The following is a 72,089-nucleotide window of genomic DNA, read 5'->3' as shown; positions in this document are numbered from 1 at the left end:
GGTTGCTCAGAAGAGATAGATGTATCCCAACCTCTATTGCTCTCGCGTAAAGACTTTTTTTTTACGCGACAGGAAAAAGTGACTACGAATTCCCCTTTTTGTTTGCGAATCCCTGTTTGTATCCTTTGAGCGCACGCCCATTAAGTAGCGATCAAATCAAGGAAATCGATCAAACGATCCCCGTGCCAGCCCAAATCATGATCTTCACCAACTTGGATTTGGTTCTCTCGCGAAAATCGCGAGTTGCAGAGATGAGAACCATGAAAAGCAAGATCCCGAATAAGAAAACAGAAACCGAGGAAGAGGAAACCACAAGAGTGAAGACTAGTAGAGTCTCGTCTTTTGTCATTCTTTGCTCCTTTTTCACTCAATGATTCCTTCGAATTTGCCGACCAAAAATTCTATATGTCTATTCTATCTATGATATTTCTATATATATAGAATATGATATCTAATATGACATCCGATTTGTCAAAGGGATTGGATTGGTGACTTACCCATTCAGTGACTTTGGCACTGGACGTTCCAAAAACGGGTACTATCGGATCGGGTGAATTAGAGAATAGACAGAGGTCCGTTGGCATTTCAGCCTTTCTTCTCCTTTCAGGGCCTATCCGAAAGAGAATCCAGTACCTCTTGGTCCTGAATATCAGAATAGGACGAACGAACCGGCCTCCGCGGATATCTTTGCTTCGGAACAAAACCCTGCAATCAAATAGATTGTCCCAAGGGCGCCATATTCTAGGAGCCCAAGTTATGCTATTGAAAATTCGTTCCTCTAGCAGTTCCGGTTTGAGCATTCCGTTCCCTTTTTCAAACTCCACTTCTTTTCATATAGCAATCCCTGATCAAAGAGAGAACAATATCCATTTCAAAACATTTCTAACAGATTCCTTAGTTCGGACCGACGAAGTAATGTCACTCGACTATTATCAACCTGACTGCAATCTTTTTCTGTCGGTAAGGATTGCACCAGAGCACCTTCTACTTCTAATAGGCCATGAACTATAGATAGAGAAGAATCATTCTGAGCGAGTACATAAGAAGCGATCCACTTTTTTTCATCGGTTCCAGGGGAAGACCAAAGATCTTGCGCGGCAGGTCCGCCAGAAAAACTCAAAAGAGAAAGAAGTCTCGTTAATCTCTTCATGCTCGTTCCAAGTTCGAAGTACCTTTTGGCCAAAGAAAAACCCGCTTCCTGACACGATTGCCTCTTTATCTTTATATAGATAGATTCTATGGGGTTATTACTTAGTAAGTCTATTTTGTACAAGAGCCCCTCCTATCTGATAGAAAAGGGTCCCATGATCCCGAGCCGATCTTACCTTGGCTCGCAAACCCCAAGTTTGTCTATGAAGAGCTAATCTAATTGTATTTTTTTCTAGAATGGATTTCTTATGTGGAATACTAATGGATAGGGCTTCGTTGCTAAGTGCTACAAGATCTAGTGCACTGGAACTCGTGGTTATGGACCCGAATCCTTTAGTATGGAACATTGTCTTTTCCAAGTAAAAACCCCTAGTATATGAAAGAATGAAAAGGTGCTTTCGTTCTTGTGGAATAAGAAGCCCTCGTACCTTAATGAAAGGAAAATCGTAATTTTTCGTTAGGTATTTGACCAAATAGGATCGTCCAGTTCCTACAGAACCTATCACTAAAATACCCGATAGGGCTAAGCGGAACGAAAAGGGTTTTCCATGAGATGGTAAATGAAAACGATTAGTCCCACACGAGGTTTGGGAATAAGTGATTGTCTGATAATGAGCAAGGAATATACGTCTTTCTGCTAAAGAGGATCTATTAAACTCATAATTCATTAGATCCTTGTTATCAATGCCAACTAGGTATCATAAGTAAATGGATCCCGGTTGTTCAATCCTTTGATAACCAAGGTCATTCTTTGCTAAAGAGAAATGATCACTATGAGTCAGACTCAATAGAATTGGATCCATTCCAAATAGCGAGAATTAGGATTCTTGATCCCTCTCAATCTCTCTTTCAATTCGAGGATCCAGAGAGGTGTTTTCATAGTCATCTCCGAATATTTGCCATCTCGGAATATTTTCGATTTCATTTTTCTATGATATGTCTTTCTATATGAAAATTGGTTATTTACGATGTACGATGATCCCTGTTAAGCATCCATGGCTGAATGGTTAAAGCGCCCAACTCATAATTGGTAAATTTGCGGGTTCAATTCCTGCTGGATGCACACGAACGGGAACATTCCATAAGTCTATTGGAACTGGCTCTCTATCCATGGAATCTCATCCATCATCCATACATAACGAATTGGTATGGTATATTCATACCATAACATAAGAACAATAAGAACTCGAATTCTTATCGATACTGGAACTCAGAGCATAGGAGGGAAAGTCGATTTATGGATGGAATCAAATACGCAGTATTTACAGAAAAAAGTCTTCGTTTATTGGGAAAGAATCAATATACTTTTAATGTCGAATCGGGATTCACTAAGACAGAAATAAAGCATTGGGTCGAACTCTTCTTTGGTGTTAAGGTGGTAGCTGTGAATAGCCATCGACTACCTGGAAAAGGTAGAAGAATAGGACCTATTCTGGGCCATACAATGCATTACAGACGTATGATCATTACCCTTCAACCGGGTTATTCTATTCCACTTCTAGATAGAGAAAAAAACTAAAGGAGAATACTTAATAATACGGCGAAACATTTATACAAAACACCTATCCCGAGCACACGCAAGGGAACCGTAGACAGGCAAGTGAAATCCAATCCACGAAATAATTTGATCCATGGACGGCACCGTTGTGGTAAAGGTCGTAATTCCAGAGGAATCATTACCGCAAGGCATAGAGGGGGAGGTCATAAGCGCCTATACCGTAAAATAGATTTTCGACGGAATCAAAAAGACATATCTGGTAGAATCGTAACCATAGAATACGACCCTAATCGAAATGCATACATTTGTCTCATACACTATGGGGATGGTGAGAAGAGATATATTTTACATCCCAGAGGGGCTATAATTGGAGATACTATTGTTTCTGGTACAAAAGTTCCTATATCAATGGGAAATGCCCTACCTTTGAGTGCGGTTTGAACTATTGATTTACGTAATTGGAAGTAACCAATTAGGTTTACGACGAAACCTAGAAATCGATCACTGATCCAATTTGACTACCTCTACGGGATAGACCTCAACAGAAAACTGTTGAGTAACGGCAGCAAGTGATTGAGTTCAGTAGTTCCTCATAGAAAATTATTGGCTCTAGAGATATGGTAATATGGAGAAGACAAAATTGTTTGAAGCACGCACAGAACCGGAAGCGCCCCTTGTTTCAAAGAGAGGAGGACGGGTTATTCACATTTAATTTGATGGTCAGAGGCAAATTGAAAGCTAAGCAGTGGTAATTAAGACCCCCGGGGGAAAATAGGGATGTCTCCTACGTTACCCATAATATGTGGAAGTATCGACGTAATTTCATAGAGTCATTCGATCTGAATGCTACATGAAGAACATAAGCCAGATGACGGAACGCAGAGACCTAGGATGTAGAAGATCATAACATGAGCGATTCGGCAGATTTGGATTCCTTTCCTATATATCCACTCATGTGGTACTTCATCATATGATTCATATAAGATCCATCTGTCTAGAGATCGTCATATACATCTAGAAAGCCGTATGCTTTGGAAGAAGCTTGTACAGTTTGGGAAGGGGTTTTTTGAGAGAAAAGAAGAATCTACTTCAACCGATATGCCCTTAGGCACGGCCATGCATAACATAGAAATCACACGTGGAAGGGGTGGGCAATTAGCTAGAGCAGCAGGTGCTGTAGCGAAACTCATTGCAAAAGAGGGTAAATCGGCCACTTTAAGATTACCATCTGGGGAGGTCCGTTTAGTATCCCAAAACTGCTTAGCAACAGTCGGACAAGTGGGTAATGTTGGGGTGAACCAAAAAAGTTTGGGTAGAGCCGGATCTAAGTGTTGGCTAGGTAAACGCCCCGTAGTAAGAGGGGTAGTTATGAACCCTGTGGACCACCCCCATGGGGGCGGTGAAGGGAAAGCTCCCATTGGTAGAAAAAAACCCACAACCCCTTGGGGTTATCCTGCGCTTGGAAGAAGAACTAGGAAAAGGAAAAAATATAGCGATAGTTTTATTCTTCGTCGCCGTAAGTAAATACGTAACTAGGAATATGGAAAATTGCATTTTTGGAATTTGCAATAATGCGATGGGCGAACGACGGGAATTGAACCCGCGCATGGTGGATTCACAATCCACTGCCTTGATCCACTTGGCTACATCCGCCCCTTATCCAGCTAAAGGATTTTTTTCTTTTTTCCATTGATCATTATTCTATTTATTCTGACCTCCGTACTTCGATCGAGATATTGGACATAGAATGCCACTCTTTAAAAAGGAAAAAAGGAGTAATCAGCTGTGACACGAAAAAAAACGAATCCTTTTGTAGCTCATCATTTATTGGCAAAGATAGAAAAGGTCAATATGAAGGAGGAGAAAGAAACAATAGTAACGTGGTCCCGGGCATCTAGCATTCTACCCACAATGGTTGGCCATACAATCGCGATTCATAATGGAAAGGAACATATACCTATTTACATAACAAATCCTATGGTAGGTCGCAAATTGGGGGAATTCGTGCCTACTCGGCATTTCACGAGTTATGAAAATGCAAGAAAGGATACTAAATCTCGTCGTTAACTGAATTCTGAATAGAAAGATTAAGAAGAAAAAAAGATTCAAAATAAAGTAAAGGTAGGCGGGGAATAACCTTATTTATGACAAGTTTCAAACTAGTAAAGTATATCCCTAGGATAAAGAAGAAGAAAAGTGGGCTAAGGAAACTCGCAAGGAAAGTTCCAACCGATCGTCTACTTAAGTTCGAGAGAGTTTTCAAAGCACAAAAACGTATCCCTATGTCTGTTTTCAAAGCACAAAGAGTTCTTGACGAGATTCGCTGGCGTTACTACGAGGAAACTGTTATGATACTGAACCTCATGCCCTATCGAGCATCTTATCCCATCTTAAAGTTGGTTTATTCGGCAGCCGCAAATGCTACTCATTATAGGGATTTCGACAAAGCGAATTTATTTATTACTAAAGCCGAAGTCAGTAGGAGTACTATTATGAAGAAATTCAGACCTCGAGCTCGAGGACGTAGTTTCCCCATAAAAAAAAGCATGTGTCATATAACAATTGTACTAAATATAGTAAAGAAATCTAAATAACCTTTAGATCCATCTAAGATTTCGATTCCCAGTAAAAAAAATATAGAATAGAAAAATATGGGACAAAAAATAAATCCACTCGGTTTCAGACTTGGTACAACCCAAAAACACCATTCCTTTTGGTTCGCACAACCAAAAAATTATTCTGAAGGTCTACAGGAAGATAAAAAAATAAGGGATTGTATCAAGAACTATATACAAAAGAATAGGAAAAAGGGCTCGAATAGAAAAATAGAATCAGACTCAAGTTCCGAAGTAATTACACATAATAGAAAAATGGACTCAGGTTCAAGTTCCGAAGTAATTACACATATAGAAATCCAAAAAGAAATCGATACGATCCACGTCATAATCCATATTGGATTCCCAAATTTATTAAAGAAAAAAGGAGCAATCGAAGAATTAGAGAAAGATCTACAAAAGGAAATTAACTCTGTAAACCAGAGATTTAATATTTCTATCGAAAAAGTTAAAGAACCTTATAGACAGCCTAACATTCTTGCAGAATATATAGCTTTCCAATTAAAAAATAGAGTTTCATTCCGAAAGGCAATGAAAAAAGCCATTGAATTAACTAAAAAAGCAGATATAAGGGGAGTAAAAGTAAAAATTGCGGGTCGTCTCGGAGGAAAAGAAATTGCACGCGCCGAATCTATTAAAAAGGGTAGACTTCCCCTCCAAACAATTCGCGCTAAAATTGATTATTGCTGCTATCCAATTCGGACTATCTATGGAGTATTAGGTGTAAAAATTTGGATATTCGTAGACGAAGAATAAGTAATCTTGTCTTCGGATTCTGTCCATTGATAGAATAAAAAATGACAAGAGACTTTTTTCCTGAAATCCCTGCAAAAGAAGAAATTATACCTCTTTCTATAAGATTTAATGAAAATTGATAAATCATTTAATATAATTGCTATGCTTAGTGTGTGACTCGTTATTTTTTTCTTTTTTTTAAGAAAAAAACTTAGTAATTATAGAAAATTAACTAATAACCAACCTATTGCTTCGTATTGTCGAGATCCTAACTAAGAAACAGTCACTATATGAATAAATACCTCTATCATAACATAAATGAGTAGATGTGTCATATAGTTGTAGCAACTGCAATTTTTTCTCTAAAAAAGAAAAGGGATTCTAGGTTGTGAAGCAAAACTAAAGGGATGTGGATAAAGGGAGGGATGATAGAAAGAAGGAAGAGGAAATAAATAAGATATAGGATTCCACTATGTATGGTCTATGAATTACATCATAAAAGGCAATGTGATAAAGCATCAATATAATAAAAATAATAGAGAATTAAAAATTGTAACTTGAAACAAGAACTACAAATTTAAAGCAATAATAAAGAGCCGCCCGGGTTAATAAAACTGAGAAAATTAACTCGGAAAGAAATTTTTTGGAAGCTCCGTTGCGGGATTCAGACCTAACCATTCAAGGAGAAGCAGTGGGAACGACAGAACCTATGATTCCATAGGATTTTATTGAAAAGAATCCTAACACTTCATTGGGTGGGATGGCGGAACAAACCAAAAAAATTGTCTTATTTGGTAAGTTTATAAATTAACAAATAAGACAGGAAAGAGTAAATATTCGCCCGCGAAATTCTTATTGAATTAGAATACTTTACCGCGATTCAATAAGAGTAAAAATAAGGATTTTTTTAAGAAGGATTACATTATCTATAAATATAGAATTTAGATAAATATACACACACATCTGGATATATTCTAGATCTTCTTTTTTGACTATATATTATATTTTTCTGTTTTAACAAATTCAATATAAAAAAAACCGAACTTTTTCTATTATCTATTAATGTGTATCTATCCGTACCGTAATATTTTGGAATATTATGAATTAGAGAAATTTACATGCTTTCTGATTCCATTCGCGAGGAGCTGGATGAGAAGAAACTCTCATGTCCAGTTTTGCAGTAGAGATGGAACTAAGAAAGAGAACCATCGACTATAACCCCAAAAGAACCAGATTTCGCAAACAACATAGAGGAAGAATGAAAGGAAAATCCTGCCGAGGCAATCGTATTTGTTTTGGTAGATATGCTCTTCAAGCACTTGAACCCGCTTGGATCACGGCGAGACAGATAGAAGCAGGACGAAGAGCAATAACACGATATGCACGTCGTGGTGGAAAAATATGGGTACGTATATTTCCCGACAAACCGGTTACACTAAGACCCACGGAAACACGTATGGGCTCGGGAAAGGGGTCCCCCGAATATTGGGTATCCGTTGTTAAACCTGGTCGTATACTTTATGAAATGGGGGGAGTATCTGAAACTGTAGCTAGAGCAGCTATCTCCATAGCTGCCAGTAAAATGCCCATACGAAGTCAATTTATTCGATTAGAGATATAGAACCCTAAAAGGGGTATGGAAGATAAAAAAAAATGCTCGGTTTTTCTTTCTGGAAAGACAATATTTCTTTCATCCTTTTGCATTGAAATAACAAATTGAAATCAAAATAATATGATTCAACCTCAGACCCTTTTAAATGTAGCAGATAATAGTGGAGCTCGAAAATTGATGTGTATTCGAGTCATAGGAGCTGCTGGTAATCAGCGATATGCTCGTATTGGTGATGTTATTGTTGCTGTAATCAAAGACGCATTGCCCCAAATGCCTCTAGAAAGATCCGAAGTAATTCGAGCTGTAATTGTACGTACATGTAAAGAGTTCAAATGCGAAGACGGTATAATAATCCGCTATGATGACAATGCTGCGGTTATAATTGATCAAAAAGGCAATCCAAAAGGAACTCGAGTTTTTGGCGCGATTGCCGAGGAATTGAGAGAATTGAATTTTACCAAAATAGTTTCATTAGCTCCTGAAGTATTATAAATACTAGTAGGCGAAATTGAGACCAAAGAATTAATTTAGTAGATTGTGTTTTACGTATATGTTTTAAAATCCAAAATGAAAAAAAAAAAAAGAAAACATGTTGATTATAGAAAAATTAGGAGGAACCTAGAATTAGAGTCTTATGGGCAAGGACACTATTGCTGATTTACTAACCTCTATAAGAAATGCGGACATGAATAAAAAAGGAACAGTTCGAGTAGTATCTACAAATATTACCGAAAACATTGTTAAAATACTTCTACGAGAGGGTTTTATTGAAAGTGTTCGGAAACATCAGGAACGTAACAGATATTTCTTGGTTTCAACTTTGCGACATCAAAAGAGAAAGACTATAAAAGGAATATATAGAACAAGAACCTTTTTAAAGCGTATCAGCCGACCCGGCTTACGAATTTATACCAACTATCAAGGAATTCCTAAAGTTTTGGGTGGAATGGGAATTGCTATTCTTTCTACTTCTCGAGGAATAATGACAGATCGAGAAGCTCGACTAAACAGAATTGGGGGAGAAGTCTTATGTTATATATGGTAATCGCCCCGCCTATAGTGCTCGAATTCTATCTCGCCCTTCCTATTTTTAAAATAAAAATAGAAAAATAGGAGAAAAAAAATATGACAGAAAAAAAAAATAGGAGAGAAAAAAAAAACCCGAGAGAAGCAAAAGTAACTTTCGAAGGTTTAGTTACGGAAGCCCTACCCAATGGAATGTTCCGCGTTCGGCTAGAGAATGACACCATCATCCTAGGCTATATTTCAGGAAAGATACGGTCTAGTTCTATACGAATACTGATGGGGGATAGGGTCAAAATTGAAGTAAGTCGTTATGATTCAAGCAAGGGACGTATAATTTATAGACTTCCCCATAAGGATTCGAAGCGTATCGAAGACTCGAAGGATAGCGAAGATTTGAAGGATAGCGAAGATTTGAAGGATACCAAAGATTCAAAGGATTAGGTTTTTCTTTTTTTTTCTAGGGTAATAAATTCTAAGTTCTAAAATTCAAGCGAAGAGACTTATTTTTTCCAAAAGATTAGATTCATAGTTTAAAAAAGGATACGGAAATATGAAAATAAGAGCTTCCGTTCGTAAAATTTGTACAAAATGTCGACTGATTCGTAGGCGTGGACGAATTAGAGTCATTTGCTCTAATCCGAAGCATAAACAAAGACAGGGGTAATCTTTCGAAAAAGAACTTTACTTTCTAAAAAGTAAAAAAAAGTACCCGCGGAAATGTTCCAATTCCAAATAAAATAATTTCATTTAAAATAATTAAAGTAAAGGGTTTATTTTACCCTGAAACGGATATCTTTGTATCTTTTTTTCTTTTTTTTATTTCTAACTCATATTTATGAGATAATAAAATATGGCAAAAGCTATACCAAAAATTGGTTCACGTAAGAAAGTGCGTATTGGTTTACGTAGGAATGCACGTTTTAGTTTACGGAAGAGTGCACGTAGAATAACAAAAGGGGTTATTCATGTTCAAGCTAGTTTCAACAATACCATTATAACTGTTACAGACCCACAAGGTCGGGTGGTTTTTTGGTCCTCGGCCGGTACTTGTGGATTCAAAAGCTCAAGAAAAGCATCACCCTATGCTGGTCAAAGAACAGCAGTAGATGCTATTCGTACAGTAGGTTTGCAACGAGCAGAAGTTATGGTAAAGGGCGCTGGTAGTGGAAGAGATGCCGCATTACGAGCCATTGCTAAAAGTGGTGTGCGATTAAGTTGTATACGCGATGTAACACCTATGCCGCATAATGGATGTCGACCGCCTAAAAAAAGACGTCTGTAAAAGAATTAACCCGCTTTCAACTTTCATTTCAAGAGAAATAAACGATTCAATGATAAAATAATAATACTAGTCTATTATGGTTCGAGAGGAGGTAGCAGGATCCACTCAAACACTACAGTGGAAGTGTGTTGAATCAAGAGTAGATAGTAAGCGCCTTTATTATGGTCGTTTCATTCTGTCCCCGCTTAGAAAAGGTCAAGCGGACACCGTCGGTATTGCCTTGCGAAGAGCTTTACTTGGAGAAATAGAAGGAACATGTATCACACGTGCAAAATTTGGGAGCGTGCCGCACGAGTATTCTACAATAGCAGGTATTGAAGAATCCGTACAAGAAATTTTACTAAATTTGAAAGAAATTGTATTGAGAAGTAATCTCTATGGAGTTAGAGACGCATCCATTTGCGTCAAAGGTCCTAGATACATAACTGCTCAAGATATCATCTTACCGCCTTCCGTAGAAATCGTTGATACGGCACAACCTATAGCTAACTTGACAGAGCCCATTGATTTCTGTATTGATTTACAGATCAAGAGAGATCGTGGATATCAGACAGAACTCAGAAAGAACTATCAAGATGGAAGTTATCCTATAGATGCTGTATCCATGCCTGTTCGAAATGTGAATTATAGTATTTTTTCTTGTGGGAATGGAAATGAAAAACACGAGATACTTTTTCTAGAAATATGGACTAATGGAAGTTTAACCCCTAAGGAAGCACTTTATGAGGCTTCTCGTAATTTGATTGATTTATTTCTTCCTTTTCTACACGCGGAGGAAGAGGGCGCTAGTTTCGAAGAAAATAAAAACAGGTTTACTCCACCCCTTTTTACTTTTCAAAAAAGATTAACTAATCTAAAGAAAAACAAAAAAGGAATTCCATTGAATTGTATTTTTATTGATCAATTAGAATTGACTTCTAGAACGTATAATTGTCTAAAAAGGGCCAATATACATACACTATTGGACCTTTTGAGTAAGACTGAAGAAGATCTTCTGAGAATTGACAGTTTTCGTATGGAAGATAGAAAACATATATGGGACACTCTAGAGAAGCATCTCCCAATTGATTTACTTAAGAATAAACTCTCGTTTTAAATCCATTGCAATTTTTTTTCTTCTTCTTTTTCGAGTTAGAATAAAAAGAAAACAATTTAGCATCTTTGGTACAATCTATATTTTCGCGAAATGGATCATAATAAAATGGATTTTAGGTATCTAGGGAAGATTCACTTGGAAGTAACTATTTCCTAGATACCTATGGTACTTCACGGTTGAATGAATCAAAAAATATCTAAAAAAGACCTAAAGTTAATGATTTATCAATGGGTAATGTTGCTCCAATACCTAACCAAAGAGCTACTACAGTACCGATTAAAAAAACGGTCGTAGCTACTGGGCGGCGAAATGGATTTTGGAATTTATTGACATTCTCTAGAAAAGGTACTGTCAATAAGCCTGTTGGCACAGAAACCATTAAAAGAACGCCCAATAACTTATTGGGTACCGTACGGAGTATTTGAAACACGGGAAAGAAGTACCACTCGGGTAATATTTCCAGAGGAGTTGCAAACGGATCTGCCGGTTCACCAATCATTGATGGCTCGAGAACCGCTAAACCTACATTACATGCAATAGTACCTAGAATTACTACTGGAAAAATATATAAAAGATCGTTGGGCCATGCGGGTTCCCCGTAATAATTATGTCCCATCCCTTTAGCTAATTTAGCTCTTAATACAGGATCATTTAAGTCTGGTTTCTTTGTTATTGGGATATAGGTGAACTCTTTAGGATCCATCCCCCAAAGGAACCGGACATGAGAATTTATCATCATCCGGCTCGAGCAAGAGTGAAAGAAATAAGACCGCGGAAGATCCTTAATAGAATTAAGGTTTATAATGACTCAATGACTCTAGGCAAGAAAAGCTTTATCAGATTCTCTTTTCCGAAGTTGCACCTACAACTACTCATTGAAAATAATCCTATTCTTATGGGTAAATGCTCAATATCCAAGTGGGCTTACAAATTTGATCATGATCAATTGCTTTGTGGATTGTCTCATGTCTCTTGATTAGTTGGTATTTATCCCCTCAATATCGCAAGTTTCTTACCTCCAAACAAAATATTTACTTGTTACTAATAAAAAATCAAAAAGTTTAGCCTACATTCTTCCTTAGATCCCTTCTTTTACTCCGATAGTATTGCGGATCACAATCGATGCAAAGAAAATGAATGCATTTCCATACTATAATAAAAAGGTAAGTGTAATAAATAGAGAACTGGATCATGTCACATGACTTATTCCATTTCTACTCTATGGGATCTTACGGAGCCTGTTCATGGATGACATGGTTGCGGTATGATCATAGAAGATATTCTCCTCAAGTGAACCAGCCTATCCTTCCTAGGTAGGGGACTTACATGTTGATTGGATGCGGAGACACCTTTGGTTGTGAATTCTAATGTGGCAGATCCAATTCTTTATCTGCATGGCCAAATCAATAATTCAAGTCACACACTCCCATAATCCGCCTTTTTTCTTTCGTAAAATTAACTTCAACTATTTGTATTGTATAAAAATACTTTGGAGTTGAAGAGAAGTATCCAAATGACATGTGTTATTTTACAATAACCCATGCTTGTAGCAATGAAATACCAAAACCTACCCGATATGATATATGATAATTATAATTCTCTATGATATGCCTTCCCTATAAAGGACCCGAAATACCTTGCTTACGTATCATTGGAAAGTGCATTAACATAAATACGGCAGTAAGCAGAGGCAGTACAAAGGTATGTAAACTATAAAAACGAGTCAAAGTGGATTGGCCCACACTAGCACTTCCGCGTAATAACTCCACTAAAGGCGATCCTATTACCGGAATGGCGTCAGGTACACCTGTCACAATTTTGACTGCCCAATAGCCAATTTGATCCCAAGGCAAAGAATAACCAGTTACACCAAATGATGCAGTCAAAACAGCCAAAACCACACCTGTGACCCAAGTTAATTCGCGGGGTTTTTTAAATCCCCCTGTGAGATACACACGAAATACATGCAGGATCATCATTAAAACCATCATACTTGCTGACCATCGATGAACTGATCGGATTAACCAACCAAAGTTGGCCTCGGTCATTATGTATTGAACCGAGGAAAAAGCCTCTGTAACGGTTGGTCGGTAGTAAAAAGTCATAGCAAAACCGGTAGCGACTTGTACTAGAAAACAAGTAAGTGTAATTCCCCCTAAACAATAAAATATGTTGACATGGGGAGGAACATATTTACTAGTTATATCATCTGCAATTGCCTGAATCTCAAGACGTTCCTCAAACCAATCATATACTTTATTGAGATAGGTAACTAACCCGAGTCCCCCTCTAAGAGCCGTATATGAAAATTTCATCTCGTACGGCTCAAGCAGAAACACAAAAATTTTCAACGAATATTAGAAAAAAGGTTCAAAACTTCATCAGCCACTGAATTGGGTCGATTTGCCTTGAAGATATCAAATAAGAAAAATCCGGAATATCTTCTTTGTGATGATAATGCCAAAAAATCTCAAGTTGGCGCGTCTTTCTTTCTTCCTTTCCCTTATGTTGGTCATTAGAGGCTTCTTGACTTTTCTCTTCCCTATAAAGGATTTGTTTTTTTATGCGTAATATAGAAATTATCTTGTTGAGATCCTATGAATCAGTTCAATTAAAACCTTAGATTCATACTAGAGCCACGATGATTTAGTCTCAAGCTAAACAAAAGGCAAGGGTTCTTCGAATAAGAACCGCTTGATAATCATTTATTGAATCAGTGTAATGACTCGACAAAATCGAGAGAAAAAAAGTTGTCTTTTGGGCAAACAAAATTGGAAGGAAGAAAATTTCTTTTTTATTTTTATTTAAGAACTACTTGAATTTTTCAGTCTGGTTGCGAGGTCTTAATAGTGAGTATGAATCATAGTTCCATTTTTTTTTGATCCACTCTATCTATTTCGTGTTCCAGATACTAGAATAAATAATATCTGACGAATTAGAATCATCTTGATAGAGATAACAGGCCCTTTCTATGTATTATCAATAGGATCAATTCTAACAAGTCACACACTCATATTCCAGAGATACCGAAACAAAAAAATTCCGCGGTCGAACTACCATAATATCTAGAAATGTAGATCTTAAACTAGAAAGGCTTTTTTGGATGGAAAAACTCTGACTTCCTAGTTTTAGTTAGTAGAAACCTAATTGGTTAAAATTCCGTCCAGTAAAACGGAAGAATTATAAATTTCTAAAATGATAGATAGGAATATAGCGAATAAAGCCATTGCGATCCCCATAAAAGGAGTAGTCCCCCAACCCGGGGCGACTTTCCCATATTCCGAATTCAAGGGTTTCAGTAAACTACCTGCACCAGTTCGTTTTGGCCTAGGTTTAGAACTATCTTCAACGGTTTGTGTAGCCATAAATTCTATTTAATCATTGGTGTTGACTTTGTATACTATTCCGTTGTAGTTGTAAATACACGATCTTTTCGTAGATCCATTGTAATCTTGAAATTCTATAAAAATGGAAACAGCAACTTTAGTCGCCATCTCCATATCTGGTTTACTTGTAAGCTTTACTGGGTATGCCTTATATACCGCGTTTGGGCAACCCTCTCAACAATTAAGAGATCCATTCGAAGAACACGGAGACTAATTTAAGTAAGAAGTCTCCCAGATAGGGGGACTTCTTACTTAAATGAAATTATTTTATTCTTTTAGTTGGAGTTGGTGGAACCTTAGGTGGTTCTCGGAAGAAGATAGCGAAAAAAATTATCCCTAAAGTCGAAACTAAAAGGAACGTATAAACCAATGCTTCCATAGATTCGATCCTGGTTTATTTACAATTATAACTTCCACACCTATTCATTTGTCATTTGGGATAATTTCCCATATAAAGAAAGAAAAAGAGTCAAAGAAAGGATGGGAGATGTTTCCCATGTCAAATCAAAAAAGAGAGGTGAAAGATACTATAACAATGTGTATCAAACTGCCTGTTTCCTTGTAGTTGGATCTCCCACTTTTTGGAATGTTCCAAATTCCACTTGAGCATCCAAATCTGGATCAATACCAGCAAAAACATCTCGGAACAATGTTCTAGCGCCATGCCAAATGTGTCCGAAAAAGAAGAGCAAAGCAAAGGTAGCATGACCAAAAGTGAACCAACCCCTTGGACTGCTGCGAAAAACACCATCAGATTTCAAAGTAGCCCGGTCTAATTCAAAAATTTCCCCTAATTGAGAACGCCTCGCATATTTTTTTACAGTAGCAGGATCAGAATAACTTACTCCATTAAGTTCGCCACCATAGAACTCCACCGTTACACCTACTTGTTCAACACTATATTTGGATTCTGCTCTTCTAAAAGGAACGTCTGCTCTAACAATTCCCTCCTCATCTACCAAAACAACCGGAAATGTTTCAAAAAAAGTAGGCATACGGCGTACAAAAAGCTCACGTCCTTCTTTATCTCTAAAGACGGGATGTCCTAACCATCCAACAGCTATTCCATCCCCATTGTCCATTGAGCCTGCTCTGAATAATCCCCCTTTTGCCGGATTATTACCAATATAATCATAAAAGGCTAATTTTTCGGGAATTTTAGACCAAGCTTCTGATAAACTAAGATTTTCGGCTAAACCATTGCTAACTCTTCGATATATTTCTTGCTGAAAGTATCCCTGATCCCACTGATAACGAGTAGGCCCAAATAATTCGATTGGGGTCGTTGCTGACCCATACCACATAGTTCCAGCAACTACGAAAGCTGCAAAAAAAACAGCAGCGATACTACTGGAAAGTACAGTTTCAATATTGCCCATACGTAATCCTTTATATAGACGTTGAGGCGGACGGACACTAAGATGGAATAAGCCCGCTAATATACCCAATGTACCCGCAGCAATATGATGAGAAGCTATTCCCCCCGGAACAAAAGGATCAAAACCTTCTGCACCCCACGCTGGATTTACAGCTTGTACTTTTCCAGTTAGTCCATAAGGATCGGATACCCATATCCCAGGACCATACAAACCCGTTACATGAAATGCCCCAAAGCCAAAGCAAGCCACCCCTGCAAGAAATAAATGAATTCCAAAGATCTTGGGCAAATCCAAAGAGGGTTTTCCCGTCCGCTCATCAGAGAATATTTCTAGGTCCCAATATACCCAATGCCAGATCGCTGCCAAGAAACACAAGCCAGAAAACACAATATGCGTACCTGCCACACCTTCATAACTCCAAATACCCGGATTTGTTACAGTTCCTCCTGAAATACTCCAACCACCCCACGAATCCGTTATTCCTAAACGAGTCATGAAGGGAATTACGAACATACCTTGTCTCCACATTGGATCCAGAACAGGATCAGAGGGATCAAAAACTGCTAATTCGTATAAAGCCATTGAGCCAGCCCAACCAGAAACTAGAGCTGTGTGCATTATATGCACCGCAAGCAATCGACCCGGATCATTCAATACGACAGTATGAACACGATACCAAGGCAAACCCATGGAAATACCCCTTTAGCAAAGAAAAATAGACACGATGTCGCTTTATTTTATCGCATTGAAAAAGACTATCCATATCCTATGTACCTAACCCTTCTAGGGGATTCTGTGTCAGAAAGCGCGAATATTTATTTCATTCCATTAAAAATAAGAAGCCAATTCTGTTCATAAGAAGAAAGAGAAGCAGATCTATTCTATACTCGATAAGTGCCAATATGCAATGGGTAACTTGGCCAATTTGGAAAAAACGAAGAATAGATCGCTACCCCTCTTTGTTTAGCATTCAAATCACCCATTCCCTTTTCTTTATTCAATCTGTCTTACATTCCTTATATGTATAACCTTTCAATCTACGTATTAATAGAATCTATAATATTCATATAGAATAAGAATAAAAATTAAGACAATAAACTGCGGATTCTTTCTTTCTGTTCCATTCTTACGTTTCCATATTAAAGTGTGGTTTTCTTACTTAAATTTAATAATATTAATCTAATATGCCCATTGGTGTTCCAAAAGTACCTTACCGGATTCCTGGAGATGAAGAAGCGACTTGGGTTGACTTATACAATGTTATGTATCGAGAAAGGACACTTTTTTTAGGTCAAGAGATTCGTTGCGAGATCACGAATCATATTACAGGTCTCATGGTATATCTGAGTATAGAAGATGGAATTAGTGATATTTTTTTGTTTATAAACTCCCCAGGCGGGTGGCTAATCTCAGGAATGGCTATTTTTGATACGATGCAAACGGTGACACCAGATATATATACAATATGCCTCGGAATAGCCGCCTCCATGGCGTCCTTCATTCTGCTTGGAGGAGAACCCACCAAGCGTATAGCATTCCCTCACGCGAGGATTATGCTTCACCAACCTGCTAGTGCTTATTATCGGGCAAGGACACCAGAATTTTTACTAGAAGTAGAAGAGTTACACAAAGTTCGCGAAATGATCACAAGGGTTTATGCAGTAAGAACAGGCAAGCCTTTTTGGGTTGTATCCGAAGACATGGAAAGGGATGTTTTTATGTCAGCAGACGAAGCCAAAGCTTATGGACTTGTCGATATTGTAGGGGATGAAATGATTGACAAGCACTGCGATACTGATCCAGTGTGGTTTCCAGAAATGTTTAAGGATTGGTAGTGTCCGGATTTCTTGTAAAGTTATTTCACAGCTAAATTCGTGTTTTCCTCGATTTAATAGAAAATAGAAAGACTTCATGATGAGCAATCATCAGGTTAAGATGGATCTAAACCAATCCATTTTTTTCTATATACATACAACATGCCGACGGTTAAACAACTTATTAGAAACGCAAGACAGCCAATACGAAATGCTCGAAAAACGGCCGCGCTTAAAGGATGCCCTCAGCGTCGAGGAACATGTGCTAGGGTGTATGTGCGACTCGTTCAGATCATGACTTCAAACAAATATAAAAAAAATTGAAGTATCCATGATTAGTACCAATGAATAGGATATAGCTTCTCTATCCTAGATTTCTATGGTATATGGAATTTATGGTTTCCTTTGGTGCAAATCCAATTATCTAAATTGGAAATAAGAAGCAATTCTCCCATTGGTAGCAAATGGTTATCCATTAAGCGGAGGAAATAGTAATAAAAAGAAAAAGGCTTATGCTCCTTTATCTTAAAAGAACGGACTAACAGGGTCAGCTACTTAGCCAACTTTCATAATTAAATACCGTCACTGTATGGATAACTCTTATTGTGAAAAGAGCTATTTACTCTATAATGGATAGGTAGAGCCAAAGAATGTGGACTATACAAGTTCGCAATACCTTTTGATGAAAGAAAGGGCTCCGGTGTATAGAGAGGGCCTCACCGTTTAAAAGGGAACCATAGAAACGATGGAACCCACTATTTTTTTTAGTATTATTAGAATGAATTTGTTATTTCGTATAGAAATAACTGAACGGAGTGGAATAAAAAATCGTGGTTGGGAAGGTTACTATAGCAAAAGCCATTGGAATTAATATTTTATATATCGGAATAATTAGTTTTGTTATTAATGAGAAAAAGGGTGGCTAAAAGAAGAGAAATCATTAGTTATTCATTAAGGTTAATTTGATTCAATGACCAGAGTTCCGCGAGGATATATAGCCCGGAGACGACGAACAAAAATGCGTTCATTTGCCTCAAACTTTAGAGGGGCTCATTTAAGACTTAATCGAATGATTACCCAACAGGTAAAAAGAGCTTTTGTTTCCTCTCATCGAGATAGAGGTAGGCAAAAGAGGGATTTTCGTCGTTTGTGGATCACTCGGATAAACGCAGCAACGCGGGTATATAAAGTATTCGATAGTTATAGTAAATTAATACACAACCTGTACAAGAAGAAATTGATTCTTAATCGTAAAATGCTTGCACAAGTAGCTGTATCAAATCCAAATAATCTTTACACGATTTCCAATAAAATAAAGATCATCAATTAAAGGTATAAATAAAGTAATATACTGGAATAATAAAAGATGAATTCCCGGAGAGGGAACTCCGGGAAGATACAATAAATTAAGATTAAGTGGTAGGAATCAACGAGCTGGATTACTTTCTTTATAATATATATAGGTCTGGCCCTTTCGAATTCGAATAAAACATCAACAATCGGAACTTAAGTTCCGGTTGTTGTTTCTTAAATTTTGGTTGTTGTTTCTTAAGTTTCGATTGGAATTGTACTTTTGCGTTAATTGAGGAATATGTCTATTTTTTCTGGGTCTAGAACCTGTAATTATTGAAATTGACTGGGCTTGAAATTGCTTTTCGTTCTCATAGTTACGAAACGGTAAGAAAGATAAAATACGAGCCTGTTTTATAGCAAGAGTAATTAATCGTTGTTGTTTCAAGGTTAATCTATTTATTCGTCTCGATAATATTTTTCCTTGTTCACTAATAAATCTATTAATTAAACTCATGTTTCTATAATCAATTCGATCTCCCGGGCCAATCCGGGGACGCCTACGAAAAGGTTGTTTAGATTTACGAAAAGGTTGCTTGAATTTACGAAAAGTTTGCTTGGATTTACGAAAGGGTTGCTTGGATTTATTAAAAGTTTGCTTGGATTTACTAAAGGGTTGCTTAGATTTAAGAAAAGGTTGTTTAGATGTATACATGATTTATTCCTTATTTAAAATTTGAAAATTTGAAAATTCACTTCTTTATTTTATTAATTTAGGATCCAGAAGAAGTAGTTTTTCTTTGATCCATATCTTATTTGATTCATATTATAGTATATGAATACCCTCTATACATATGAAATAATATCTACCGGAAATCAGATGAGTTGATTTGTATTTTGTATTCTATACTATGTTTTCTTTATATATTAAATATGAAGTTCTTACTCTTTCTGTTGTTTGGAAAGATCAAACACACGATGTTCCTATTTCTTTATTTCGTGATGAGTCGTATGCTTGCGACAATAACGACAAAATTTTTTGAATTCTAATTGTCCGGGTGTATTGTGGCGATTCTTTTGAGTACTATATCTAGAAATCCCCGTCGATTCCTCATTGGCACCTTTTCGAACACAACTGATGCATTCCAAAATAACTCTGATTCTAACATCTTTTCCCTTGGCCATGAACCTCCTTTTCTTTTTGGATTGACTTAACTTAATTCTTCTACTTATTCTTTTATTCTTCTATTTTGAATCCGAAGAAGAAGAATAAAATTCATTAGAATAATTTTTTTTTATTCTTTAATTAAGTAATAAAAAATAGAGAAATAATTAAAGAATACAATCCTTGTCGAATTAGCAAAGATTTTGGTTCGAAATCCTTTCATTTAATTAGCCAGCCCCGCCTTTTCTATGCTCTGATTTCTGAGGCCTTATTTAGCTTGGGTACCCCTTTAAATTGAATTTCTATTTTCAAAAATGGGGTTTACCAAATTTTTAATGACTCTGAGGTTCAACCCAATCCATCTTTTCTTTCTTTTTCCTTCCGATACTAAAAAAAGATTGAAAAGGATCAAATTTTGTCATATCACGAAGAAATCTATCCCTCCCATAGCAATAACTAGAATTAAAAAAAAGGGAATGACAAAGCATCTGGGAATAAACGATTAATTTCTATCAATAAACCTGCTAAAGCACCAAACCATAGAGTACTTAGCACGGGTGCTACAGAGAGATATGTTTTTATATCCCGCATTGAAAATCCTCCTTCCTTGTTGGAATACATATATGATCATAAACTCTTGCCCAAGATTGTTATGCTATATATAAAATGAACCATATCGACGAAATTTTCCTATCCCTAAAAAAGAAAAAGATGACCCCTTCTTCCTATATATTACCAAGGAAAAGTAATCCTTCTTTTATAGGCGAAATTATATTGGATTTTATATGTATATAATTCCTTAATTATATGAGACCAAAAAGAAGAAATGACACGAGGGTTCTATATATAGATAGAGAAAGAAAGAAGAAGAAAATTATGATGTGGAAAAGAAGACAGGAATTGTGTACAATGGCATTGTACAACAATTTAATTTGGAAAAGGGATGTAGCGCAGCTTGGTAGCGCGTTTGTTTTGGGTACAAAATGTCACAGGTTCAAATCCTGTCATCCCTACCTATTACTTCTTTCTTCTTTATAGGCAGTAGCGACGAGATCAATTAAAGTAAAGTGGGTATAACTTGAATTTGTGGAGACTATACGTACGTGAGATACATTAGGAATAGAAAAAGATTTTCTTTTTGAATGAATGAAAGCGCTCTTAGTTCAGTTCGGTAGAACGCGGGTCTCCAAAACCCGATGTCGTAGGTTCAAATCCTACAGAGCGTGATTCCATCTATTTTATGTCGAAGCAGAGTAAAATAACTTAACAAAATTGAATTGTAACTCCAATTTCAATTTGACCTCCTCTCTGGTCTGGAGGAGGTCAATCAAAAAAAAAAAATGACTCAATCAAAGATCCAACTGATCCCCACGCCTGTATTGCAAATACGCAGTCACGAATAATCCCGCTAAAGTAATAGGAATTAGGCCTAAGACGATTCCAAATAGAAAAACTTCAATCATTTCGATTTGTTCGAGGGGATAAAAAAAGAGGTACGATCTATCCCTAAATAGTACTCTAAATTATCCACGAATCTCAATGACCAAGAAAAGAATTCCTAATTAGTCTGGAAAAGAGTCGTAGAATGCCAGGAATCCCAAAGAAAGATTTTTCTTTTCTGAATTATAATTATTCAGTCAATTCAAATAAGGCGTATCTTGTTCAAGCCAATAAATAGAGCTGGGGTTATAGTTAAAGCAGCCAGTAGAAAACCAAAATAACTAGTTAAAGTAAGCATGAAAGAGTTAAATTCCATTTATTTTTTTTTACTACACTACATATGTTGGTAAAGCATTTACCTAAGTTATGGAAAATTCATAATTCATCAGTTATTTTAGATAATACTAAAAAACAAGATAGAGTAAGATACAGAAGTGTAAAAGAAAGTGGATTCATCAGATGATACATGAGTCCCTAATTCCGAATCAAGAGATTTGTTGTGGAATTTGTCAATTGAGTAAAGTAATAATATTAAGAACTAGATCATCTAACCCCATTGAATGAAAAAAAGAAATTCAATTTTCAGGGAAATTTTTGAATAAGAGATAAATAAACAATTGAATTTGAAAAAAAAAACTTCTTTCTATTTTGGATAATTTCTTTTTCAATAGGACCCTCTTTTTGGAGTGAACGATCGAATATTCCCCTATTCCTTCTTATTTTAACTGATTGTATTCCATATGGAATAAGAGGAGAACAAAAGCATTCCACGACCTGCCAAGGGGCTGTTAAAAAAAAAAAAAAAAGAAAGCTCTTCCTTGAATTTACTTTATTTTTATTCCTTTTTCGAACTCCAACCAAAGTAGATTCGAAGACGAGTCACTTCAATTATCCTTTTAAGTTCTATTCTATCTTCTGTCTTTCCCTATTTCATCTCGTAAAGTTCCGCGCTCGCAGTTTGGTCAAGAAAGTTAGACCTAATCCAACAAACAATACAAGGATGAATTACGAATTATGAAAGGATAGATTTCACATATACTTGTCCTTGTATTGTGTCAGTATGAGAATATCCTTCCTAAATTATTTATCCAAACCTATTGATCATTAACTTAGATTTTCCCAAGATTTTGGCTGCTATTCCGAATTACTCTATTATTCCGAAGCCAATGAAAAGTAAGTAGAACCTACAAAAATGGGGTTTTCTATTGATGCCTTGAATAACATATAGCTTACCTATAGACAAAAAAAAAATAAAAAAGTAATTATGTTTCGGAACCAGGCAAAACCAGATTGCTGTGCCATAGGAAGGATAGCTATACTAATTCGGTATACTCAAAATACACCTTTGGTACAAAATTGACAATCTCACAAGGATGAAATATCAGTAATTTTCTATTTACTGGTCGATCCCATCTTTTACGGAATCAATTCCTTTTTTGAATGTACAAAAATTTTGGGAGTTCAGCATGTCTGGAAGCACGGGAGAACGTTCTTTTGCTGATATTATTACCAGTATTCGATACTGGGTTATTCATAGCATTACTATACCTTCCCTATTCATTGCGGGTTGGTTATTTGTCAGTACGGGTTTAGCTTATGACGTGTTTGGAAGTCCTAGGCCAAACGAGTATTTCACGGAAAGCCGACAAGGAATTCCGTTAATAACCGACCGTTTTGATTCTTTAGAACAACTCGATGAATTTAGTAGATCCTTTTAGGAGGCCCTCAATGACCATAGATCGAACCTATCCTATTTTTACAGTGCGATGGCTGGCTATTCACGGACTAGCTGTACCTACTGTTTTTTTCTTGGGATCAATATCAGCAATGCAGTTCATCCAACGATAAAACAAATTCCAACTATAGAACTATGACACAATCAAACCCGAATGAACAAAATGTTGAATTGAATCGTACCAGTCTATACTGGGGTTTATTACTCATTTTTGTACTTGCTGTTTTATTTTCCAATTACTTCTTCAATTGAGAGAAAGAAAGAGACTAATAAGAATTCTCTTATCCCATTTGGAAGGATACCATCCTTATAACTACCCATGACTGTTTTTGTCTCTAGCATGACCAATTGATAAAATGTGGAGGAAAGTAGGGGAAATGGCCGATACTACTGGAAGAATTCCTCTTTGGCTGATAGGTACTGTAGCTGGTATTGCTGTGATTGGTTTAGTAGGTGTTTTCTTTTATGGTTCATATTCTGGATTGGGTTCATCTCTATAGTAATCGGAGGGACCAGATTGTAAACATGAAAAAGTAGGAGCTTAGCGGGTCCTTACCCCCCTTTATCTGATTAGAGCGGAAAGGACCCGCGGAATTTTTATTTTACTCTTATAACGCGAATTGAATCTATTCGATTCACTCTTATGAAGCAACAAGAAAAAGAGATCACTCGAGGATCCAATATCTTATTCCACGAAGGAAGTATCCTGAAAATCCTTGATTTAGTTTCGAGTAATAAACTAATAAAACCTTAATCAAAACTATTCAACTAGCCTAAAAATAAAAAAACCTTCAATGGAAGAGTTTACTTTTTTTTTGCAAAATTTCTGTAAATTTGAAGTTGAACTTAATTAAACAAGCCAAGCAATTTGCTCACAATCACAAGAAATTTTTCCCCCGCCATATTTTCTTCCCCTCTGTTTGTCCACTACCTCGGCTAAACCTAAGCAAAAGAAAAAGAGGTCCAAGAGACAGACCCGAATAAAGAAGAAATAGTAATCTTTGACGAATTAGGAAGAAAAAGGATTCTTATTTTGATACAAGAAGAATCGGCACAAGAAAAAGGCTTTTTCTTGTGCCGAATAGACGATTAAGAAGACCTGCAATCCCTCCGAAAAAGAAGAAATTTTAATTTGATTGTTCTCGCCTTTGCCTTGGATTCTCTTCTTTTGCATGGGATATAAATAAGGAATTCCAGACATCTCATAAACAAAAAGCAGTCTAAACAAAAAAAGGATTTCCAAAATAGATCATAGATAATTCTAGCAATTGCCAATAAATCGAGGCTTTTTACCAACTTGATGGTAAGAAATCCCGGGACCTAGAAATTCATTTCGTACAATTGAACCTTTTCAAACTGTTTCTTTTTGAGAACCAAAAAAACTTGTGCCAAAATAACGGATGCGAAGAAGAACAAAAGGCCTTGGACACGTAATGGATCCTGAAGCACGATTTCTGCGTCCCCCTGACCAAAACCTCCCACATTAGGATTGCTTGTTAATGGTTGATCAAGCTTGATGGATTCCCCCTCTGAAACAAGAAGTTCTGGTCCGGGAGGTATAATATCAATCACTTGGCGTCCATCTGATGCATCAACTATGGATATTTCATACCCCCCCTTTTCTTTACGTAGTATTTTTCTTACTATACCTGTTGACGTAGCATTATAGACTGTATTGTTACTCTTGCTACCATCAGGATAGATCTGTCCTCTTCCTCGGTTTCCCCCTACATATATGGGATATTTTAAGAAATGAGCATCTTTCTTCGTAGCAGGATCAGGGGAAAGAATGGGAAAGACAATTTCACTATATTTCTTACCGGGAACAGGGCCTATCACAAGAATGTTTTTTTTATCGGGACGATAACTCTGAAAAGCAAGATTTCCTATCTTTTCTTTTAACTCAGGGGAAATACGATCGGGCGGCGCTAATTCGAATCCCTCGGGCAAAATAAGAACAGCACCTACATTCAACCCTCCCTTTTTTCCATTAGCAAGAACTTGTTTCAATTGCATATCATAAGGAATTCGAAGAACTGCTTCAAATACAGTATCGGGAAGCACAGCTTGGGGAACTTCAATATCGACGGGCTTGCTAGCTAAATGGCAATTGGCACATACAATTCGTCCAGTTGCTTCTCGTGGGTTTTCATAACCCTGCTGCGCAAAAATGGGATATGCATTTGAAATAGATGTCCGAGTTATTACGTATATCATGATCGATACAGAAATCGATCGAGTTATCTGTTCCTTTACCCAAGAAAAAGTATTTCTATTTTCCATGTCCAATCGCAGATCCCAGAATTTCTACAATAAATTAGATAGGTAGCTAAGCTAATCTAGTTCCCTATACACGAATCTGTTGTCATTCTACTGCAACAGTTGTACTGCAATGATGAATACCTTAAAGTAGGTATAAATAGAAAGAATTTTGCTAAAATGGAAAAGGGCTTTCTTTCTAAAAAAAGATGCTTGCTAATTTGATTAATATTAATATCGGGAGATCAAATGAATTTATGCTTCACTAATTGAATGATAAATGACTACAAGCGAAGGAGATAGACGATTTAAACAAAAAAAGACCCAAAATTTCAAACATGTATCTAGAATTACTGGAAAACTACAAACAAAAATAGTGAAAATAAGCTCGTTAGGAGCCCATCCAAAATCGTTGTAGACCCAACGAATTACTAGTTCCCAACCACGGGTGGAGTGAAATCCAACAAAAAAATCAGTAACTAAAAGAATAAAAAAAGCTTTTATTGAGTCATTTAAATTATAGAAGAATTCCTGAACCCAAGAATTCAAAATGACAAGTTCCTCTTTACCCAGAAAAAAAGAACCACTTAGAATAGCCAAACAGATTATATTTGTCGAGAAATGCAAAATGGTATGGAGATGATCCTCATTATTTATTTTGACCCATTGTATTATTTCCTTGTGTATTCCTGTAGGAGGTTTTTGTACATGTGTCTTTAGTTTCCCTTTTATCATCTCGTCCAAGAGAGAAAGTTCTTCTAATTCTATGAATCTTTCTAGAATCCTTTTCTCTTGAATATCAGTTAAGAGAGTTTCGGATTGCCTGGTATTCCACCAATTCTTAATCCAAAGTTCCAGACATTTGTTAAATGAGGAAGAGACCCCCCAAGGCAAAAGTACGATAAATACAAGATATAGTAAAGAAGGCAATGCTTTCTTTTTTTTCATTTTTGATCTGTAAATGGAGTTGTTAATGAATATGCTTCATTCGCTGACTCTATTCCATTCCCTGACTCTATATGATGATATTTCTATTTCATGATATTTCTATTTCTTTGAAGCAAAAACTCTATAGGTTTGATACCCTGTATCTATTCTTCTTTTTTGTATATTAGTTATTAGTGGAATTTCAGTGCATTGGGTTCTTTCTTAGATCTAGATGGAATGAAATAGTGAAATAGAATAAAAAAAAAGCCCTTTCGGATGAAAAAGGAAGAATAGTATGCGATTATCTAACTTGGATAAAAAAAAATTAAAAGCAAATTTCTCTTATCCTCGTTTGTTCCTTCCTTTAGATAAATACTTAAAAATCCCCTTACAATAACAAATCCAATTTAGAAGGGACTTCCTCCCTGTGTTGAGAAAACTTTTCTTCTTCCAATTCTTCTTTTCTTCATTCAACTCAGTTCAAAAAAGATACCTCAAAATACTTCAATTGGTACGCGCAAGAAATAGGCCAATTCGGCAGCTTTTTGTTCAATTTCTCGTGGAGTAAAAAATTTATCATCAGTACGAGTCAAGGGAATGATCCCCTGGCCCCGGATTTCCATATAAAGAATACGACGAGGATAAAGACCCTCTTTAACCTGAATTCTAATTGATTGGATATCCCGCATAAGGAATCGAAGGAAGACGCGACGTTTTATTCCAGGGAATCCCCAACGAAAAATGCACACTATTCCCTCTTTTCTATCGAATCGGTCATAACCACTACCTACATTCCACAAAATAGTACACCACAAGTAGGAGCTAATGAATAGGCCTGCGATTCCGTAGAAAGACATCACGACCCCCTGCGGAAAAAAAAGAATTTCTTGAGATGGAAGTATAGATATAATATTCTTACCAAGATAACTGGAAATCCCAACCGATAAGAATCCTAGTGAACCTAGAAAAAGAATACAGGCCCAGAAAAAATTACCCCTTTTTCGAGAACCTTTTAGAAGTTCTACCCATATGTGTTCTGATCGCCAATTCATATTAGATATACTAAATCCAGCAGCGGTCGATTGAAATTGAGAGAATAAGCTAAATAATTTTGACTTTACTTTTTTTGATTCTGAAATCGCCTTCAGCAACTAGTACTCCTGTGAAATAATAGGTTAGATACATTGACTTTCTATTCAAAAAATATTCGTTGATTCAATTAAAATAAATAAAATAAAACTCGCTATACCTGGCTCTGCATATTCATGCATTTATGCTCGTAGCCTATATCCGCATCCATAACCGTTTTTCATTTGTGTGTAGAAAGTGTGTGTAGAAAAAGCCACATACCCTACCATATTATATTACTTACACTAAAAAATACTAGACAATCTTATTTTTTTGCACATAAAGAAATAAAGAAGTCATTGCAATTGCCGGAAATACTAAGCCTACTAAAGGCACGAAAATAGAAGGTAAGTTTAAATCCGTCATGGAATAGGTGTCTCAATTCAAATTTACTATTTCTATCTAGTCGAAAAATATCTTAAGATTCTTATGATATAATTAAGTATATCTATTATAAGGAATATTGACTATTGTATTGTATTTTTTATTTTTAGTTTGAAAAATATTCTGTAAAAAAAATGAAAGGATAATAAGAAAATTCCAAAAAAGGAGAACTAATTAAAAAGATTTTATTTTGATTTTCCCATCCTCATGGCCTTTCTATCTTTCTAATCTAATTTGAAATTGGATTCAAAAGAAAGCGGTTAGAATTTACTTCCTGCATACATACTTCTCTAGAAGCGCATACAATAATGCGTGGTAAAGGCGGAAAAATAGTATATTCAATCAAAATCAAAGGGCAAATTATCTTACCTACTATAGATCCCCTACTACCCTCTTAGACTTTAAAAGGCGATATACCACCCAAAGAAAGGGTATGAAAATGCCGGGTGGAGTTAGCTTTTCGACGAAGACCTGTCCCGTGCAGCGAAGCCCTGTTAGTAAGACCCCCCGCAATAATGGATTATAGAAGAATATTATTCCAAATACTCCTCTGGACGCATATAGTAGCATTGCGATTCCGAATCTTTTTTATTTATGAATATGAACAGAAAAAATTCATTGTATCGTTGGGTCGGAGCGGAGGTTTGGTCCAGAAAAATTAGAAACAAAACGTCTACTCTACCGCATTGAAGTCTATAGCGCTGTATTTCCACGAAAGTATAATTCTTACCATCAGGATACGATCCTTTCTTTTGAACTAAACGTCTCTACGATGGGTCCAGGTTCTATGTCCAATCCCAAATCAAGGATTTCTCGCTCTTGATCGGAGTCATAAACTAAAAAAAAACTACCTTTTTATCCTTTTTCTCAAGGTTATAGAAAACTTCCTTATCTAGTTCTAGCATTTTGAAAAAAAAAAAATGCTTCTTTTTTTACACACAGTTCGAGTCACTTGTTGACTCACGATTACGCCTGTTAAAAGTTTCAAACGTCCTCTTTTTTGAAATTGAAAGAGAGTCCTATAAAAAGGTCTAACTTCCAAACTATGTCTTTTTTCATTCATTCTCCTTTAGTTTTTTTCTCTATCTAGAAGTGGAATAGAATAACCCGGTTGAAGGGTAATGATCATACGTCTGTAATGCATTGTATGGCCCAGAATAGGTCCTATTCTTCTACCTTTTCCAGGTAGTCGATGGCTATTCACAGCTACCACCTTAACACCAAAGAAGAGTTCGACCCAATGCTTTATTTCTGTCTTAGTGAATCCCGATTCGACATTAAAAGTATATTGATTCTTTCCCAATAAACGAAGACTTTTTTCTGTAAATACTGCGTATTTGATTCCATTATCATTATCATATGATAATACTATATTTTATTATTTTATTATTTTATTTGTATTTCTTTATTGTATTATACCTTAATATATATATTCTAGATATATAGAATAGACGAATCTCAATTTGTCAAGTCTCATGATCATATCATGATCTATTTTTATTCGGCTCAATCTTTTTTTTCTAAAAAAGATTGAGCCGAGTTTAATTGCAATCAATTAGAAGAATAAAGAAGAATTACTGCATTTCATAACTGATTTTTTTCTCTTTTTATTTCGTTTCTTTTTTATTTATACCTTCTTTATCTTTAGTTTTATCTAGTTAATCAATAGTATCTACCGGCTCGAACTCGAATTTGATCGCCTTCCATACTTCACAAGCTGCGGCTAGTTCAGGACTCCATTTGCAAGCTGCTCGGATAATTTCATTACCTTCGCGAGCAAGATCGCGCCCTTCGTTACGAGCTTGTACACAGGCTTCTAAAGCCACTCGATTAGCTGCTGCACCAGGTGCATTTCCCCAAGGATGTCCTAAAGTTCCTCCACCAAATTGTAATACAGAATCGTCCCCAAAGATTTCGGTCAGAGCTGGCATATGCCAAACATGAATACCACCTGAAGCTACCGGTATAACACCTGGCATGGATACCCAGTCCTGAGTGAAAAAGATACCGCGAGCACGATCTTTTTCAATAAAATCATCGCGCAATAAATCAACAAAACCTAAAGTCATTTCGCGTTCCCCTTCTAACTTACCTACTACTGTACCGGAGTGGATATGATCTCCCCCAGACATACGCAATGCTTTAGCTAATACACGGAAATGCATACCATGATTTTTCTGTCTATCAATAACTGCATGCATTGCACGGTGAATGTGAAGAAGTAGGCCATTGTCGCGGCAATAATGAGCCAAAGTAGTATTTGCGGTGAATCCCCCAGTTAAGTAGTCATGCATTACAATAGGAACCCCTAATTCTCTTGCAAATACAGCTCTCTTAATCATTTCTTCACATGTACCCGCAGTCGCATTCAAGTAATGCCCCTTGATTTCACCGGTTTCGGCCTGTGATTTATAAATAGCTTCGGCACAAAAGACAAAACGGTCTCTCCAGCGCATAAATGGTTGTGAGTTTACGTTTTCATCATCTTTGGTAAAATCAAGTCCACCACGTAGACACTCATAACACGCTCTACCATAATTTTTTGCGGATAATCCCAATTTTGGTTTAATAGTACATCCCAATAAAGGACGACCGTACTTGTTCAACTTATCTCTTTCAACTTGGATACCATGAGGCGGGCCTTGGAAAGTTTTTGAATAAGTAGGGGGAATTCGTAGATCCTCCAAACGTAGAGCACGTAGGGCTTTGAAACCAAATACGTTACCTACAATGGAAGTAAACATGTTAGTAACGGAACCCTCTTCAAATAGGTCTAATGGATAAGCTACATAACAGATCCATTGGTTGTCTTCCCCAGCAACAGGCTCGATGTGATAGCATCGTCCTTTGTAACGATCAAGACTGGTAAGTCCATCAGTCCAAACAGTTGTCCATGTACCAGTAGAAGATTCGGCAGCTACTGCAGCCCCTGCTTCTTCGGGCGGAACCCCAGGCTGAGGACTTACTCGGAATGCTGCCAAGATATCAGTATCCTTAGTTTCATACTCTGGGGTGTAGTAAGTCAATTTATAATCTTTAACACCAGCTTGAAATCCAACACCTGCTTTAGTTTCTGTTTGTGGTGACATAAGTCCCTCCCTATAACTCTTGAATTAAGAATTCTCACAATAACAGGGTCTACTCGATGTTAATTAGGCGTAAATGAAACTTTAGCAAAAATCTCGTAAAACAAAAAGGATATTCAATTAATATAATATCAACTCATTAAAGAAAATTGAGGGCATGCTTAGGTTAATGAATATGTTTCATTCATATATAATGCGTACACCCTGTGTATGTTCTATCCTATAGGAATTCCAATATAGGAATTCGATAGGAATTGAGTTGTTGTTATGGTAAGTTAACACGGTTCGTTATTAAACCATGGATTTGATTTACCAAATCCATAATTATTGTATACTCTTTGATAGATATAGCGCAACCCAAATTAATTCCTAATCCTTATTTTACAAGTTCTTAATAGTTCTCTTTTCTTATTTTGAATGCAAATACCTAACTAAATACTAATAAAATTCTTTGTTGACAGCAATCTATGCTTCACAGTAGTATATATTTTGTATATCGAAGTCCTAGATAGGAAAGTAGAGTAGGCACAGATCCTCCACAAAAGGCAAAATGTATATGAAAAAAAAGATTGATTGAACTTTCCAATGGACTCATTCCATGAGTAAACGATTGAATGGGATTCGCTTGGGCAACGAAATCAAGTCCTGGTCCCCTTTTCTCTCTTATTGAATTAACTAATTCATTTCCTTTTTACTTTTGGATTTTTTTTGATTTGATTTGGCATTATTCAACAATAAAAAAAGAAAAATTTCGACAAATTCCTTTTTTTTAATTATGTGATAATTATGAGAACCAATCCTACTACTTCTCCTCCCGGGGTTTCCACAATTGAAGAAAAAAGTACAGGTCGTATCGATCAAATTATTGGACCCGTGCTGGATGTCACTTTTCCCCCAGGCAAGTTACCTTATATTTATAACGCTTTGGTAGTCCAGAGTAGAGACACTGCCGATAAGCAAATTAATGTGACTTGTGAGGTACAACAATTATTAGGAAATAATCGAGTTAGAGCTGTAGCTATGAGTGCTACGGACGGGTTGATGAGAGGAATGGAAGTGATTGACACGGGAGCTCCTCTCAGTGTTCCGGTCGGTGGAGCTACTCTCGGACGAATTTTCAACGTTCTTGGGGAGCCTGTTGACAATTTGGGTCCTGTAGATAGTAGTGCAACGTTCCCTATTCATAGATCTGCGCCTGCCTTTATCGAGTTAGATACGAAATTATCCATCTTTGAAACAGGTATTAAGGTCGTCGATCTTTTAGCTCCTTATCGACGTGGAGGAAAAATAGGACTATTTGGGGGGGCTGGAGTAGGTAAAACAGTACTGATCATGGAATTAATCAATAACATTGCTAAAGCTCATGGGGGCGTATCCGTATTCGGTGGAGTAGGGGAACGGACTCGTGAAGGAAATGATCTTTATATGGAAATGAAGGAATCCGGAGTAATTAATGAAAAAAATATTGAGGAATCAAAGGTAGCTCTAGTCTATGGCCAAATGAATGAACCACCGGGAGCTCGTATGAGAGTTGGTTTAACTGCCCTAACTATGGCGGAATATTTCCGAGATGTTAATAAGCAAGACGTGCTTTTATTTATCGATAATATCTTTCGTTTTGTTCAAGCAGGATCAGAGGTATCCGCTTTATTAGGGAGAATGCCCTCCGCAGTGGGTTATCAACCTACTCTTAGTACAGAAATGGGTTCTTTGCAAGAAAGAATTGCTTCTACTAAAAAGGGATCTATAACTTCGATTCAAGCAGTTTATGTACCTGCAGACGATTTGACCGACCCTGCCCCTGCCACAACATTTGCACATTTGGATGCTACTACCGTACTTTCCAGAGGATTAGCTTCCAAGGGTATTTATCCAGCAGTAGATCCTTTAGATTCAACCTCGACTATGTTACAGCCTCGGATCGTTGGCAACGAACATTATGAAACTGCGCAAAGAGTTAAGGAAACTTTACAACGTTACAAAGAACTTCAGGACATTATCGCAATTCTTGGCTTGGATGAATTATCGGAAGAGGATCGTTTAACTGTAGCAAGAGCAAGAAAAATTGAGCGTTTCTTATCACAACCGTTCTTTGTGGCAGAAGTTTTTACTGGTTCTCCAGGAAAGTATGTTGCTCTTGCGGAAACTATTAGGGGATTTCAACTAATCCTTTCCGGAGAATTAGACGGCCTACCTGAACAGGCTTTTTATTTGGTGGGTAACATCGATGAAGCTAGCACGAAAGCTATAACCTTAGAAGAGGAGAACAAATCGAAGAAATGAAATTAAATCTTTATGTACTGACTCCTAAGCGAATTATTTGGGATTGTGAAGTGAAAGAAATCATTTTATCCACTAATAGTGGCCAAATTGGCGTATTACCAAACCACGCCCCCATTAACACAGCAGTAGATATGGGTCCTTTGAGAATACGCCTCCTCAACGACCAATGGTTAACAGCGATTCTGTGGAGCGGTTTTGCGAGAATAGTTAATAATGAGATCATCATTTTAGGAAATGATGCGGAACTGGGTAGTGATATTGATCCGGAAGAAGCTCAAAAGGCACTTGAAATAGCCGAAGCTAACTTGAGTAAAGCTGAGGGTACGAAAGATTTGGTTGAAGCGAAGCTCGCTCTCAGACGAGCTAGGATACGGAATCGAGGCTGTCAATTGGATTCCCCCATCCAATTGAAGACAATCCAGTGGTTTATAGTTGATACAAAGAAAAAGGGAAGAGGGGTAGAAAAAGTTATTAGATAGCGAAGCGAAGTAAGTCCAATGCTATCTAGTAATTTTTCTACCTACTTACCTACTATTGGATTTGAACCAATGACTCCCGCCGTATGAAAGCAATACTCTAACCACTGAGTTAAGTAGGCAATTTATCACCACAAAGGAAGACCCATTACTTCGATCGATTATATATTGAATCCCTTTTCTAAGCAATACCGCTCTGTTATTGGTCTGTTATATACTAAATACTAAACTAAATACTAAACAGATACAGATCAAAGGGGTATCCTCTGGCATTAGAAAATATTCATCTTGACAAGAAATTATCTATATGTTAAGATATCTCTGATAAGGGCTATAGCTCAGTTCGGTAGAGCAACTCGTTTACACGTGCGCCAATGCTTTTCAAAGGAGCTTATTATGCAATGAACATAATCGATCTTATTGCAAAATCAATGTCTTACTTCATAGATTCGAGAGAATAGGAGAACAGTAGCCTGACAAACAGTCGGTTCAGTCCGATTCAGGTGCCAATTCAGGTGCCTAATCAAATAGAACCCTTATGGATTTGCTAGTTGATAAGGTAAATATCCAGCCCACTAAATGCTAGGCGTAATGAGGATAAGGGCCTCCAAAAAACTTCTTTTCGTTCTATGAACTTTAAGGTGTATGAAGTCTCATAGTTAACTCTTGCAGTGGAACGATAGAGACTCCATTTCACTTAGGTTGATTTAATTTAGACCGGAGGCAGACCTAAGTCAAGGTAATCCTCCTTTGAAACACTTTGGTATTGCTCCTAGATAGATCATAATACAAAAAATCAATCAGAGCACAGGGAGCCATCTCATTATCTTTCCGTAAAGAAAAACTATGGTGGACTAACTGATCTTTAAATCAGTTTATGAAAGAGCCCAATGCAAAAAAATGCATGTTGGGTCTTTGAAACAGTTCAAATCATTTCGATAATAATCCGTTTGATCTGTTTTACCGAGAAGGTCTACGGTTCGAATCCGTATAGCCCTAATATGCCCTTTTTTAGATTTTAGGATCTCTATCCTATGTTTTCTTTAGTTTAGTATAGTTTTCATTTTCTCATTAGTATTTGTTTATAGACTGGATAGGCGCCTGCGACATAGAATAGAGATAAAAGCATTACCAAAGGCTCATTCATCGAAAATCAAAATCATACAGACAGGAAAAGAAAAACGAATTTCTATCAAATCAATAGAAGAAAGGATCCTTTCCCTGATTTGAATCCCGTCCTCCTTCAAATAGGATATCTCTAGACTTCCCTATAATAACTGCAATGATTTTATCCATTTTGCGAATTCCTACTTTGTTTTAAGTATATTTATTACTTTGTTTATAGATACATTATGTAAATTGATCAACTTTAAATAGAAAAAATAAAGTAAAGAGTAAATAAGAAAACAGAATATTCTGTCTCATAGTTCTGAAATAGAGTTCTTTATTTTTATTTTATAGTATTACTTCTCATTAATTATACTGCATAGATTAGTCCTACTATCTTAATTAGGTTCTAATTTAGTAGTATTCTCATTTTTATTTAATAGTCTCTTATTATTTTATTATTAAATATTAAATAAAGGATAGAGCTATTCTTTTTTCTAGAGATTCTAGAGAAAGCGAGACAAAGTGAAACGAGAAAGTTTTCTTTATATAAGAATTAGATCTACATACACCATATCTAAATAGAATGGAAATCCAAAAGAAAGGGAGTTGGGATTCCATTGGATGAATCTTTAAAGAAGATGCAGCACAGAGGAAACAAAGGCTAAACTTAAACTAAGCGCTTTTGTTTGAACAAAAAAGATTCTTGTTTCACCGAGGAAAAGAGAGAAGTTCTGGATAAATTGACAATGCTGAATTGAATTGACTAATTTAAGTTCCGCCTATTCCACATTAATGGGAGTACATTATGTTTCTGCTTCACGAATATGATATTTTTTGGACATTTCTAATAATAGCAAGCCTTATTCCTATTTTGGCATTTTCGATTTCAGGACTTTTAGCCCCGGTTAGTGAAGGACCAGAGAAGCTTTCTAGTTATGAATCGGGTATAGAACCCATGGGAGGGGCTTGGGTACAATTCCGAATACGCTATTATATGTTTGCGCTCGTTTTTGTTGTTTTTGATGTGGAAACCGTCTTTCTATACCCTTGGGCAATGAGTTTCGACGTATTGGGTGTATCCGTTTTTATCGAAGCTTTGATTTTCGTGCTTATCTTAGTTGTTGGTTTAGTTTATGCATGGCGAAAAGGAGCCTTGGAATGGTCTTAACTGAATATTTAGACAAAAAAAAAGAAGGAAAAGATTCTATTGAGACAGTTATGAATTTGATTGAGTTTCCCTTACTTGACCAAACAAGTTCCAATTCTGTTATTTCAACTACACCAAATGATCTTTCGAATTGGTCAAGACTCTCCAGTTTATGGCCCCTTCTATACGGTACCAGTTGTTGTTTCATTGAATTTGCTTCATTAATAGGCTCACGATTCGACTTTGATCGTTATGGATTGGTACCAAGATCAAGTCCTAGGCAAGCAGACCTAATTTTAACAGCCGGTACGGTAACAATGAAAATGGCTCCCTCTTTAGTGAGATTATACGAGCAAATGCCTGAACCAAAATACGTCATTGCTATGGGAGCCTGTACTATTACAGGGGGAATGTTCAGTACGGATTCCTATAGTACTGTTCGGGGAGTTGATAAGTTAATTCCTGTGGATGTCTACTTGCCGGGCTGCCCACCTAAACCGGAGGCAGTTATAGATGCCCTAACAAAACTTCGTAAGAAGATATCGCGAGAAATAGTTGAGGATCAAACTCTATCTCAAAATAAAAATAGATGTTTTACTACCAGTCACAAGCTTTATGTTAGGCGCAGTACTCATACAGGAACTTATGAGCAAGAATTGCTCTATCAATCACCATCTACATTAGATATATCTTCTGAAACTTTTTTCAAATCCAAAAGTTCAGTACCTTCCTACAAATTAGTGAATTAGGAGAGGGGCTCTTTTGTGTAGAAAAATAAAAAGCAGGGCAATCTTTCAAACTTGCATCCGAAATGTGAAATATTTATACAAAGAGGGAGAGATGAAGACAATGCAGCAGGGTTGGTTATCTAATTGGCTAGTCAAACATGAGGTGGTTCATAGATCTTTGGGCTTTGATCACCGAGGAATAGAGACTTTACAAATAAAAGCAGGGGATTGGGATTCCATTGCTGTCATTTTATATGTATATGGTTACAATTATTTACGCTCCCAATGTGCTTATGATGTAGCACCCGGTGGATCTTTAGCTAGCGTGTATCATCTTACGAGAATACAATATGGTATAGATAATCCAGAAGAAGTCTGCATAAAAGTCTTTGCCCAAAAGGATAATCCTAGAATTCCGTCTGTCTTCTGGATTTGGAGAAGTGCCGATTTTCAAGAACGCGAATCTTATGATATGGTGGGAATCTCTTATGATAATCATCCGCGCCTTAAACGTATCCTAATGCCTGAAAGTTGGATAGGCTGGCCCTTACGTAAGGATTATATAACCCCCAATTTTTATGAAATACAAGATGCTCATTGAATGATAAGAAATTCATGCTCACTTATACAACACAACTCCAGATTTTATTCAAGTCAAGGAATATTTTTAGGTTCTTTTCCTAGATGAAACGGAATACCTATTTATAATTAATTCCTAATTATACAAAAGCATTCCAGATAGACTGAGCAAAAAAAGGGTTTCATTTGGATTCCCCTATTTTGAAAATCGCATATTAATTTCCTTCATATGAACAGAAAAATAGGATGACTCAAAGAAGTTCTCTACCAGGAACTTTGTACCGCGCACATTACTTAGCACAACTAGGAAAATAAGATAAGATAAAGATAAGCAAGACTAAAAAAATATTCGTCGGAATAGCGGAATACAAAATTAAGAAACGCAAAAAAATAAAGGGGAATCTCACCCCCTTCTTTATCATAAAGAAAAGATATATTTTAAAACTTCTTTAAAAAGAAAAAGAAGTGCCTCTATATTTATATTATAGATTTATCCACTTAGATGAATAAATATTATTAATGAATATGTATCACAATCCATCTCGAGGTATTTGGATCAATACCTATTCGGTGGATCTTTTTTTTTTTTTTCTCTGCCAGGAACCAGATTTGAACTGGTGACACGAGGATTTTCAGTCCTCTGCTCTACCAACTGAGCTATCCTGACCTTTTCTTGTGCATCATCCTAGTAGAGTATTTGTATCTATGTCAATTAAAAGGACTAAAAATTAATTAAAGTATTTCAAATTTTAAATTTGAAAATGGGGGGGGTAGTCCTATGCATTGTGCATGGTTTACTTAAATAAAACTTAAAAATAGAGTGAATAACCAAGATTTCTTGCCGATACTCTAATAAAAAAGAAATCTATTCAATGAATAGGATAAGATCCATTGAGTTCTCTTCGCATTCCTTTGTGAAAGAGTAGAATGAGAAAGCTAATGAATCTTAAACCCATTGCATTGATAAAAAGAAAAAAAAGTGCATTGATAAAAAGAAAAAAAAAAAGAGGATAAATAATAATAATATAGTATAGTTAGGGAATAAAAGAGGATTTGGGGATAGAGGGACTTGAACCCTCACAACTTATAAAGTCGACGGATTTTCCTTTTACTAGAAATTTCATTGTTGTCAGTATTGACATGTAGAATGGGACTCTCTCTTTGTCCTCGTCCGATTAATCCACTTTTTTAAAGATCTCGAAAACTTTGAATTTTAATTGAAGAATTTGATTATTCAATATTCGATTGGAGTGGATTCACAATAATGAAAAAAAAAAATTATGATATGAGTTTTTTATTTCATAATCATTATCATTTCTAATTTCATTTTTAAAAAAGATAAAGAACCTATATTATAATTAGAATATAATATGAGTTCTGTGATTAATCGTTTGCTATGTCAGTATCTATACGTGTTTATTAAATGTATAAGGTATAAAACCCCTCTTTCTCTAATTTAGAACTAGAAGGAATTCCACTAACAACACAACGTAATTAACTCGATTCGTTAGAACAGCTTCCATTGAGTCTCTGCACCTATCCTTTTCCTTTGTATTCTAGTTCGAGAACCCCTTGTTTTCTCAAAACACGGATTTGGCTCAGGATTGCCCTTTTTTAATTCCAGGGTTTCTCTGAATTTGGAAGTTACCACTTAGCAGGTTTCCATACCAAGGCTCAATACAATCAAGTCCGTAGCGTCTACCGATTTCGCCATATCCCCATTTCCCTCTTCTTTGAGACCAGGATTCCTTGTGTAATTTCATCCATCTCTTAGTTTTTTTTTTGAATCATTGAGTTCATCACTCAACGTAGTCTAGCAGTTCAGTTCGACTCTATTTGAGAGACCTCGCTTGCTTATTGCAATTCAGAATTGAATTGATTCTATCCTTGATGTATTTGCAATTCAATCCGAATCAATATATCCAAAAGTTTTTATCTCCCCCACCTCCCGTCTTACTTTTTTATAGTATTCAAAATTATACTATAACGCTTGATATTTATTCTTTTTTTCTAATCAGAATTAGCAATTTTATTTACTCTGACTCTATGTTCCCCTTAGTGAAATATTAATCCTCAAATTATTAACAAATAATAAAGTCTATAATGATCGAATGAAAATACCAATAAATTCTATAATTTTATTTTTTAATATCCTATAGTTAAGCATATCAAGCTAACTTTATCTTTAAGAAGTTTTAGTATTTTTTTATTTTTATAAGTATAACTTCAAATTTAGAACTAGTTAATAGCTAAGATTAATAACTAATATCTGAGATTTTACGGATTTCCTATACTATACCTATTTCTATTTGTTACACTATTTCCGTTATGTAAGCCCACTTAGCTCAGAGGTTAGAGCATCGCATTTGTAATGCGAGGGTCATCGGTTCAAATCCGATAGTCGGCTTTTTTTTCTCTATCGATGTTCTACGAACAAGAATCTCTTTTTTTCCGAATTAAATGGAGAATCCAGGATCTTTTATGTTTTTTACCTTACAATTTTGCTAGATACAAAACAATAAAATAAATAATATATATACAAAAAAAAAAGATTTTGATGAAATTCCATTTTTTGGGGTACTTTAGTTGATTTTACTCTGTTTATCCTGTAGTTTAATTCAGTTTTAATTTCGATGTATTCTGTAATGTAAATACAATGAAATTAATTGTGTAAAATGAAATTTCAATAAAATAAAAAAAGGAGTCTTCATGTCCCGTTATCGAGGACCTCGTTTAAAAAAAATACGCCGTCTGGGAGCTTTACCAGGACTCACTAGAAAAACACCTAAATCCGGAAGTAATCTTAAAAAAAAATTCAATTCTGGGAAAAAGGAGCAATATCGTATTCGTCTTCAAGAAAAACAGAAATTGCGTTTTCATTATGGTCTGACAGAACGACAATTACTTAGATATGTACATATCGCTGGAAAAGCAAAAAGGTCAACAGGCCAGGTTTTACTACAATTACTTGAAATGCGTTTGGATAATATCCTTTTTCGATTGGGTATGGCTTCAACCATTCCTGGGGCCCGCCAATTAGTCAACCATAGACATATTTTAGTTAATGGTCGTATAGTCAATATACCAAGTTTTCGTTGCAAACCCCGAGATATTATTACTACGAAAGATAACCAAAGATCAAAAGGTCTGGTTCAAAATTATATTGCTTCATCGGACCCGGGGAAATTGCCAAAGCATTTGGCGATTGACACGTTGGAATATAAAGGACTAGTAAATAAAATCCTAGATAGGAAGTGGGTCGGTCTCAAAATAAATGAGTTGTTAGTTGTAGAATATTACTCTCGTCAGACTTGAACTTAACGAAAAAAGGAAAGGTTCATAGAATTTTCTTCCCCTTCCCCTTTCCCCGAACTAAATCGCCCTAAGACCATTACCATTAATTTGTATTTTCCCATCAACTAGCTAAAATTGATTAACCCTAGGATTAGGATCCTTTTTTCTTTTTTCCTCTATGTGTATTTTACATACCACAGTAATTTGCTATAGAGAATTTCTAATTTCTATTAAATCAAAATAAGATAATATAAGATATTATATTATTGCTGGAAAAAATTGTTATTTGATTTGATACATTGTGATCCTTAACGTTGATGAATTAAGAAAAACGGAAAGAGAGGGATTCGAACCCTCGGTAAACAAAAGTCTACATAGCAGTTCCAATGCTACGCCTTGAACCGCTCGGCCATCTCTCCTACATAACTTATTATGGAAAATAAACTGAGTGAATAGCGAGTTTTCTTATTCCTGCAGTACAGGTACAACCGCAACCACTCGGGGGTTCCATAGTTCTATTGGAAAAATTCCTTTTGATCTAAGTGGAAGGATACAGGATTTTTTACTAGAAATTGCGCTCGCTATAAAATAAAAGTTTTAATTTGGGTTTTCCCGCAACTAAAGAAAAAGAAAATGGAAGAATTCTTCTTATTGCATAATAAAATAAAGAAACCTTAGAATTCCGTTTGCATAAGATACGCTACACCATACTATCGAAATCAAAAATAGGGTATGAGACAATTAATAACTTTGAAAACACGAAATAGTTGATAACATAAGTTGTTGTTCAGAAATAGGAAAGTGGAATGAAATCCAGTCTTAGTCAAATATTTCATATCTCTTCGTGTCCAAGCAGAAGGAAAAGGATACAATTTGAGCTGAGCGGAAAATCCATATCTCTCTTATCCATTTAAAGCATATGGATTTAGAGTAGAGCATATGGATCAATCTATTTATAATTATAAGAATCGAATGTGTTTGTTTTTATGTTATTTTGTGAAGGAATGAAAACAATTCTATATAGAATGGGTTGGGAATTATGCCTAGATCCCGTGGAAATGGAAATTTCATTGATAAGACCTCCTCAATTGTAGCCAATATTTTATTGCGAATAATTCCGACAACCTCAGGAGAAAAAAAGGCATTTACTTATTATAGAGATGGTGCGATTTGACTCTTTTTTTTGCTTTTTTTTAGCCCTACCTATACCTCAGTCTTACGAAAAAGAGAGGGGGGTTGGCATAGAGAGAACCAAATTTGTAAAGCAAACAAACCCACGCTTCGGGAAGGTGAGGCGAACTAACAATTCCTTCCGTCGTGTATCCTCGATTGATGCGGCTTCAGATACTTCAATTGTAGATTTGAGTATTGAGCGAAAGGTTACACCTACAGGATATGGTATGGTATGGATTACAGGCCAATCCTACTCTATTAGTATCCGTAGGCAGCATAGGGGAGAAAAGCACTACACCTAGAAATAGGAATCAACAAGAGAAAAACTTTGTTAGAAATTACCCCTTTCCTGATCGGTATCAGGGCTGGGAAGAATGGTTGGGATAACAAACAACCATCAGGTTTGTACTTTGGATACCCCTATAACCATCAAAGATCGTTGAAGTAGCTAATTCCTCTAAATAGGAGGCGTTGAGAACAAAGAAATTATTGGAGCTATCGTTTTCCTCTAGCATTAATAGAATTCATTGGTGTTAAGAAAAACCTCTTGTGGGAAGGTTGGCTAGAGATTTCTTGGAAAAATACCAGCCCCTTTCGGTTCATAATGAGACGGGACTAATTCTATTTTGATTCTATAGATTATTTCGCTTAGTACTATTATGTACAGAAGGGAGGAGCCGTATGAGATGAAAACCTCATGTACGGTTTTGGAACGGAGATTTTTTGAATAGAATGAACGACCGTAACGGATGTTGGCTCAATCCGAAGGAAATTATGCGGAAGCTTTGCAAAATTATTATGAAGCTACGCGACTAGAAATCGATCCCTATGATCGAAGTTATATACTCTATAACATAGGCCTTATACACACAAGCAATGGAGAGCATACAAAGGCTTTGGAATATTATTTCGCGGCACTAGAACGAAACCCCTTCTTACCGCAAGCTTTTAATAATATGGCCGTGATCTGTCATTACGTGCGACTATCTCCACTATAGAAAGAAAAAAAAAAAAGAGAGGATCAAATTTTCTAGTAAATACTAGAAAAAAAGGGCTTTCTACATAGGGATCGTAAAAACAACGATTTTTCCCTATCAGCTGTAGGAAGGAAGGACACTTCACGAGAATCAAAAAACGAAGAAAGTATGGCCTATACTACTACTCTATGGATAAAGTTTCTCAAATTGATAGAGAAAGCACCGTAAAGATCAATTAGTGAGCGACTGGGTCGATACAACTAAAAAAAACTGCTTACTTATCCCATGATATGGGGCAAAATTTAGGAATCCGCTTATGTAATAGAGCCGATCCACTAAGGGATTAAGCAGCGGTGTAGTATCAGATCCCAAAGATAGTAAGTTCTTTTTTCTTTCTTATGGAAAAAAGTCTTTTTCAAGGATTCTATAGAGATTTCATATATGAAACCGGGATAGTTACCTCTCAGAAAATTTGAACGAAGGCTCTATATCTATCTATGCTTCATTCTTCTGAAGGTGGGAAAAAAGATCAAACTGATTATTGATAAAAATTAGGGTTTGAAACTTAGGTAATTAATTTCTTCTGCTTAACCCAAGAACAAATTGGATCGATTTTTGATAAATCGAATTCAGTTAAGATAGGGGAAATTCAGATAGCAATTTCTGAGCCGTATGAGGTAGGAAACTCTCAAGTACGGTTCTAAGGGAAGGAACTTCCTATTCCGACCGAGGAGAACAGGCCATTCTACAGGGTGATTCGGAAATTGCGGAAGCTTGGTTTGATCAAGCTGCTGAATATTGGAAACAAGCTATAGCGCTTACTCCGGGAAATTATATTGAAGCACAGAACTGGTTGAAGATTACGAAGCGCTTTGAATTTGAATAAGACCATGCTCCTTCTTTTTCATAAAATGGGTGGTTTGGTTGTTGATCCATTAATCAAATAAATTAGGTCGTAAGATCGAATCAAGAATTTCATTATATCCATTTCTTATACCTTCTATTTTATATGATATTTCATAAGAATAAACCATAGGGATAGGGTCTAGAATAGAAGTAATAAAGTGAATAAAAAGAGGGGGCAATCTAAATATTGCTAATATATTAGGACCATCTTATTAATAATTCTAATGAGTTATCTTGGAATTTAGAATCAAATAAAAAACCCTATATTATGCTCAAGGAAAGTAGATATAGATAGGAGCTTATGCCCTCAAAAAAAATACACTAGTTTCTTAAATTAAAAATAAAAAAGATTTTTTTCTTACGTCGAGAAATATTTGTTTTTCAAGATAAACAATGTCCGTTAGGCACCTAATCTTTATGTCATAATAGACCCGAACACTTGCCTCGGATTGACTTCAATATATAATTGCTCCAGTGAATAACTAAAAAAAAAATAGAAGGATGGTAGATAGTAAAGAAAAGAACTAATCACAATATCTATCTTTCAAAATCTATCTTTCAAAATCTATCTTTCAAAATATATATCTTTCAAAGATTCACTAAAAAGACAGTTGGCGGGTCTCTTTGTATGTCTTGTCCGGAAAGAGGAGGACTTAATGATTATTCGTTCGCCGGAACCAGAAGTAAAAATTGTTGTGGATAGGGATCCTGTAAAAACATCTTTTGAGGAATGGGCCAGACCCGGCCATTTCTCAAGAACACTAGCTAAGGGCCCTGATACTACCACTTGGATCTGGAACCTACATGCTGATGCTCACGATTTCGATAGTCATACTGGTGATTTGGAGGAGATTTCTCGAAAAGTCTTTAGTGCTCATTTCGGGCAACTTTCCATTATCTTTCTTTGGTTGAGTGGCATGTACTTTCATGGCGCCCGTTTTTCCAATTATGAAGCATGGCTAAGTGATCCTACTCACATTGGACCCAGTGCTCAGGTAGTTTGGCCTATAGTAGGGCAAGAAATATTGAATGGTGATGTAGGCGGGGGTTTCCGAGGAATCCAAATAACCTCTGGTTTTTTTCAGCTTTGGCGAGCATCTGGAATAACTAGTGAATTACAACTCTATTGTACTGCAATTGGTGCATTGATTTTTGCAGCGTTAATGCTTTTTGCTGGTTGGTTCCATTATCACAAAGCCGCTCCCAAATTGGCCTGGTTCCAAGATGTAGAATCCATGTTGAATCACCACTTAGCGGGATTATTAGGACTTGGGTCTCTTTCTTGGGCGGGGCACCAAATTCATGTATCTTTACCAATTAACCAATTTCTTGACGCTGGGGTGGATCCTAAAGAGATACCACTTCCTCATGAATTTATCTTGAATCGGGACCTTTTGGCTCAACTTTATCCTAGTTTTGCCGAAGGAGCAACCCCTTTTTTCACTTTAAATTGGTCCAAATACGCAGAATTTCTGACTTTTCGCGGAGGACTAGATCCAGTAACCGGTGGTCTCTGGCTGACCGATATTGCGCACCATCATTTAGCTATTGCTATTCTTTTCCTAATCGCAGGTCATATGTATAGGACCAATTGGGGTATTGGCCATGGACTTAAAGATATTTTGGAGGCTCACAAGGGCCCATTTACAGGACAAGGCCATAAGGGTCTTTATGAAATCTTAACAACGTCATGGCATGCTCAATTATCTCTTAACCTAGCTATGCTAGGCTCTACAACCATTGTTGTAGCTCATCATATGTATTCTATGCCTCCCTATCCATACCTAGCTACTGACTATGGTACACAACTTTCCTTGTTCACACACCACATGTGGATTGGCGGATTTCTAATAGTCGGTGCTGCTGCACATGCAGCAATTTTTATGGTAAGAGACTATGATCCAACTACTCGATACAACGATCTATTAGATCGCGTCCTTAGACACCGCGATGCAATCATATCCCACCTTAACTGGGTATGTATATTTCTAGGTTTTCACAGTTTTGGCTTGTACATTCATAATGATACCATGAGTGCTTTAGGCCGTCCACAAGATATGTTTTCGGATACTGCCATACAATTACAACCTATCTTTGCTCAATGGGTACAAAATATCCATGCTACTGCGCCTGGCGTAACAGCTCCTGGTGCAACAACAAGTACTAGCTTAACGTGGGGAGGCGGCGAGTTAGTAGCAGTAGGTGGCAAAGTGGCTTTGTTACCTATTCCATTAGGAACCGCAGATTTTTTAGTCCATCACATTCATGCATTTACCATACATGTGACTGTATTAATACTTTTGAAAGGTGTTTTATTTGCTCGGAGTTCCCGTTTGATACCCGATAAAGCAAATCTAGGTTTTCGCTTTCCTTGCGATGGGCCTGGCCGAGGGGGAACATGTCAAGTATCCGCCTGGGATCATGTTTTCTTAGGTTTATTCTGGATGTACAATGCAATTTCGGTAGTCATTTTCCATTTCAGTTGGAAAATGCAGTCGGATGTTTGGGGTACTATAAGTGATCAAGGGGTGGTAACTCATATTACAGGGGGAAACTTTGCACAGAGTTCCATTACGATTAATGGGTGGCTTCGAGATTTCTTGTGGGCACAGGCATCGCAAGTCATTCAGTCTTATGGTTCTTCATTATCTGCATATGGTCTTTTTTTCTTAGGTGCTCATTTTGTCTGGGCCTTCAGTTTAATGTTTTTATTCAGCGGCCGTGGTTATTGGCAAGAACTCATTGAATCTATCGTTTGGGCTCATAACAAATTAAAAGTTGCTCCTGCTACTCAGCCTAGAGCCTTGAGCATTATACAAGGACGCGCTGTAGGAGTAACCCATTACCTTCTGGGTGGAATTGCCACGACATGGGCATTCTTCTTAGCGAGAATTATTGCAGTAGGATAGTGGCTAGGAGGATTTGAAAGGCATTATGGAATTAAGATTTCCCAGGTTTAGCCAAGGCTTAGCTCAGGACCCCACTACTCGTCGTATTTGGTTTGGTATTGCTACCGCACATGATTTCGAAAGTCATGATGATATTACTGAAGAACGTCTTTATCAGAACATTTTTGCTTCTCACTTTGGGCAATTAGCAATAATCTTTCTATGGACGTCCGGAAATCTGTTTCATGTAGCTTGGCAAGGAAATTTTGAATCATGGATACAGGATCCTTTACACGTAAGACCTATTGCTCATGCGATTTGGGATCCTCATTTTGGTCAACCCGCTGTGGAAGCCTTTACTCGAGGAGGTGCTGCTGGTCCAGTGAATATTGCTTATTCTGGAGTTTATCAGTGGTGGTATACAATAGGATTACGCACCAATGAGGATCTTTATACTGGAGCTCTTTTTCTATTATTTCTTTCTACGCTGTCCTTAATAGCGGGTTGGTTACATCTACAACCCAAATGGAAACCAAGCCTTTCGTGGTTCAAAAACGCGGAATCTCGTCTCAATCATCATTTGTCAGGACTTTTCGGGGTAAGTTCTTTGGCTTGGACAGGACATTTAGTTCATGTTGCTATTCCCGCATCCAGGGGGGAGTACGTTCGATGGAATAATTTCTTAGATGTATTACCCTATCCCCAGGGGTTGGGACCCCTTTTGACGGGTCAATGGAATCTTTATGCCCAAAACCCTGATTCGAGTAATCATTTATTTGGTACCGCTCAAGGAGCGGGAACTGCCATTCTAACTCTTCTTGGGGGATTCCATCCACAAACACAAAGTTTGTGGCTGACCGATATGGCTCACCATCATTTAGCTATTGCATTTATTTTTCTCATTGCCGGTCACATGTATCGAACTAACTTCGGAATTGGGCACAGTATTAAAGATCTTTTAGAAGCGCATACTCCTCCGGGGGGTCGATTAGGGCGTGGGCATAAGGGCCTTTATGACACAATCAACAATTCGATTCATTTTCAGTTAGGTCTTGCTCTAGCTTCTTTAGGGGTTATTACTTCCTTAGTAGCTCAACATATGTACTCTTTACCTCCTTATGCATTCATAGCACAAGACTTTACTACTCAAGCTGCTTTATATACTCATCACCAATATATTGCAGGGTTCATCATGACAGGGGCTTTTGCTCATGGAGCTATTTTTTTCATTAGGGATTACAATCCGGAACAGAATGAGGATAATGTATTGGCAAGAATGTTAGACCATAAAGAAGCTATCATATCTCATTTAAGTTGGGCTAGCCTCTTTCTAGGATTCCATACCTTGGGCCTTTATGTTCATAACGACGTCATGCTTGCTTTTGGTACTCCAGAAAAGCAAATCTTGATCGAACCTATATTTGCCCAATGGATACAATCTGCTCATGGCAAGACGACATATGGGTTCGATATACTCTTATCTTCAACGAATGGCCCCGCTTTCAATGCGGGTCGAAGCCTATGGTTGCCCGGATGGTTGAATGCTGTTAATGAGAATAGTAATTCGCTTTTCTTAACAATAGGACCTGGGGATTTCTTGGTTCATCATGCTATTGCTCTAGGTTTGCATACAACTACATTGATTTTAGTAAAGGGCGCTTTAGATGCACGCGGTTCCAAATTAATGCCAGATAAAAAGGATTTTGGATATAGTTTTCCTTGTGACGGCCCAGGGCGCGGCGGTACTTGTGATATTTCTGCTTGGGACGCATTTTATTTGGCAGTTTTCTGGATGTTAAATACCATTGGGTGGGTTACTTTTTATTGGCATTGGAAACATATCACATTATGGCAGGGCAACGTTTCACAATTTAATGAATCCTCCACTTATTTGATGGGATGGTTAAGAGATTACCTATGGTTAAACTCTTCACAACTTATCAATGGATATAATCCTTTTGGGATGAATAGTTTATCGGTATGGGCGTGGATGTTCTTATTTGGACATCTTGTTTGGGCTACTGGATTTATGTTCTTAATTTCCTGGCGGGGGTATTGGCAGGAATTAATTGAGACTTTAGCATGGGCTCATGAACGCACACCTTTAGCTAATTTAATTCGCTGGAGAGATAAGCCCGTGGCTCTTTCCATTGTGCAAGCAAGATTGGTTGGATTAGCTCACTTTTCCGTGGGTTATATATTCACTTATGCAGCTTTCTTGATTGCCTCAACATCAGGCAAGTTTGGTTAATTTAGTTTGTTTTTTTGTACTGTATCAGCACCTAGTTCATTACTCTTGATAGAGAGGGAGGATCTGCCTTTTTAGATTTCTTTTTCTATTTATTTTTCCATCTAGGATTAGAACCGTATACTTGGTAATAATAGCAACGACACATTATGGCAAAAAAAAGTTTGATTCAGAGGGAGAAGAAGCGGCAGAAATTAGAACAGAAATATCATTTGATTCGTCAATCTTTAAAAAAAAAGATAAGAAGCAAAGTTTCTCCCTTGAGTTTGAGTGAAAAAACGAAAATGCGAGAAAAATTGCAATCCCTACCGCGTAATAGTGCACCTACACGCCTTCATCGACGTTGTTTTTTGACCGGAAGACCTAGAGCTAACTATCGACATTTTGGGCTATCCGGACACGTACTTCGAGAAATGGTTTATGAATGTTTGTTACCGGGTGCAACAAGATCCAGTTGGTAAGGATAAAATACCCTTTCGTATTTGTATGGATTTCTGGAATTGATAATCATAGAGGAGCCCTCTTTACCATTCTGTATAAATGGACTATTCTATTTGTATAGATATTGGTAGAGGGGCGTATCCAACCCTCTTTTATCCACTAGTTACCCCTCTTTAGTTTAAGAGTATAGAGCAGTTTGGTAGCTCATAAGGCTCATAACCTTGGGGTTGCGGGTTCGATTCCCACTACCGCCTCCATACTCCTTCTTTATGATATATGCATGATATAATATATACATCATGCATTTGTATCTGGATTTTTTGATTTCCTAAAAGAGTTTTGGTCTAACAGTTTTTTCTCGGAAGAAGCAAAAAAATAAAAGAAAGAATAAAATATGAAAGAAAAGCGTCCATTGTCTAATGGATAGGACAGAGGTCTTCTAAACCTTTGGTATAGGTTCAAATCCTATTGGACGCAATCTTATTTCTATCTATTCTTTAAATAACTATACTAAACTAAAAACAAAGAAAACTTTTTTGCATGATTCAAATGAAAAAGCTTTCTCAACGATTCCTATTCTACTAACAAGAGTAGACATGCAAAATTTATTTGTTACTGAAGAGAAAACCGTTCCAGCTGTTCCTGAATAGCTTCCTTCAAAAGGATTTCCGCTTGCTCGGTGAATGTCTTGCTAGAAGATATAATTTCTTGGAATTGAGGTTTAGTATCTTTTAGATGTTTACGTAACTCATCCAGAAATTTATTTACCTGTTCAATTTCTAACGAATCAAGATATCCTCTTGTTCCGGTATAAATAGTAGCTATCTGCTCTTCCACTGGGAGAGGATTTGCCTGGGATTGTTTAAGCAATTCCCTTAATCGTCGACCCCTTGCCAATTGATTCTGACTTGTTTTATCGAGAGCAGAGGCGAATTGTGCAAAGGCTTGTAACTCTGCGAATTGCGCTAGTTCCAATTTTGATTTGCCAGCTACTTGTTTCATGGCTTTAATTTGAGCCGCGGATCCTACTCTGGAAACAGAAATACCCACATTAATAGCGGGTCGAATTCCGGCATTGAATAGATCCGCAGATAAGAATATTTGTCCATCTGTAATGGAGATTACATTAGTAGGAATATAGGCGGAAACGTCTCCAGATTGAGTCTCAACTATTGGTAAAGCGGTCATACTTCCTTCGCCTAAAAGAGAATTTAATTTAGCGGCTCTTTCTAAAAGGCGTGAATGCAAATAAAAAACATCCCCTGGATAAGCCTCACGTCCGGGAGGTCTTCTTAATAGAAGGGACATTTGGCGATAAGCTTGTGCCTGTTTGGAGAGATCATCATAAATTATTAAAGTATGCCGTTCGCGGTACATAAAATACTCAGCCAGGGCTGCTCCCGTATAAGGAGCGAGGTATTGTAATGTAGCAGGTGAATCCGCCATTTCAGCTACTACAATAGTGTATTCCATGGCCCCCTCCTCATGGAAAGTAGTTACTACTTGAGCTACGGAGGATGCTCTTTGACCGATAGCTACATAAACACATATTACACCTTGCCCTTTTTGATTGAGAATTGTATCTGTGGCTACTGCTGTTTTGCCAGTCTGTCTGTCCCCAATAATTAACTCTCGCTGACCGCGCCCTATAGGGATCATCGAATCGATAGCAATAAGCCCTGTTTGAAGAGGTTCGTATACGGAACGCCTGGAAATTATACTTGGAGCAGGAGATTCAATTAAGCGAGATTCGGAAGCTATAATTTCGCCTTTCCCATCAATAGGTTTAGCCAGAGCATTTACAACACGACCCAAGTAAGCCTCACTCACGGGTATCTGAGCAATTCTTCCTGTTGCTTTTACAAAACTTCCCTCTTGTATCATCAACCCATCGCCCATTAATACAATCCCAACATTTTTGGATTCCAAATTCAGAGCAATACCCCTAGTACCTTCTGCAAATTCGACTAATTCACCTGACATTATTTCACCAAGACCTATAATACGAGCAATCCCATCCCCCACTTGAACTACGCGACCTATATTCTCAATCCCTACTTTCCTATTATATTGTTCAATACGTTCGCGGAGAATTTTATGAATTTCGTCGACTCGAAGGGTTGCCATTAGTGTTTCTTGACTCTTTTTTCGGAAGCAAGGGGAAAAATAATGCCTAAATTCTAAACGAAAGTAGAAGTTCAAGGCCTAATTAATTTAATTATTTCTTCCATTCCAGGGACCCGAGAATGCCAATATTAGCACGAATCGTACGGAAATGTAACTCGGTATTCAAACAACTATTCAGAGTTCCTAGAGCTCCTTGTACGGCCTGTTGGAAAACCCGCTGTCGGACCTGATTCATTGCCCTTTGTTTTTCAAAATAAAGGGTTTCGTTTTTAGACTTTTCCAATTGTTCCAAACTAATAGAAGTAGCATTAATCAAATTTGCTTTTTCTCGTTCTATCTCAGAGTATCCATTCATTCGATACTCATCCGCTTCTAGTTCGACTTTCTGTAATCGAATCCGAGCTTTTTCGAGTTGCTCAATGGTCCCTCTACGCAATTCTTCTGAATTTCGAATAGTACTCAAGATCCTCTGTTTTCGATTATCTAATAAATCTTTTAATGAAAGTAGATTATTTTGTAAGTTTACAACTTTTATGATCTCTTCCCGAACCAAACATGAATCTTTCGATTCATTTGGCTCTCACGCTCCTTTTTTTTTTTCTATAGCTATTTCCATATCTTTTTTTTAAGTAATGAGCCTATCCTCTATCTTCTTTTTTATGTTTATATTTCAATATACCGAAACCTATATAAGACTAGATAAATATTAAGAGGACTCTTCCGCCTAGATAAAAATATATCATGGTCAGCAAAGTTGTTTCTTTATTTTTATTTGCCCTCTAGTTAATAATTTCAATTTCATTAAGAAAAACTAACTAAATAAATGGAAAATGAAAATTAATAGAATTCTTTTTTATTTTTTTTTTCTTCAAATCCAAAAAATTTCTCTTTTTTATACATAGGTCGTCGATTCGGCATTGGTTAAAAAAGGGCAGGGTGCCCCCTTTTTTTTCTAGTAAATAGTTCAAACCATTTTATCGATATGAGTGTTCTATATCAGATAAATTTTACATTAGCTATTTCCCGTTTAAATTGGTACTAATACTAATATAGTTGTAGAAAGAGTACCTCTTTTTGCCTGGACTTCAAGCAGTTTAGCTTTAACCGTGTTAATGGTCTCACATTCTTGGTTTATAGAGAATCAAAGTTGATTTACCAATGAGTCGCGAAATGCTATGGTTCTTCCATATGATTTCTGAATTTATTCAGAAGTAATTCGTCGAGATCGTGCACCCTTTTCTTATTTATCCGAAAAATACTAAAAAATATTATAAAGTGCAGCCGGATAGATCCAATCTATTCTTGAAATAGACAACTCGCACACACTCCCTTTCCAAAAAAAATCAAAACACCAACCACTACAGTTAGATTTATTAGATTTGTTGCTAAAATATCGGTATTAAGCCCGAAACTGCCAGCGGATGGCCAGTGAGCTAAAAAAACGAAAGAATGGGTTACATTTTTCATATGCTCTCCTCTTATAGATAGGACGAACAAAGAACAAAGTTTTTCGATCACTTACTTCGCTCGCCCTTTTTTGATCGGTTTTTTTAATGCAAATAGATTCAATCTAGTAATTTCTTTTAGATTAAGTCTTACGTCTTGTTTGACCGGTGAAAGACTTCCTTTGTTGAAATGTTCTGTTCCCAAAATTCCTAAAATAAAAGGAAAAAACTTTCCACTTTCCTAAACTAAGGACGGGAAATAAGAAGGTGAGCATATCTTCTAAATTAATAATACTCAACTCAGCCCTTCCTAGAATGGGGTATTATCTGTCCCGATAAATAGATAATTCCAGGAGTAATAAATAGGAGTAAATTAAATAAAGTATTGATATAATTGGAATTGTGGAAGCAAATACCAATTTACTAAAAAAAGAAAAAAGTATCTAATCGAAATCGAAAGAATTTTTTTTTTAAGATTAAACAAAAGGGTTCGCAAATAAAAGCGCTAGTGCCACAACTAGTCCATAAATTGTTAAAGCTTCCATAAAAGCTAGACTAAGCAATAAAGTACCTCGTATTTTACCTTCTGCTTCTGGCTGTCTCGCAATACCTTCTACAGCTTGTCCTGCAGCAGTACCTTGACCAACTCCAGGTCCAATAGAAGCAAGCCCTACGGCCAATCCAGCAGCAATAACAGAAGCAGCAGCAATTAGTGGATTCATGGTGAGTAGTTCCTCGTGTCAAAAAAAAGAAATGGTTAAGGATACAATCAACCAATAAATTCTTACTTCTAAGCTCTATTGGGGAGAAGTAAAGTAACTAAAAAGTACAAATTGAAATCAAATTGAAATGATAATGTGAATTGTCCGAACTACATAGAGAGGAATTCCATATCCATATATCGGATAGATATAATCTAACCTAGGAATATATAATATAATATCCTATATATATACATTTAGTTTTCATCTAATTTTGTTTGCAATATTTCTCATTTTCTATTGAATCGGATTCTAAAATCCATTAGCTTAAAGAGGAAACCTGCATAAAGAGGACTCCACTTATAGACATTAAGGATATTATAGTATTAGACTAGCCTGACTCCACCCTCCTTAATGCTATATATACTTATAGAAAATTCCATAATTATAGTCTATTCTATTCTCTCTCCTACAACTCTAGCTAATATATTCATACGCATTTCTAACTATTTTTTTGCAACCATGCAGATTATCTGGAACCATGCATTGTATTGAGCTAAGCTGCAAAAAAAAAAATACTATTTCCAAAAGAGTCAATTCATGATGACCCTCCATGGATTCACCTATATAGGCTGCGGCTAATGTTGCAAAAATAAGAGCTGAATACCGCTTGTAAATTATCCAAGAAACATGACCTGTATAGGATTACTAAGGGGGACTAAAGAAACAAGAACAACAACGACTAATTCATCCGCCAATATATTCCCGAAAGTCGAAAGCTAAGCGATAATGGTTTTGTGAAATCTTCTAGGATGTTAATTGGTAAAAGGATTGGAGTTGGTTTAATATATTTCTCGAAATAGCTCAATCCTTTTTTGCTAAGACCAGCAATAAAAATATGCCGCTGACGTGAGTAAAGCTAAAGCAACAGTAGTATTTATATCATTCGTGGGGCGCTGCTAAATCCCCATGGTGTAACTCTATAATTTCCAGGTAAAAGAGCACCCGACCAATTCGAAACCACAAATAACAAGGAACATAGTTCCAATAAAGGGAACCCTGGGACCATATTCTTCCAATCTGAGTTTTGCTCAAGTCTCGAATAAACTCAAGGACATATTCAAAAAAATTCAGACCGTCGGTCGGGATGGTTTGTGGATTCCGAACAGCTATGACAACTGAACCTAGCAAAGATAGTAATTACGACCACAAGAAGTGATGAGTACTTGGTCATGAATTTGGAAACCTCCTATTTGCCAATAGAGATGTTGGCCTACTTTCTACACCCGATATATCGTATAACCCCTTGTGTGTTTTAATGGAACAAGGTATAATATTCATATTGTCCTCTGATAAAAATTGAACTTCAAAAAAGGAATTCTTTGATTCAACCATCTCTTCTCAACTCAGCAACTTGAAGTATTAATCTTATATTTAGGATACCAAGAAAGCACATCAGATCATAATATATATCAATACCCTCTAATATAAATCAATATTCCCCTTCTTTTTTCTATGCATAAAAAAATTCTATGCAAAAAAAAAGATATTAGTAAAGTAAGTGATTCCATAAATTTACGCAGTTGCCCAAGTAATTCACTATATATTCTTAATCAACGATTTCTTATATAGAGAGAACGGCCCTCACAAATTGAAAATACTATTTTTAAGAATCAATCGATTGAAGTCATAGTGTCATCGTTGGCTGGAATCGATATATTCGCGAGATCCGGGTCACAATTTGTATCGACTAAAGAAATAGTAGGAATCCCCAAAATGGCACATTCCCGAAGAGCTATATACTCTTTTTGCTGATCAAGGACGATCACAATGTCTGGCAATCTCGTCATATATTTGATCCCGCCGAGATACCTTTGCAAAGTAGATAATTTTCTCTTCAAGATTGCCACATCTCTTTTTGGGAGATGGTGGAATTTTCCCATTTTTTCTTCTGCTCTTAAGTCTCTAAATTGAGAAAGTCTAGTTTTCGTAATCGACCAATTCGTTAACATACCACTGAACCACTTTTTATTAACATAATGACAACGAGCCCTTATTGCAGCTGATGCTACTAAATCTGTTGCTCTTTTTTTGGTACCAACAATTAAGAAACTTTTTCCCTGACTTGCTGCATCAAAAACTAAATCACAAGCTTCTGATAAAAAACGAGCCGTTCTAGCGAGATTTATAATATGAGTACCTTTACGCTTTGCCGAAATGTAAGGGGCCATTTTAGGATTCCATTTCTTAATACCATGACCAAAATGAACTCCTGCTTCTATCATCTCTTTCAAATTAATGTTCCAATATCTTCTTGTCATTTTTTCCACACTTCCTTTTTTTTAATCCTACCATTCCATTACGGAATTTAGTTCTTTTTGAAGATTAAGAAAGATCCGAAATAGCTTGAAATAAATAATAATTGTTCCGAGAGAACCTTGTACTAAGATAAGAGTTGGCCATTGATACATGGTATAAACATAACCACCTTAATGAATTAACTGACTTGTTTTACTTATTAAAATAAAAATCTTAAAAATCTAAAATTTGACCTGTTAGTGTTCTAAGTTCAAAAGTCTAGTAAAGTAAAAAATATTTTTATGGGGGTTCTTATGTCTCATAAAAATTGTTTGTTACGTCAGAATCTGAAGAAACTAATTCTGTATGGAGAAACAAAAAATCTCTCATTTCCGACGCGAATAGATTTTTTTTTTTTATTTCGAAATAAAGGTTCTTGTCTTGTGGGGAACGATGCACAAATTTTTGGAATCCGGTACCAACAGGTATAATCCCCCCCAGAACTACGTTTTCTTTCAAGCCTTTCAACCAATCAATGCGACCTCGTAGGGCAGCTTTTGCTAAAACTCGAGCAGTTTCTTGAAAACTTGCTTCAGATATGAAACTTTGGGTATTCAGGGAAGCCCTTGTTATTCCCAATAAGATTGCCCGATAATAGATCGATTCATCCAAAGCTCGTCCTGCTCGTTCCGCTCGCAATAGTCCGATTAATTCCCCAGGCGAAAAAACATTAGACATTCCATCTTCGGAAACCCGCACTTTTGATGTTACTTGGCGTATAATAATCTCTATATGTCTATTATGGATCTGTACCCCTTGGGATCGATAAACCTTTTGGATTTTATTAACCAAAGAGATACGACTTTGGGCTATGGTTAGCTCAGCTCCAATCAAGAATCCCCAAGGGACCCCAAGAATTCTTGGTATACGCTCATTCCAATCCTCAATTCTCCTTTCGAGATTCGGGGATAATGAATCAATTGAACGCGCTTCAAAGATTTGTTCCACTTTTGGAAGACCTTGCGTTATGTCACTAGATCTCGATTTTTCATATATAAACGTAACTAACCTATCTCCCTTGTAAAGGATTTCTCCATAATGACCATTAACAGTTGCTCCTGTAGTGGCCAAATAAGGTTTAGCTGCTCTTATAACAAAGGAATTCATATTTACAATGAAAATTTGACCGGATTTTTTTATGTGCGATTTAAATAGACATACATTTTCACAAATAAATTGTCCAAGGTGAATTATTGCCAATGTCTCTTCCCAAGAATCATGATGGACAAAGTGACAATTCAAAAGGAATGGATCCAACATTATGTTACTATCGAAATTAGAAATCCTTTTATTTTCATCTATTAAAGAGTATTTAAGTTCTTGAAGTACTTGGAAGGTTTGTTTTAAATTGTCAACGAACAAATATTTTTTTAACAGGATTTTATTATGCGTTAGTAAATAGTAAGATGAAGAAAAATGCGATATACTAGCTACAATAGCGCCTAAGGGCCCAAAAATTTCTCGAATAGGAATTCTAGGATTCCATTCTTTTATCGCATTGGGATGTTTTGAATTCTTGAATAAACCAATTCGAGAACAGTTGGATGCCGACAAAATCATCAAAGAGTGGTATTCTTTATTTCGATTCAACAAAGTGCCAATAGCTTCTGGATGTTGGCTAAGTGATTCAATCTTCGCCTTGGAATAAAAAGAATTGATATTGGCGCGATCTAACCTATTATGGGGAATCGGTCCTGCACTTGTCCTACCATACCTTTTTCGTGTATACGAAATAGTGGACTTGACTAACTCAATTCTTAGGAAATCGCGAATAAGATCATTTGCTCTTACCTCAACAAGGGAAGCACCAGCCTTTTCTTTTTCTTCTTGTTCCCAATTCACTACTAAGCAAGTTCTAACAAATTGACTATTTGTGTGATAAATTCTTTGAGTTAACTTGCTATTTTCATGAGAAATAAAATTGACAAGTCGAATTTGGAGATTATTTTCTTCTTGCAAGAGATCCTGCGGGAAAAGTGTTGCTAAATTTCTTCCTTCGTCCATTTCATATGCCACTGTAGGGCGAACGGAAACAAAATACTTTTCCTTGCTCTTGAGAATTTTTTTCCGTTGAACATAGACCCAATTTTTCCTTTTTTTTGATTCCTTAGAATCTTTTTTTTGTCTTTCTGGCGGTATCAAACAGCCACCTAATATCTTATCCGCCTCTTCAGGAAAATGAATATCTCCGGAAAATATTTTGAGTTCCGTATGGCTTTTTTTTCTCTTCACTCGGACCAGTCCGCCTAGTCGACTTCTTGTATTTTTTGTGAGTTGTGTATTCACTCCAATAATACTATTGTCAAGTATCTTTAGGGATGAAGATCTCGGCAAGATATGAAGTTCTTGAAGAATGAAAAAAAACCGATCTACTTCTTTTTGGTATTTTAGACTAAATTCTTTTGTTCCTCGATGCTCAATCAAACCCTCTTTTTTTAAGATGGAATCTTCCTCTGGGCTCTCGTATTCGTCCTCTGAATCTTCTTCTGAGTCTTCCTCTAAAGTACCATATTTTTCCTCTGCGCTTTCCCCGGGGCTGCCATATTCGTCTTCTGAGTCTTCCTCTAGAGTTCCATATTCGTCCTCTTGGGTCCTATATTTGCTCTCTGGGCTCCCATATTCCTCTTCTGAGTCTTTCTCTAAAGTCCTATATTCGTTCTCTGGGTTCCCATATTCGTTTTCTGGGCTCCCATATTCGTCTTCTAGGGTTTCATATTCGTATTCGTCTTCTAGGATTCCATATTTAGATTCTTCTAGGGTTTCATATTCATATTCGTCCTCTCGGGTCCTGTATTCGTCTTCTAGGGTCTCATATTCCTCTTCTGAGTCTTCCGCTCGAGTCCTATATTCTTCTTCTAGGGTCCTATATCTAAATTTAACAATTCCTGAACCCTTTTTATCTTTTCTGTATCGGGGATCGTCAAAATAAGCAAAAATAGTATTTCTACGTAAAACACCCATAAGGGGGATTTCAATCGAAATCCCAAAACAGGATATTAGTTCTTTCTCTTGTTCTTGATGATATTGTAATGGAATGACGAACCTATTTCTTCGCTTTTTCGCCAACAAATCTGAATTATCTTGAAAAATAGAAGGATAGATAAAATTCCAATGGCCATTGGACATGATTCGATCCGACGTTGAATAATCAAGAATTTCCCTATCTTTTTTACCATAAGTATTCATTTGATCTTGATCCTTGTGGAGTGAAAAAGACGCTATACTGGATCTGCACATACTTACTGACAATATCCATAAATGGCTTGTTTTTGGTAATCGGCGAAGATTACCATATTGATATTCGGGCGCATGGTAAACATCAGTACTCCAGTGCATTTCGCCGTCTGATTCAGAATAAATATGCTTTTGTACCCTTTCTTTAAAATGTAAAGTGGACGTTCCGGCACGAATCTCCGCAATTACTTGTTCGGATTTTACATATTGATCATTTTGCACTAGAATCAAGCTTTTTGAGGGAATATTCACACTATATAGAATATCTTGACTCTGAATAGTTACATGCAAGTCTATATAACATAGAAAAGCAGGCTGCCCATGACGGGTACGTGTGGGGTGAACCAAATTCTCATTGAATTTTATTTTTCCATTCGAAGGGGATCGTACAAGGTCGGCAGTACCCCCTGTGAATACTCCGCCAGTATGAAAAGTTCTTAATGTTAGTTGAGTCCCTGGCTCCCCAATTGATTGACCTGCAATAATACCTACGGCTTCTCCCAATTCGACCAGATCACTATGAGTAGGACTCCGGCCATAGCATAATTGACAGATCCAAGAAGTGCTTCGGCAAGTAAAGGGGGTTCTAATATATATTGGTTGTGCTCGAAATGGTTGTGCTCGAAAGGCAGTTATGAATCGATTGACTAATCCAATTCCAATATCTTGATTTCGCGCGGCAATGCATCGTGAACCGATATATATATCGTCTGCTAATACACGACCAATTAGTGTTTGGACAAAAAGTTTTTCCGTCATCCCATTTTGAGGACTTACAGAAATACCTCGGATAGTACCACAATCTCTTCTACGCACAATAATATGTTGAACTACTTCAACAAGTCTACGTGTAAGATATCCAGCATCTGCTGTTCGCACAGCAGTATCTACAACCCCTTTGCGGGCTCCATAGCAGGAAATTATATATTCTGTCAAAGAAAGTCCCTCGCGTAAATTGCTTTGAATAGGTAAATCAATCATTTGTCCTTGAGGGTCCGACATTAATCCTCTCATACCTACTAATTGGTGTACTTGAGATGCATTTCCTCTGGCTCCTGAAAAAGACATTAGATAGACTGGATTAGAAGGATCCGTTATCCGAAAATTTGAATTCATTTCTTGTTTCAAATATTCACTTGTCGCATACCATATCTCAACAGATTGGCGTAATTTTTCTACCGCGTGTACAGCCCCATAATAATAGTGTTTCTCCAAAAGAAAACTCTGTTGTTCCGCGTCTTGGACTAACCATCCCTTAGAGGGTATTGTTAAAAGATCCTCGATTCCTAACGAAATCGATGTAGTAGTGGCTTGATGGAAGCCCAGAGTCTTTAGTTGATCCAGTATATGGGATGTATATCCCATTCCAAAATGATCTATTAATCTGCTAATAAGTCGTTTCATACCAGTTCCGTCTATCTCTTTATTATGAAAGACCAGATTGGCCCGTTCCGCCATACATAAGTACCCCCTTTTCGGCTGAGTAGGATTCGACAATTGCTGAGTAGGATTCGACAATGGGCCTGAGTCAGTGATTCGAAAATTTAATTAACTTAATTGCCTCAATCTCAATCTGGATTCGCGTGGCAAATAATGATGATACTAGGGAAATCGGAATGCCCCCCGAAAGGGGAGGGGCATCGCCGAATCTAACTTTCTTGTTTAGGTAGTGTATGAATAGGCCTGACTAAATCCTTGTATGGCTTCCTCTATTTCTCTATAAAAAGAAATATGACCAAGAGTGGTTCGAATGTATATCGAACGAATTTCTTTTTTTCTATTTCCCATTATTAGATAGTGGGCATAAATCTCATGATAAGTCCCCAAAGATTCATATTGAACTTCAATCGGAACTTCTCTTGACCCAATGACGCGTTGATCCAGGTTCCATCGTAGCCACAAGGGACTATCTAAACTGATTAGTTTTTGTCTATAAGCTCCCAGTGCATCATAAGAACTAGAAAAATGGGGTTCTTTATCTTTCCTATATTTAAAATTATTATTATTATTGTAATTTACTTTTAGATTTGGGTAGTTTCTGCAACTATTATATCTATTTGCACAAATACCTCGACGCTTTCCAATCGTTAATACATAAAGCCCGATAAGCATGTCTTGGGTTGGTACGCAAATAGGATCCCCAATAGCGGGAGATAAGAGATTCATATGAGAAAACATAAGTAAACGGGCTTCTGCCTGAGCTTCCAAGGATAAAGGTAGATGAACAGCCATTTGATCTCCATCAAAGTCCGCATTGAAACCCTTACACACTAATGGGTGTAAAGAAATAGTACGCCCCTCTACTAAAGTGGGTTGAAAGGCCTGTATGCCTAATCTATGCAGGGTAGGTGCTCTATTTAACAGTACAGGATGTCCCCGCATAACTTCTTGAAGTATTTCCCATACAATGGGTTCTTTTTCCCAAATTTTCCTTTTAGCAATCCTTACATTAGAAGTGGCGCGTTTCGTGATTAAATCGCGAATTACAAATAGCTGAAAAAGCTTTATTGCTATCTCTAGAGGTAATCCACATTGATGTAATGAAAGCGAAGGACCCACAACAATGACAGAACGCCCCGAGTAATCGACCCGTTTCCCAAGCAGAGTCTCGCGAAACCTTCCCTCTTTACCTTCAATTACATCTGAAAGTGATTTGTATACTTTATTGTGACCATCCCTCGTCGGTTGCCCGCGGGACCCACTATCAAGAAGTGTATCCACGGCTTCTTGTACCAATTTTTCCTGGCACATTACTAAATCTGCTGGCGCTAATTCACTTCTTTTTAATAGATAGGCAAGATTGTTGTTCCGACGGATAACTCTCTTATAAAGTTCATTAATGTCTGAAGTCACTACTTTATCTCCAGACCTATAAACAATAGGTCTCAATTCGGGAGGAAGAACCGGTAATAAGCACAAAACCATCCATTCTGGTTCTACATTTGTTTGAATAAAATGTTTCGCCAATTGCATGCGTCTAATCAAAAAAACTTTTCTTATTCGTCTTTTTCTATCTTCCCACTCATCTCCACTATACCCCTCGTCTTCTAATTCCTTCCATTCGACCAAAGAATTCTCTATAATAATTCGCAAATCCAAATCTGCTAATTGTTCTCTAATAGCACCTGCTCCTGTCGCAATTTCCCGATTTCGAAATGTTGCAAAGCCTGGGGTAGAAAAAAAGGGAGAAATGCTGTGGTTACAGGATGCAATTTCCTCTTCGAATAAACCTCGTAATCGTAAAAAAGTGGGTTTTTTAGTGCTGGGCCTAGCAAAAGAGAAATCGCCGTATACTAGGCCCTCCAACTTCTTAAGAGGTTTATCTAAAAGATTCGCGATATAACTAGGAAGACCTTTCAAATACCACACATGAGTCACGGGACATGCGAGTTTGATGTATCCCATTTGATATCTTCGTATCCGAGAATCCACAAATTCGACCCCGCATTTTTGGCAAAATCTTTCGTCTTCGTTTTCAGCTCCGCTCGCTCGAGAATTGCCACAAGCGCAAATCCCGCTTTTTATGGGTCCAAAGATTCTTTCGCAAAACAATCCATCTTTTTCTGGTTTATCGGTTTTATAATGAAAAGTAGAGGGCCTTGTGACTTCGCCAACGACTTCTCCATTAGGTAGGTTTTTGTTAGCCCAAGCCTTTATTTGTTGAGGGGAAACGAGTCCAATTTGAAGTTGTTGATGTTTATATTGGTCAATCATAAAATAGAAATAAGAAAAGAATTTATATTTATTCCGATCAAACTTCCTCCCTATTAACCTGGAAGTTCTTTTCAGATACAAGGAAATGATTCAGTTCTAGAGCCAAAGATCGTAGTTCTCGAACGAGCACTCGAAAAGATTCTGGAGGATCCTCATGATTAGGTATTCTTTTTCCCCAGATCGTAGCATTAAGTATTTCTTGGCGAGCTATAAGATGGTCAGATTTATAAGTAAGTATCTCTTGTAAAATATGAGCAACACCAAATCCTTCTAAAGCCCAAACTTCCATTTCTCCTACTCGTTGTCCCCCTTGCTTGGCTCTTCCTCTAACCGGTTGTTGTGTAACAAGTGAGTAGGGCCCAGTAGAACGCCCATGAATTTTCTCATCAACTTGATGAATTAATTTTAAGATATAGGACTTCCCTATTAGAACAGGTTGCTCAAAGGGGTCGCCTGTTCTTCCATCAAATATTCTGCTTTTTCCCGGGTACTCGGGTTCAAATACCCATGGATTTTTTGTTTCTTTACTGGCTTCATATAATTCTGAAAACACAAGTTTTCTTGAAGCCTCTTGCTCATATCTCTCATCAAAGGGTGCTATTCTATAATGTTTCTTTAGCAGATCCCCCGCTAATCCGAGCGAGCTTTCAAATATTTGTCCCACATTCATTCGGGAGGGTACTCCTAAGGGATTGAAGACCATATCAACGGGTGTTCCATCTTGCAAATAGGGCATATCTTGCCTAGGCAAAATTTTGGAAATGATCCCTTTATTCCCATGTCTTCCGGCTACTTTATCCCCAACTTTGATTTCACGTTTCTGTAAAATATATACACGAACCATTATGTCGAGCGGGTCCCTTTGGATCCATTTCACATCGATAACGCGCCCTCTTCCACCTATAGGTAATTTCAGAGAAGTTTCTTTTGAAGTGGAAACCTCAAGGCCAAATATGGCCCGTAATAATCCAGCTTCCGCGATATAAGATGATTCGCTCGCTATCTGAGGCGTTAATTTACCTACTAAAATATCACCAGTTTCTACCCAGGATCCCAACCTAACAACTCCATTTCTGTCCAAATTGCGGAGTAAATGTTCTTCTAGATGTGGTATTTCTTTAGTGATTTTTTCAGCGGAGCCCTGGCTTGTCGTATCCGTCTGAATTTCATATTTCCGGATGTGAAAAGAGGTATAAATATCTTCATATACCAAACGTTCGCTAATTAGTACTGCGTCTTCAAAATTGTAACCTTCCCATGGCATATAAGCTACTAATACGTTTTTTCCTAAAGCAAGTTCGCCCCCAATTGTAGCAGCTCCTTCTGCTAAAATTTGTCCTTTTTTAATGGATTTACCCCGTGGAACCCGGGGTTTTTGGTGCATACAAGTATTTTTGTTAGAGCGACGGTGGTTAACTAAAGGAATACTTATAGTCTTCCCACTACTTGATAAAAGTATCTTATGACTATCAGTAGAAATGATCTTTCCCTCGCGTTCGGCTATAATGGAAACCCTCGAATCTAGAGCTGTTTGGCGTTCCAATCCAGTTCCAACAATGCATTTCTCGGACCGAGAAAGCGGAACTGCTTGGCGCTGCATATTAGAACTCATTAAAGCCCGATTCGCATCATTGTGCTCAATAAAAGGAATGAGAGAACCCCCAATAGAAAAATATTGGAAAGGAAAAATACTTCTAACATGAATCTGTTCCCATGCAATAGTCAAGAATTCTTGACGGTATCTAGCCGGAACAACCTGTTCTTCCTGAATACCTTGATTCAAGGACAAAGAATTTCCTGCTGCTATCATATAATATTCATCTCTATTTGGTGATAGATAAACCACCTGTCTCTCTTTTTTTTCTTTTGCTTTCTCAGCAGATATTTCATAAAACGGACTCTCTATGGATCCCCACAAGTGATCAATTCTCGCATGAATTGTTAAGGATCCAGTAAGTCCAACATTGATTCCTTCAGACGTGTCAATTGGACAAATACGCCCATAGTGACTCGGATGAATATCTCGGCTCCGAAAACTTGCGGTTCTCCCCGTCAACCCTCCAGGACCTAAACAACTCACTTTTCGCCCATGAACAGTTTGTGTCAATGGATTCGTTTGATCAAAAACTTGAGATAACGGGTATGTGCCAAAAAAGGTCTCATAAGTAGTTATTAATAAAATTGAAGTTGAAGTTGGAGTTACCAAAGTTTGGGGAGTCGGTTTCGATTGACGTATGAATACTCTACGAATAGTTTTTTGAACTGCATGTTGTAAACGACCAAGAGCCAATCCGAATTGATCTTGTAACAGATCCGCAACCGAACGAATACGTTTATTTTTCAAGTGATTCATATCGTCATCGTCAAGTATACCCGTTCCAAATTTCATTCCAATCAAATGATCCGTAGCGGCCAATACATCTCGTGGTAACAAGAATGTATTGTTCTGAGGAATATCAAGATTAAGTCTCCGATTCATATTTCGTCGACCAATCCTTCCTAATTCACATTTTTGTTGAAAAAATTTCTTTTGTAATTCCTCGCATAAGGACTCCGAAAATACCAGGTCCCCACCTACACAAGCAAATTGTTGATAAAACTCCAAAATAGCTTTTTCTTTTGACTCAATCCTCTTCTTCTCTTTAGCATTCGGGAAAGACAAGAAAATTTCAGGGTAGGAAACATTATCCAGAATTTCTCTTAGATTCGAACCCATAGCTGATGATAGAACTAGAATAGATATCTTTTGTTTTCTACTCACGCGAGCCCATATCCTTTCTTTTTTATCAATTGCTAATTCCGATCTCCCCCCCCAATCTGATATTATAGTGCCAGTGTAGATAGAAATTCCCTTATGATCTAATTCCGAGCGGTAGTAAATACCAGGACTTAGCAATATTTGATTGATCACAATTCGGTATATTCCATTTATAATAAAGGTTCCTAAGGAATTCATTATAGGAATGTTTCCGATAGAAATGGTTTGCTTTTGCACATCGAAACCAAAAATTAATCTCGCAGATACATATAATTCGGAAGAATAGGTGAGTGATTCATACACAGCATCTCTTTCTTTTATCGAGGGTTCTAGCAGTTGATATCCTTTCGCAAATAATTGAAATGCAATTTCGTGATCTGGATCTTTAATTGTTGGAAACTTGTCAAGTTCTTCTGCCAAGGCTTGATTAATGAACCTACAAAATCCCTCGAATTGGATCTGACTAAATCCGGGTATTGTGGACATTCCCTCGTTTCCATTCCGGAGCATCTTAATCTTAAGTTTCCTGTTTATCAAAGAAAAATTCCATTATCAGCTCACTCTTCATCAATCCCTATGGATCGATCTAGCAATCATGGAATCTATATTCTGTTTACTGAATCACATGAAATTCTAGGGAACTCCACATACGTATTTCATATATGTATTTCATACATATGAATAGAGACCATTTGGACGAAAGTTCGAGTTTGCCAGGGGTACAAATGAAATGAAAATGAATTGATAAAACATTCCTACAAAAAAAATTCTGCCACTTATACTTTATGTTATGATATTCTAATCAGATTGGATGGCAAAGATTTCTCATTTTATCTCCTTTCTATGAATGTAATAAAGCCGTAATATAATATACTAGAAAGTTTGACTTTACTTCGATTTAGAATAGCGTGCTTACTTTAATTTCTCAAAATAATTTGAGGGTTCTTTTTTATTTCGGATCGGAGTAGTATAATTGCTAGAAAATTCAGTATTTCATTGTGGAATTCTAAAATAAAGTAAGTCCCTTTTTTAAGTACATGCCAATCTAGTTATCCACCTCTCCCCATATCCATGCTTTTCTTTTATCGTAATTTCACTTGGGTACGCCAAGATAGTCAGGTTATACTCTATATCAGAGCAAATTTCCTTTTTTTATTCAAGATATTTAATTTAATACTTTGAAAAATTAAAGCATGATTCCCCATAGAGATATGTACATAAAGGGGATCTTTGGATAATAATGCTGTTCGGACCTAAAGTTTACCTATACACGGATTAAGCATAAAGCCATAATATTTTATTATGCCATTGAAGGGGGGGGAGATAATACCGATTTAAGAGTAGTTCACTACTGCAATAAAAAAAAGAGAATTCTAGTTAACGGTTCCAATTTATTCTGAATTTTGCAGCCTGTGAATAGAAATCCACTTTTTCTTCTTTTTCATCTCAATAGAAAGAAATGGGAAGTTTTATTGTGTTAACAATGTATGTTTTAAGATAGAATCTATCGAGGAGAATAATAGAAACTGGATCAAAAAAAGCAGGAATAGATTTTTTGAAAAAGATTGGAAAAAAGTAAGTAGAATTATATTCAAAATAAAAGGGGCTTTTCGTAAGAAAACGTGGATGAATACTTGCTGTTTTCTAGATTTTTGATCGGATTTTTTGGCGGCATGGCCAAGCGGTAAGGCAGGGGACTGCAAATCCTTTATCCCCAGTTCAAATCTGGGTGCCGCCTGATCAATAAAATACTTAGGTTTTTTTTATAGTGCTGATCGAATTCGATAAATTTTTACTTCGCATAAGTTCGGGCAAGAGAGTAACTGGGCCTGCCGATACTGGGTTTAGAGAAACCATACCATAGTTCTATCCTCAAACTAGGGTTAGGGTTTGTTTTGACGGTAGTGGCCAAAATGGTTATCAATAGGGGTGAGGTAGTGTTTCCTTATTCTTTTATTATATGAATTTGAATTGGTTCTTAATTGAGATTCGATTTGATAATTTTAAAATACGAGGATAAGATGTCAGAAATCTTGGTATCCAAAGAAAGGTCCCTAAGGGGCATTCTTTTTTTTTTTCAATCTAAGATTCAAGAAGGGACTCCACGAAAGAATATCAAGACTTACTAATTATTATACATTTTTTTATCGTACATCTTATGTTACCTACATACACTAAAGTAAGGACTACTTAATTCTAACGAGAATCAGATTAAATAGGTCGATCAAAAATCAATTTAGGAGTTGTATTATGGATAAAATCTCTTCATTCTTTCATAGAATGATACAAAGCAAGGCTGCAGGGTTTAGGTCAAAAATAAACATTAGGTAAGGTAGGTATCCAATAAATATTTATCTATCGATAATTTTATGGTATATTCGGGCGTCCTTTGCTTAAAAAAAAAAAAAAGAGTAACAAAAGGAATAAAAAATCTTCCTATTCCCGCTTCTTCTATTCAGGACATCATTCCCGTACTCTTTCTTTTTTAAGGAAAAAAGGGCTATAGTATCTCGTATTTTTAATGCTCTCTAATTCTACCAGAATTCCTATAAGAATTTGTTAGGAGTAAATTCCTTGAACTGATTGATCCATGGCCTTAGGGCGGAATCCCTTTTTGACTCTGTACCCTTGATTCCACTATGATTATTGATCAATAGTAGAATAATCCCTTCATAGAAATAGGAGACATAATTTAGATGGATATAGTAAGTCTCGCTTGGGCTGCTTTAATGGTAGTCTTTACATTTTCTCTTTCACTAGTAGTATGGGGAAGGAGTGGACTCTAGGGATACTACTAATTGATTAAGTAATCAAATTGTTGTATCAATTCTTTTCTTTAATGGATCATTTTGCATTAATCATTTTGTCAAACGTTATTCTTTAATCTTTTTCTTTAGTTTTGTTTCACTCCTGTAAGAAACTCTTGTATTGTAAGTTGTAATGTAAGAAAGAGCCATTATACCAATTCAGAATTTCTACTAGAAATGACGAATGGTTAAAAAAAGTTCTATACATAAGAAAATTAGACTTTCTTCCACGGAACTATTCACGGCATATCACACATTTTCCATTTCCTTTTACTTTTTACTATAGTCTATTCTTCATATTATTTTTCTTTCCTTCCATGGATTCTTTGGTCAAGAATTGTCTTAGATTTTTTTATTTTGACCTGATTGAAATTAAGTGGATGCAATGAAAAAAGAAATTGAATTAGACTACTTAACTATTTCAATCTACTAATCTATTCTATGTAGATTCAAAGATAATATAATAGAAAGAATCTAAAGTGTCGTAGAAAAAACTATATGTAGTTCTTTCTACCACACTTTAAGATTCCAACCAGATCCTTTCATTTAAGACTTGGATTTTTTTTATTTAATCCCTTTTTAATTTCTTCAATGATTAATTGGAATTCCAATTAATTATTTTGGCTGACTGTTTTTACATAAATAATAAGTAAAAAAGAAGTAGGAACTAGAATGAACAGTGCAGTAGCAATAAATGCGAGAATATTGACTTCCATAACCTCTTTATTTTTTATTTTCACAATAACTCGGGATGTAATCCCATGGAGAGGAAAAAGGGGTATCTTGTAAATTCAAGGGTAGGGCTTGCATTCTGATAATACTGAATCAATTCAATATTATGAATATCGGATCTATCAAATCAATTCATGGATGAGAGTTATATTTCACGGATGAGAGTTATATAGTATAACATAGGAAGATCCTCTATCCACACTAAGACCAAAATGGGTTTTTTGATTGGATTAGGAATTCCCTCTTTTTTAATCCTTTTCTACTTTTTCTTTTCTATATCTCTAACCCACGAGCTTTCTTAATCTTATACTTTCTTAATCTTATACAATTTCCCTTCCTTTTTCTTATAGTTATACATACAATTATGTATGTATTATATGACCAACTTTCACTTTCTATGGGTCACATAGACATCCAAATAAGCAGTAGAAGTGAGATGGGGAAAAGAGGTCTGAAATAAAAAGGGAATACGATTTATGTATGGATTCCGGTAAAATACCGGTACTCTATTCCATAAGAGTGGAATAGGAAATTAAGATGAGGATGGTATCATCATAAAGAAAGATAGAGTAATATAATATCCTAAATTCTACTAATCCACATATCGTATGTGTGTCTTTCTTTATCGATTGGGAGTAGTGAAAAAAAAATTCCTATATGCCCTCCCTCCCTCTTTAATGAGAGATGCAAAATAAAAAAGTGAAGTAAGGGTGCCCTGTGGGTATTTGATCTTGCTCCCTGCCCCTTTTTTTCATGGAAAAAGGAAATATCAATTTCTCCATTCATTGAACCCTAGTTCGGGACTGACGGGGCTCGAACCCGCAGCTTCCGCCTTGACAGGGCGGTGCTCTGACCAATTGAACTACAATCCCCGCGGGGTGTATGGCATACCCATTCTTAAATAGAACCATAAGAAGATTCGATTCGTCTTTCGTACTCTAAGAAATAGACGAATCATATACTACATACCCACATATTATATTATACGTGGGTATAGTGAGAGTGACATAACTAGTATGTCGTGATTTTTTATCACTAAAAATGGATAATAATCCAGCCTTCAATAAGAAAAACTCTTTTGTTTGTAAGAAAGGAATGAGAGAGATATGGATTAGAAAAAAAAATTTCCCTTTTTTCTTTATCTTTTATTTCTATAGATCAGACATTTTATTTTATGGAAGAAAAACAAAAGGATTTAGTTCATACTCACGAAGCCCTAGATTTTTGGTTTGGGCCGAGCTGGATTTGAACCAGCGTAGACATTGTCAACGAATTTACAGTCCGTCCCCATTAACCACTCGGGCATCGACCCAGGAAGAATTTATTCTAGGGTTTTTGCTAATCTATGATTAACCTCCTTTCATAATACTCCCTACCCCCAGGGGAAGTCGAATCCCCGCTGCCTCCTTGAAAGAGAGATGTCCTGAACCACTAGACGATAGGGGCATCACTAGACGATAGGGCCATATACAACCGCTCGTGATTATACTATAATCATAGTATGAGCAGTTTTTTGGAATTGTCAATATACTCGAAAAGTATAAATAGATCCAAAGCAAAGAGTTTTTCCAACTTTTCTGTTATGTTTTCATCTAGGATTTTTTTTAGTTGATCGTTATAGATTAATTCTCCGTGCTTCATTTAGTGTTCATACCAAAAATGCATCCATCCCGCACTAAGTCATAAAATTCTCTAAAAATATAGAGAAAGTTTCAAAAACAAAGAAAAAAAGTGAATCAATTTAGTAGAAAAGTACTCTATCAGATTCGAACCAACGACTTACGTCTTAGCACGAGATTACTCTACCACTAATTTAAAAAGCCCTTTATCGGATTTGAACCGATGACTTATGCCTTACCATGGCATTACTCTACCACTGAGTTAAAAGGGCTTTTTATTTAATTCAAAAATTAGCCACTTGGATTTCCCATTATGGGTCTACTGCATAATGTACATATTATATATATAATATATAGAGATAGAGAGAGAGACATTATGTAGAGATTGTATATGTATATATCGATATCTTGAGAGCTCAAAATAAAATTAATAAAAAAAAACATACCCTACATAACATATCCAACTCTTCTTGGTTCAGGGTTTTCCGTTTCCGAAGACTAGTAAAATAGGCGGATTCTGGAACCCCAAGGATTCAACGGTATATGGATATGGAAAATATAAGATTTCCGATCCTAGCGGGAAAAGGCGGGGAACAGATACCCAATAGGATATAGGATCCTTGGGAGGAACTTTTGGTAATGGCCTTGATCCTCTATGCTATTTTTTATGTGTTCTTAGTTCTATTGAACTTTTTGCATTCTTTTAAACAAGAATCTAATAAACTAGAATTGAGTCAGTGGAAAAAAGGAGAGAGAGGAAAGTGTTAAATGGAGAGAGTCGACTAATCAGAGACTTTTAGGATCTTCTTTACATCAGGTAAATCTGTCGGCCCTGTCCGTTTTTTTCTTTAAGTTACGACTCTTTGCTGCTTACTTCTATCAAGCCATAGGGAAAGTCTATGATGAATTTGGAAAACTCATCTCACTCTTACTCTATGGCTCGGACTTAATGGGGGAAGAAAACATCTTCCATAATTTCTTTTTTGTTCAATTCTGGACAAAAAAGAAAAGGAAAAAAGGAATTTATAGGGACAGTGTTACCCCCTATATCCCCTAGTTTATATTGTAGGAATAATAAAACAATTTAGCAGTCTGACACACTTACGTCCTTGCAAAGTAAATAATTATTATTGTAGTCGTAACCGTAGAATAGGATCCTAATCAAAATAAATACATTTGGTTCAGGCGCTATTAGCATGGTAAGAAAAGATTTTTTTTACAGACCAGAGGGGCTATCTAAATCCTAAAGTAAAGGCGAGCGATCGAAGTAGAAGTACCAACGGCTCAGTGTCATGAACCTTCTCCATCTGATTCAATAAGGGGGAATTAGCCTTCTTG

Source organism: Triticum urartu, unplaced genomic scaffold, assembly GCF_056163025.1.
Source record: "Triticum urartu cultivar PI428250 unplaced genomic scaffold, HENAU_Tu73 scaffold1, whole genome shotgun sequence".
NCBI classification, from domain to species: domain Eukaryota; kingdom Viridiplantae; phylum Streptophyta; class Magnoliopsida; order Poales; family Poaceae; genus Triticum; species Triticum urartu.
The sequence above is the reverse complement of the archived record's forward strand: the minus strand, read 5'-3'. Positions refer to the sequence as shown.